This window comes from Saccopteryx bilineata, chromosome X, assembly GCF_036850765.1.
Source record: "Saccopteryx bilineata isolate mSacBil1 chromosome X, mSacBil1_pri_phased_curated, whole genome shotgun sequence".
NCBI classification, from domain to species: Eukaryota; Metazoa; Chordata; class Mammalia; order Chiroptera; family Emballonuridae; genus Saccopteryx; species Saccopteryx bilineata.
This window is the reverse complement of record NC_089502.1, coordinates 29,827,249-29,899,337: the sequence shown is the minus strand read 5'-3', so window position 1 is coordinate 29,899,337 and position 72,089 is coordinate 29,827,249. Positions and strand designations below refer to the sequence as shown.

General features: G+C 43.9%; 1 protein-coding gene across 3 annotated transcripts; it reads left to right on the top strand.

Moving 5' to 3' along the window:
* Positions 1–24,819: 24,819 nt before the first annotated feature.
* On the top strand, positions 24,820–62,705 carry SLC25A43 (solute carrier family 25 member 43). Of its 3 annotated transcripts, XR_010727855.1 has the most exons (6): positions 24,820–25,194; positions 32,437–32,678; positions 36,595–36,767; positions 52,050–52,162; positions 59,429–59,563; positions 61,471–61,605. XR_010727855.1 is itself a non-coding variant. In XM_066249988.1 (5 exons), exons 1-5 carry the CDS (start codon positions 24,926–24,928, stop codon positions 61,669–61,671), a joined length of 1,020 nt encoding a protein of 339 aa, XP_066106085.1. In that variant the 5' UTR covers positions 24,820–24,925; the 3' UTR covers positions 61,672–62,705. The 3 variants fall into 3 exon arrangements, 2 of the variants coding, with proteins under 2 accessions (XP_066106085.1, XP_066106086.1); XM_066249988.1 differs by lacking the exon at positions 52,050–52,162 and having other exon boundaries at positions 61,471–62,705; XM_066249989.1 differs by lacking the exons at positions 52,050–52,162; positions 59,429–59,563 and having other exon boundaries at positions 61,471–62,705.
* Positions 62,706–72,089: the final 9,384 nt, after the last annotated feature.

Below are 72,089 nucleotides of genomic sequence, written 5' to 3'. Positions count from 1 at the left end.
TATGGAAAAGATTTATATAGGCGGATGGGAATCCTCAAACCCCTCAGCGAGATCTTCTGAGCATGGCTTTTAAGATATCTAGAAGCAGAAAAAGCCCAATAGAGATCAAGGGAACTACCAGCTTTTAGGATACACCCTTAAAGGCTCCAACGCCCCAAAGGGGTCTCATAGGATGCCATCTGGGTCCTGCTTCAATAGTGGAAAGGAAGGCCATTGAGCTAAAGCCTGCCAGGCTTACATGCCTCTGCTGTGAGGAAACAGGGACACTGGAAGGTAGGCTTCCCCCTCACTCCTCTAAGGGAAGGTTCAGTCTCTTCCAGCCCTGCTCCAGCCACCTATGACCTAACCTTGCCCAGAAAGCTGGGGTTTGCCACTGAAGGCTGAAGGTGCCCAAGGCCGTCGGCCCCATCTACAACATTGTGGACGAGCCTAGGGTATTTCTTCCAAGAAGCAGGTAAACTGATCTCATTTGTACAAGGGCCACTTAACTATGTTTTGCCTGAATAGTCAGGTTTTTTATTCTTCCCTCAAAGATCTCTGTTGTGGGTGTTGATAGTCCTATTTTCTGCTGCTTTTCTTAATATATAGTGTTTCCTTTATTCCTCCTACCTCAATGTCCCACTCATATTTAAGGCTGGGACCTACTCATAATTTAGAGCTCTCTTTCCCCCTTTTGCCAACTTCTATTATGAATCTACCTTTGCCACCCAGCTTAGTGTATCCCAAGGTTCTATTTACCATGCCACAGTCACAGAGCTCCAGGGAAAAGCAACCTGGTCTCATCTCTCCAGGCAGAGGAGATCAGAAGCTCCATATCCATGCATGCTGCAAATGGCTTTTCCAGTCTACCTGAATCATTACCAGCTAGAAGCAGCGGTCATTGGGACTTGGACGTGAGCTGCAAAGTATAGGATGGTGACAACAATTCCAGTGCCATGCGGACTTTTCCTGGATGTGGACTTTTCCTGGAATCCTGCTCCCTGTGACAGCTTCTAACAGACTGAACTGTGGTTGGGTTGCATTTTTCACGGATTTGGCATGGTAATGGGGCCAACTTGGACTTGGTGAACATGTTAAGGACACTACTCTTTTATGGATTCTTGCTGTATTGGCCAAGAGTTTGCTTAAAGGCTTTTAATCACTGTAAAAAAAAAAAAATAGAAGACTGGATAAAGAAGATGTGGCACATATACACCATGGTATACTATTCAGCTAGAAGAAATGATGACATCGGATCACTTACAGCAGAATGGTGGAATCTTGATAACATTATGCTGAGTGAAATAAGTGAATCAGAAAAAAAAACAAGAACTGCAGGATTCCATACATTGGTGGGACATAAAAATGAGACTAAGAGACATGGACAGGAATGTGGTGGTTATGGGGGGTGGAGGGAGGGAAGGAGGGAGAGGGGGAGGGGGAGGGGTACAAAGAAAACTGGATAGAGGATGATGGAGGACGATCTCTCTTTGGGTGATGGGTATGCAACAGAACTAAATGACAAGATAACCTGGAAATGTTTTCTTTGAATATATGTACCCTGATTTATTGATGTCACCCCATTAAAATAAAATTTTATTTATAAAAAAGAATATGATGACATATTACTTTTTTTTCTGACAGAGGTAGGGAGAGAGAGAAACAGGAATATTGAGCTGCTCCTGTATGTGCCCTGACTGGGGAATGGAACCAACAACTTCCATGCTCCAAGATGATGCTCCAACCAACTGAGCTACCTAGCCAGGACTTTATAAATTCAACAAATTTTTATTGAGTGGTACTAGCTTACTATGTGTCATGACATTGTTCTATGTACCAGAAATATGTAAGTATAAAAAAAATAAAATCCCTGCCCCTGAGCTTATATTCTAGTGGGCTAAAGAGACAGTTTTTCATTTGTTTTAAGGAAAATATACAGGGTAGGGGTTCAGAAGAATCTTCCCAGAATGTGTCATCCTGGCATGCAGACTATTTGAGCTGAAAGTAGTAAAAGGTTAACACACTCAAGAAGAGTTTTTTTTTAACCTTCCCTTTTACCTGCCTAAGGAAATTCAGATAGAAAAACTTGCTAAGGAAGGAAATCTTAGCATATCCACCTTAGCATAATATGAACTAAGTGTGGCAGACACTTAGGATCCAGGCAAGACTGTTTTTTTTTAGACTTCCATCTGTGTCCCATTGTTTTTGGGTGACCAGGCAAGAATTAACTTATCAAATGTTTGCACTTTTTCATCTACCTGTGAATTACCCATTTTCCCTTTGAAGTCCCAGACCTTTACACTTCTCTCTCCTTAGTCCAAAATATACCTCATCTTGTCTCACTGTATTTCTAATTTTCATGTCTTTGTGAATTCCCAGTGTGTAGGTAGAGCACAGAGTGCATTCCTAGCAGCTCTGGCTGATGCAATGCTGTGAGAACACTCCAGCACCTGAAACCCTCCTAGGCACACCCAGGAGGGAGCTCGCCCGCTATAAGGAAGTGACTCAGTGCCAACCAGGCAGCTCCCTAACCTTTTCAGCCATTGGCTTTGAAGGACATGCTGTAACACTCTATAGGCTGAACCTGTGTATATAAGCTAGCTTACTTCCTGAATAAAGCGGATCTGCGTCACTAAACCTGGTCCCCGGAGTCGGGTCTCTGAGTCTCCGTAGTTCTCACCCGTGGTGGGCCCTGTTCACATACTGGCGCCCAAACAGGGACCTAACCGGCATCCAAGGGACGGGTGAGTGACCCTCTGCAATGGGAAACCTTCTCCCCCACTCTTGAGCCCCACAGGCTCTAGCCCTGCACTTCCTATTGCAGAGTAGGCGAGTTAAAGTTTGTGAAAGGGATCTCTGTACTTACTGGGAGATTCTCTCTGGTTTCAATCCCTGGATTGAGGACGTGCCCCTCTGGGACCCAAATACTTGGGCCCAAGCTCTCCGACACATTTGTTCAGCCGAGGTACATGAAGGACAAACCTTCCCTCTCAGCCTCATTCCTGACCTGCTAGCAATACATGCCTGCCTGACTGTTGCTCCTGCTGAGGACCCTCTGTAGGTTCCTAAGGTCCTACAGGCTACTCATCTTTCAGAGGAACCCCTACCTCCTTATTCGCCTCCCCCTGTAGAGGAAGAAAAGGGTTGGGCCACCGAGATTGATGGACTTGCAGCTGAATGTGCAGAAACAAAACTAGTTACATTAGAAACTGCGCCAGCAGCTCCATCACCCGAAGAAGGGGAAGTCGTTACTAACGCATTCCCTGCAGGGGGCTCAATGCCCCACCCCAGCCTCTCAGACGCCATTTTCTACCCCAGTTTAACTCCAACACATGTTCCTGCTGTGGACACATGGGCTAGCCTATACACTCCCATGTGTCTTTTTTCTTTTCCCCCCTTGTTTGTCTGTCTGTCTGTCTTGTCTATTTTTCTGTATCTCTCGCTCTCTCTCTCTCCCCCGCCCCTCCCTCTGAAATGATGCTGGAAGGACACAGCCACGGCAGTGGTGGGGATCACACCCTCTTCTAACACAAGAGAGAGGTTATGCTTGTGTTTTTCAGCCAATTTGGATCCCAGAAACCCTTGAACCTTCTTGACAGGGTTTCTTGGGCACCCACTAAGTGGTTCAGTCTTCAGCTGTCCAAAGCCACAGCTCTAGCCTCCTCCACACCAACTGCGCCTGAGGGGAGGAGGTCCTCAGCACTCCAGAAGAATACCTCGCGGCTGGCGTGCATGCTCCATCACCTGGGGGGATGTAGAGGCTTTGGCGGGACAGGCCCAGAGAATGGCCCTGATGGACCCCCAGGCCCTGGTGCTCTGTTCCTGTTTGTGTGTGCTATAGTGACCACTGACTCCCAGACACAGGCGACCCCCACATCAGGGCAGCTGTTCCCCACCTTGGCATAGTTATGCCTGTTAAAGTTAATAGCCCACAGTTTCCAGCAGTATATTCCAGTAACTGCTCCCTTAGTCTCCCTTGTGACAATAGTGGCCTGGAATCCCAACAGTGGAACGGCACTATATGGGTAACCTCAGTGACCCAATACTACTTAAGTTTACTCTGAATAATAACACCGTCTCCTTGGAGGGGTGGGTCCTCCTTCAAAATCATACTACGGGGACTTTGCTGAAACCCTCCTCCCCCAGCTACCAACAGCTGGGCCCACCCCACTAATCTTGCCTTCCCAGGGTTGCCTCTTTGCCCGTTCCTATATGATGAACATCTAAGAATAATCCCGAGAAAAGGAATTCCCTGGAGAGACTGCCACATTGCCTCTGGCCCAGATGCACAGACCATCAACCTTGGAGTTTGGCATCAGAAGCTGAGAGACGGAATGCAACCATATGCACTATGCAGCAAGCCATCCGTTCCATGTTTGGATGCTGGGACCTTTGTGGGAAGGGGGTGTGCATGGACCTACGTCCATATTTTACAATCAAAATGGAACTGTGTTTAATGGCACCTGGGAGGTCTCTGTAACACAATGGGAGGGAAATGACATCCTGACCCCTAGGAGGAATCCCCTGCTTAAGACCCTCGTTCTATTTCCTAACTAGTCAAACATTACAGAAGCTTTCCTCATTGTTTAATCCAGCTCATCTATTAGCATACAGTATAATAGGTATTATAGTTGTTTTACTTCTACTAGGGTTCTGTTGCATAATGCGTAGCATTTAGAAGCTATAACAACAGCAAGCTGTCATTCATCAAGTCCAATTGGCCCTAATTAAGAGAGAAGGGGGAAATGTAGGTGGAGTGCAGAGCACATTCCTAGCAGCTGTGGCTGATGCAATGCTGTGAGAACACTCTAGCACCTGAAACCCTCCTAGGCATACCCAGGAGGGAGCTCGGCCACTATAAGGAAATGACTCAGCACTAACCAGGCAGCTCCCTGATCTTTTCAGCCATTGGCTTTGAAGAACATGCTGTAACACCCTATAGGCTGAACCTGTGTATATAAGCTAGCTTACTTCCTGAATAAAGCAGATCTGCATCACTGAACCTGGTCCCCAGAGGCGGGTCTCTGCATCTCCCTTGTTCTCACCCCAGGTGGGCCTTGTCCACACCAGAGCACATGTATTAAAACTTTATTTTTCCTCTCAATCTGTTATATGTCATTTGAATTATTTAACCAGCCAGAAGAACTAAGAGGGAAAGGGGAAAGTTTCTCTGTCCCCAGTCAATAGCATGTCAGATACTGAAAAATTCTATAAAGAAAAAGAAAGGGAAAGGACAATGATGGAAGCAGAAAGACCTATTGGGAGGAAATTCCAACAACGTAACTTAGACGTGATAAGTTTTAAAGGAAAAGATGGGTGTCAGGCATGACTACATGATTTTGGCCCAAGTTACCAAAAGAACCAAGTTTCCATTTACTAAGATAGGGAAGACTGGGGGAAGTGCAGATTTTGTGGGAAAGACCAGGGGTTTGGTTTGAGACACATTAGGCTGGAGGTGCCCATTAAATGTCCAAGTGGAGCTATTAAATTCTTTTTTTTAGACTTTATTTATTCATTTTTAGAGATAGAGACAAGGGGGGAGGAGCAGGAAGCATCAACTCCCATATGTGCCTTGACCAGGCAAGCCCAGGGTTTTAAACCCATGACCTCAGTGTTCCAGGTCGACACTTTATCCACTGTATCACCATAGGTCAGACCAAGTGGAGCTATTAAGGAAGAATGTACATATGAACATCTAGAAGTTCAGGACAAATTCCAGGATGGAGATGTATATTTGAAAGTCATCAGGATATAGGTGGTATTTCAGGACATTAGACTAGATGAGACCACCATGGAAATCAGTTTAAATAGAGAAGAGGCTCAAGGACTGAGCATGGTGCACTTCAATATTTACAGGTTGTGGAGATGAGGAAGAGGTAGCAAAAGAGTACACTGATAAAGTTAAATTTCTGGATCCACAAAGCTAAGAAATTGATAGCAGGAACCCCACTGAGGTACTGCTGTCCCATGAAGTCTGGATAAGTAGTCAGTCAATTTTCCTTTTGACATCTTTTAAATGCAACAAACCTCATGTGGATTACATGCCAAATAGCAATGACATGGCCACACTGTGGTAGATATAGCTAGTCTCTGGTTGGGGATGGTAAATACCAGAACTACTCATGCCATACTTGCAGGAGGAGCTCAGCCCTATACTCCCAAACAAGCCCTCAGGCCCAGTCCTGGAGAACACCCACAAGGGACACTTACCTTTCCCAGGGCCAGAATAGCATAGGGCTCCATGACTCATTGCAGCCAGCTGCTGCTACCTTCCCTGCTGCTGCTAACACCAACTGACCTAGAAGTAAAGGATCACTTTACACTGCAATACTTTGGCTTCACCACTAGGTTAGGGTGAAGATAAGTGTTAAGGTTAGGCTTGGGTTAAGGTTAGAACTGCCAGGGAGTTCCAAGATGGCCACAGAGTAGGCGGATGCTCCAACTCCCACTTCCCAGAACCAAGGTGGATTACAACTTAATTCTGAGAACACTCATCGTGAAAAACAAACTTTGGGCTAAACTAAGAGGATTCTACAGCCAAGGACCCACCAAAGAACCCACACTGAGATTGGTAGGAAAGGCAGAGTCGCAGAAAGGGCTGTCCCACTCCTGGGAGCAAGCAGCAGCCAGGAGGGACTCTCGTGACAGGGAAGGTTGTCCAGCGAATTGTGGGTCCTCATCCCCAAAACCAGAATCTCAGCCTAGAGCCCTGGAGCCTGGAAGGGACTTATGGACTATATTTTCTGAGTAAAGAGCCTAGACACTGTTTGAGAGAAGGAGGCAGAACTCTTAGACCCAGGACCCATATTAAAGGAACTGCACAGAAAGCCTTGCTCACAGCCACTTTCCAGAGCTCCAGGAGCAGGGAGCGCTGGGAGGACTGGAGTTGCCAGAGGAGAGAGTGGTCTTGGAGGCACAGGGGGAGACACTTTGATGGATGGACACCCTAACCCCTGGGCTGAGTCACTCCCCAAATCTAAAGTGAACGTTTTTCCTGGGAACAGCATCACCAGCAAAGAGATGTGCCCACCGGAAGCTCACCTGCCCTAGTTAGACCAAGGCGCTTAGAGCCAGACAGCACATAGGGACTCAAATAGGGAGTGCAGAAGTCTAAGCTACACCCTCCACACACACTGCTGAGTGCTCTACAGGGGTGAGTGGGCCAGAGGCAGCAAGGCATGGCTGTGGAAACCAGAGCGGTTCGAGCAAGCACATACAGGCTGGCCTGCAGAAGGGGGAACTGCCGCTGCTGCTGCCACTGCAAATTTCCGGGATCACACACAGTCCTGCTCGCTGAGTAGGCCCACCCGTGGCAGGGACAGAGGCCTGAGCAACAGTTGAGGGGTATGTACGGGTGCAGGTGAGCCCACCAGCGAGGGCGGAAGTTGTACATGGCCCCTGTAGGGGTCCCAGCTGGTACGCAAACCTGCCTGTGGTGTGGGTGCGCCCTCAGTGGCACAAGTCCAGCGACCTTGGGGGTGATTCGAGCAGGTGCCCCCCAGCAGCTACTGAGGTCTGAGACTATGCACAGACCCCCAGTGATGGACCAGCCCTCTGCAGCAGCGGAGGCCGTGAGCAAAAGTGCCCACAGGGCAAGCCAGCCCTCAGCAGGAGCAGAGGCTGGGAGGCCAAATGGGCATGTGCGGGCAAGTGTGAGCCCACCCCGGGGCAGCAGTGGCTGTGGAGGTAGGCTGGCGCCAGCAGCACCTGAACCCAAGTGACCCAGGCAGCAAAAGTGGCAGCATATGGGTGGACAGACCACACAAGGGGAGCACAAGGGCCACACCCACTGGACCCCTGTAACTACACCGTACTGAATGCTATAAAAGAAGAAACAAACAAAACAAAATAAATAAATAAAAAGCTTGACTAGAATGACACCTGAGGCCAAGGACTAGGCCACATCCAATACCATATCTAATCACTGAATTACAGTACTGAGCCCAACAAGTAGCCAGAAATAAGAGGCAACAGAAAGTGGATCTTAGGGGAATTTGAACTTTTAAAGGAACTTCCCCCAGGCCAAGAGTAGATAAAAGCAAGCCTAGGACTGCAGCTGATATTTACAATGGCACCTGGACCCAACAGAGGCAGCCACAAGATTTGGATTGCCTGTAGCTCTCAAAAGGTTGATAACAGCCAGTCATAGGCAGTGACCCCCACTGATCTGCACCAGGCCTCGGCCAGGGAGGTCCAGGACAGGCACATTCAGTGGCCAGATATAGAAAGCACCAGTTCAGGACCTAACAACCTTTATTAGAGTGGAAGCTTAAAGAAGGGCTCCTCACACCTGACCCAGCTAACACATAGAAAACTCCAACACAAACAGCAAAAGTAACAGTGATAGCAGATAAGTAGCCCACAGCAGATTACAAACAGCTGATGCCAACCCAAAAAGACCTAGAAATAACACAACTGAATATTGGAGGCAGACAATACCAACCCTAGACTAGAATTACCTTCACAAACAACACACCCAAATGAGGAGTGTATACACAGACAAAATAGGAAGACAGAGAAGTGAAATCCAAATGAATAAACAAGAGAAACCTCCAGAAAATTAACTGAGTGAGATAAAAATAACAAAACTACCAGATGCAGAGTTTAAAATAATAATTATTAGAATGCTCAAAGATCTTAGAACAATAGGTGGACAAAATGAACACATAAATAAAGAGATAACAAGCATCAAAAAGAACATTGAAATAATAAAGAAAAACCAGTCAAAAATGACAAATACAATATCAGAAATGAAGACTACACTAGAAGCAATTAAAATCAGGCTGAATGAACCAGAGGATCAAATCAGCGATTTAGAAGACAAGATAAATGAAAACATAGAAGCAGAGCAGCAAAAAGAAGAGACTCAAAAAATCTGAAGAAACTCTAAGAGAGCTCTGTGACAACCTAAAGAGAAACAACATCCGCATCATAAAGGTTTCTGAAGAAGAAGAGAAAGAACAATGCATAGAGACCTTGTTCAAAAAAATCATAGCTGAAAACTTCCCTAAATTGATGCAGGAAAAAGTCATACAAATTCAAGAAGCACAGAGAATTCCATTAAAGAGAAACCCAAAGAAATCACCAAGACACATCATAATTAAAATACCAAAGCTAAGAGATAAAGAAAAAATATTAAAAGCTGCAACAGAAAAGCAGTCAATCACCTACAAAGGAGCCCTCATAAGGATGACATCCAACTTCTCAACAGAAACACTTGAGGCCAGAAGGAAATGGCAAGAAATATTCAAAGTAATGCAGAACAAGAGCCTACAACCAACACTTCTTTATCCAGCAAGGCTATCATCTAAAAATGAAGGAGAAATAAAAAGCTTCCCAGATAAAAAGCAACTCAAGGAATTCATTACAACCAAACCAATGCTGCAGGAAATATTAAGGGGCCTGTTGTAAACAGATCAAAGTGGTAAAAGAATATAGCAAAAAAGGAATACAGCTTTAAAGAATAAAATGGCAATAAACAACTACATATCAATAATAACCTTAAATGTAAATGGATTAAAAGATCCAATCAAAAGACATAGGGTAGCTGCGTGGATAAGAAAACAGGACCCGTACATATGCTGTCTACAAGAGACACACTTTAGAACAAAAGATACACATAAATTGAAGGTAAAAGGATGGAAAAAATCATTTCATGCAAATGGAAATGAAAAAAAAGCTGGGGTAGCAATACTTATATCAGACAAATTGGACTTTAAAACAGAGGATATAGTAAAAGATAAAGAAGGTCACTACATAATGATAAAGGGAGTAATCCAACAGGAAGATGTAACTATTATAAATATCTATGCACCTAATATAGGAGCACCTAAATATATAAAGCAGACTTTGATGGATTTAAAGGGCAAGATCAACAACAATACTATAATAGTAGGGGATTTCAATACCCCACTAACATCACTAGATAGATCCTCAAGAAAGAAAATTAACAGGGAAATAGCAGACTTATTGGACACACTAGATCAACTCGATTTAATAGATATCTTCAGAACCTTTCACCCTAAAGTAGCAGAATATACATTCTTTTCAAGCACTCATGGTATATTCTCTAGGATAGACCACATGTTAGGGCACAAAAGTGGTCTCAACAAATTTAAGAAGGTTGAAATCATATCAAGCACTTTCTCTGATCACAACGGCATGAAACTAGAAATGAACCACAACAGAAAAGCTCAAAAATTCTCAAACACATGGAAACTAAATAGTAGGTTGTTAAATAATGAATGGATTAAGAATGAGATCAAAGAAGAAATTTAAAAAAGTTCCTAGAAATGAATGACAATGAGCATACAACAACTCAAAATTTATGGGACACAGCAAAAGCAGTACTGAGTGGGAAGTTCATAGCACTACAAGCACACTTTAATAAGCCAGAAAAAGCTCAAGTAAACAACTTAACCCTGCATCTAAAAGAACTAGAAAAAGAACAGCAAGTAAAGCCCAAATGTAGTAGAAGGAAGGAAATAATAAAGATCAGAGCAGAAATAAATGACATAGAGGCTAAAGAAACAATACAGAGGATCAATGAAACTAGGAGCTGGTTCTTTGAAAAGGTAAACAAGATTGATTAACCTTTAACTAGAATCATCAAGAAAAAGAGAGAGAAGATTCAAATAAATAAAATTAGAAATGAGAGTGGAGAAATAACAACTGACACAACAGAAATACAAAATATTGTAAAAAAAAAATACTATGAAGAACTCTATGCCAAAAAACTAGACAACCTAGATGAAATGGACAAATTCCTTGAAACATACAATCTGCCAAAAATCAATCTGGAAGAATTAGAAAACCTAAACAGACTGATTACACCAAATGAGATAGAAACAGTTATCAAAAAACTCCCAACAAACAAAAGTCCAGGGCCTGATGGCTTCACAACTGAATTCTATCAAATAGTCAAAGAAGAACTAACTCCTATCCTTCTCAGTCCTTTCAAAAAATTCAGGAGGAAGGAATACTTCCAAGCTCCTTTTATAAGGCAAGCATAATTCTGATTCCAAAACCAGGCAAAAACAACACAAAGAAAAAAAATATATAGGTCAATATCCCTGATGAATTTAGATGCTAAAATCATCAACAAAATATTAGCAAACCAGATGCAGCAATACATGAAAAAAAATCATACATCATGATCAAGTGGGATTTATTCTGGGGAGGCAAGAATGGTACAATATTTGCAAATCAATGTGATTCATCATATAAACAAAAGGAAGGAGTAAAACTACATAATAATTTCAATAGTTGCAGAAAAAGCATTTGATAAAATCCAGCACCCATTTATGATCAAAACTCTCAACAAAGTGGGAATACAGGGAACATACATCAACATGATAAAGGCCATCTATGACGAACCTACAGCCAACATCATACTCAAAGGGCAAAAATTAAAAGAAATCCCCTTAAGATCAGGAACAAGGCAGGGGTGCCCCCTTTCACCACTCTTATTCAACATAATTCTTAAAGTCCTAGCCACAGCAATCAGACAAGAAGATGAAATAAAAGGCATCCAAATTGGAAAAGAAGAAGTAAAATTATCATTATTTGCAGATGATATGGTACTGTATATAAAAAACTCTAAGGTCTCAGTCAAAAAACTACTGGAGCTGATAAATGAATTCAGCAAGGTGGCAGGCTAAAAAATCAATACTCAGAAATCAGAGGCATTTTTATACACCAACAATGAAATGTCAGAAAGAAAAATTAAGGAAACAATCCTCTTCACTATTGCAACAAAAATAAATAAATAAAGTATCTAGGAGTAAATTTAACCAAGGAGATTAAAGAGTTGTACTCGGAAAATTTTAAAATATTGATAAAAGAAATCAAGGAAGATACAAACAAGTGGAAGCATATACTGTGTTCATGGATGAGAAGAATAAACATCACTAAAATGTCTATATTACCCAAAGCAATTTATGAATTCAATGCAATACCAATTAAAATACCAATGACATAGTTCAAAGATATAGAACACATACTCCAAAATTATATATGGAACCAAAAAAGAACACGAATAGCCTCAGCAATATTGAAAAGGAAGAATAAAGTGGGAGGTATCATACTTCCTGATATCAAGTTATACTACAAGGCCATTATACTCAAAACAAGTTGGTACTGGCATAAGAACAGACATATAGATCAATGGAACAAAACACAGAACCCAGAAATAAACACACACCTTTATGGACAACTGATATTTGACAAAGGAGGTAAGAGCAGACAATGGAGTAAAGACAGTCTCTTTAACAAATGGTGTTGGGAAAATTGGACAGCTACTTGCAAAAAAAAAAAAAATGAAATTAGACCACCAACTTACACCATTCATAAAAATAAACTCAAAATAGGTAAAAGAGTTAAATGTAAGCCATGAAACCATAAACATCTTAGAAGAAAACATAGACAGTAAGCTCTCCGACATCTCTCTCAGCAAAATATTTACTGATTTATCTCCACGGGCAAGTGAAATAAAAGACAGGATAAACAAATGGGACTATATGAAACTAAAAAGCTTTTGCACAACTAAAGACAACAGGAACAGAATAAAAAGGACAATGTGTTCTCCTATGTGTTCTCCACACAATAGGAGAACACATTTGACAATACGTCTGATAAGGGGTTAATAACCAAAATTTATAAAGAACTTGTAAAACTCAACACCAGGAAGATAAACAATCCAATCAAAAATGGGCGGGAAACCTGAAGATGGCAGCAGAGTAGGCAGATGCACAAATGCCCAGCTCTCGCTACCAAACTGGAATACAAATCAATTTAGGAAAAATCAGTGTGAAAAACCAACTCTGGACTACAAGAACAGCTGCCCAAATCCAAAAGTGGATTACAAATAATAGCTGATACTAACCCAAGAAGACCTAGAAATAACTACAACCAAAAAAAAAAAAAAGTACCTAGGAGTAAACTTAACCAAGGAGACTAAAGATTTGTACTCGGAAAATTACAAAGCATTGATAAAAGAAATCAAGGAAGATACAAACAAGTGGAAGCATATACCATGCTCATGGTTAGGAAGAATAAACATCATTAAAATGTCTATATTTTCCAAAGCAATCTATAAATTCAATGCAATACCAATTAAAATACCAATGACATACTTCAAAGATATAGATCACATATTCCAAAAATTTATATGGAACCAAAAAAGAACACGAATAGTCTCATCAATCTTAAAAAAGAAGAATAAAATGGGAGGTATCACAGTTCCTGATAACAAGTTATACTACAAGGCCATTGTACTCAAAACAGCCTGGTACTGGCATAAGAACAGGCACATAGATCAATGGAACAAAACACAGAACCCAGAAATAAACACACAGCTCTATGGACAACTGATATTTGACAAAGGAGGTAAGAGTAGAGAATGGAGTAAAGACAGCCTCTGTAACAAATGGTGTTGGGAAAATTGGACAGCTACCTGCAAAAAAAATGAAACTAGATCACCAGCTTACACCACTCACAAAAATAAACTCAAAATGGATAAAAGACTTAAATGTAGGCCATGAAACCATAAGCATCTTAGAAGAAAACATAGGCAGTAAGCTCTCTGACATCTCTTGCAGCAATATATTTGCTGATTTATCTCCACAGGGAAGTGAAATGAAAGACAGGATAAACAAATGGGACTATGTCAAACTAAAAAGCTTTTGCACAGCTAAAGACAATAAGAACAGAATAAAAAGACAAACTACACAACGGGAGAACATATTTGACAATATGTCTGATAAGGGGTTAATAACCAAAATTTATAAAGAACTTGTAAATCTCAACACCAGGAAGAAAAACAATCCAATCAAAAATGGGAAAAAGAAATGAATAGACACTTCTCCAAAGAGGACATACAGATGGCCAATAGGCATATGAAAAAATGCTCAACATCACTAATCATTAGAGAAATGCAAATTAAAACCACAATGAGCTATCACCTCACACCAGTCAGAATGGCGCTCATCAACAAAACAACACAGAATAAGTGCTGGCAAGGATGTGGAGAAAAGGGAACCCTCCTGCACTGCTGGTGGGAATGCAGACTGGTGCAGCCACTGTGGAAAACAGTATGGAGATTCCTCAAAAAACTGAAAATTGAACTGCCTTTTGACCCAGCTATCCCACTTTTAAGAATATACCCCAAGAACACCATAGAACGGCTCCAAAAGAAGAAATGTACCCCCATGTTTGTGGAAGCATTGTTCACAATGGTGAAGATCTGGAAACAATCCAAGTGTCCGTCAGAGGACAAGTGAATTAAAAAGCTTTGGTACATATACACTATGGAATACTACTCAGTCATAAGAAATGATGACATTGGATCGTTTACAATAACATGGATGGACCTTGATAACATTATACGGATTGAAATAAGTAAATCAGAAAAAACTAAGAACTATATGAATCCATACATAGATGGGACATAAAAATGAGACTCAGAGACATGAACAAGAATTTGATGGCAACGGGGGTTGGGGCGTGGGGGGAAGGGGGATGGGGCGAGGAAGGAGAGCGGGGGTGGGGGAGGGGAGGGGCACAAAGAAAACCAGATAGAAGGTGACAGAAGACAATTTGACTTTGGGGGAGGGGTATACAGCACAATCAAATGTCAAAATAATCTGGAGATGTTTTCTCTGAACATATGTACCCTGATTTATCAATGTCACTGCATTAAATTTAATAATAATAATAATAATAAATGGGCAAAAGAAATGAATAGACATTTCTCCAAAGAGGACATACATATGTCCAATAGACAGATGAAAAATGTTCAACATCACTAATCATTAGAGAAATGCAAATTAAAACCACAATGAGATACCACCTCACAGCAGTCAGAATGGCGCTCATCAACAAAACAACACATAATAAGTGCTGCTGAGGATGTAGAGAAAAGGGAACCCTCCTGCACTGCTGGTGGGAATGCAGACTGGTGCAGCCACTGTAGAAAACACTATGGAGATTCCCCAAAAAATTAAAAATGGAACTGCCTTTTGACCCAGCCATTCCACTTTTAGGAATATATCCCAAGAACACCATATCACTGATTCAAAAGAAGAAATGCACCCCCATGTTTATGGCAGCATTGTTCACAATAGCCAAGATCTGGAAACAGCCCAAGTGCCTGTCAGTGGACGAGTGAATTAAAAAGCAGTGGTACATATATATACTATGGAATACTATGGGGCCATGAAAAAGAAGGAAATTTTACCTTTTGTGACAACATGGATGGACCTGGAAACTATTATGTTAAGTGAAATAAGCCAGGCAGAAAGAGAAAAATAACATATGACCTCACTCATTTGAGGAATCCAAGGAATAATGAGAACTGAGGAACGGAATTGAGACAGAGGAGAGATCAAAGGGACCAGAGGAAAAGAGGACAGAGGGAAGGAGTATGATAGGTTGGGATAAACCTGAAGGGAAGGGGGGAGGGCACTATGGGGAGGGGGGCAAGGGAGATCTTGAGGGGAATAGGAGGGAGAGGGGGATGCATTCGGGGTGACACTAGAATTTATGTAAACAGAATAAATTATAATAAATTTTAAAAAGAACTCCCGGTTCATCATGGGCTAAGTCCCAGTAATCTCAAACCTCTCCTCAGGATGTTCCCTCCACATCCTGCTGTAACTGACACCTAGGCTGTCTGTGGATCCCACTACATTGCAGGCTGCTTTTTCTCTCACCTCCCTGAAGCTAAATGGCTTAGAGTGCCAAGAGGTGGAGCTGGAATTCTCCGTGCTCCCCAGGGCCAATTTCTGACCTTTAACCCTTTCCACTCTGGAGAAACCTCTGGCTCCTCCTTGGCTCACACCATCACATTATTTCACCCTCTCCCCATCACGGTAGTAGTCCTTTTTCACCCTCCTGGTCACTGTCCTCCTTCATGAAGGCTTTAGTTCTTGTCTCACTGTTTACCCTCTTTACTCAACTTCTCCCATCATTCTCAGTGATTTTAACATTTGCACGACCAACCATTGAGCGCCCTGGCCTCTGTTTCCTCCATCTGTGCATTGCCAATGATCACTGCCATTTTGCAAAGCACTTTATAACACAGAGCACCAGTGTGGGGCCTTGTATCTTGAAGGTCCCTGTACATCAACGCATTTATATAACATTCTTTCTCTCTTTTTTGACAGAGACAGAGAGTGAGTCAGAGAAAGGGACAGATAGGGACAGGAAGGGAGAGAGATGAGAAGCATTAGTTCTTCGTTGCGGCACCTTAGTTGTTCATTGATTGCTTTCTCATATGTGCCTTGACCGTGGGGCTAAGGCAGACCAAGTCTTCCCCTTGCTCGTCCAAGCTGGTGAGCTTTGCTCAAACCAGATGAGCCCACACTCAAGCTGGCAACCTCGGGGTTTCGAACCTGGGTCCTCAGCATCCAAGTCCGATGCTCTATCCACTGCGCCACCACCTGGTCAAGCTATATAACATTCTTGAAAGGCAAAACTATAGGGACACAGAACAGCTCGGCGATTGCCAAAGGCTGGGGGTGTGGAGGGCTTGACTACAAAGGGGCAGCACAGGAGAATTCTGGGGGCTGGTGGAGCAGTTTTCTATCCCAATTGTGGTGGTGATAGTCACACGGATCTAACATTAACTCTCTTAGAAGTACAAATCAAAGATTACCGACTAAGCTATCCGGGCACTCTAAAATCAAAGATTACAAGATCATTTTGCCATACATAAATTGCAAAAAGCATAGAAGTAAAGTGATTAAAATGTGAGGAATTTAGTCCTAGGTCTTCAAATACGTATCATAAATTTATCACTCCATCATCAGAAACACCTTTTATTGTTTTAAGAATATTAATGGCAAAGAAACAAAAAGCATCATGTAACTATGATCAAAAAGCACTGAAATTTGTATTACCATAGCCTGATGATGGGCACAAATTAAATTCTATTGAGTGGTATATGTACCCCAGCATAGTTCCTGATTAGAGTAAGTATTCGATAAATATTTGTGGAATGAACAAAACAGTGAGTGAGTGAGTGAGTGAGTGAGTGAGTGAGTGAATGAGTGAATGAAAAGGCTCACACATTTTGATGGAAAACCTTCCTGCTTCAAACATCATAAAAAATATTTGAAACAGGATAGAAGGACTGCCTAAAGTTAAATACAGTATGGCAAGGATAAAAATGCAAAAGCTGCCTGACCAGGTGGTTGCCCACTGGATAGAGCATTGGCCTGGGACGCAGAAGACCCAAGTTTGAAACCCCGAGGTCACCAGCCTGAGCACAGGCTCACCAGGTTGTGCATGGGGTTGCTGGCTTGAGCCCAATGTCTCTGGCTTGAGTAAGGGGCCACTAGGTCGGCTTGAGCTCCCCCGTCAAGGCACATAGGAGAAGCTATCAATGAACAACTAAAGTGAAGCAACAATGAGTTAATGCTTCTCGCTCTCTCTTCCCCCTCCCTCCCTCTCCCCCCCCCCTTTCTCTCTAATCAATTTTAAAAAGAAAGAAAAATAGCAGATAGGGATAAATGCCATACAGATCATTGAAACGGGGTGATGTGGTAGAATGAATGGAGGCTCTGTAAATTGGGTGGTCAGGCCAGCCCTCTGAGAAATCATTCAAGCCGAGCTCTGCATAACAAAAAAGAACCAGCTCTGCAAACATCTGAGGGGAGTCACTAGAGCAGCGGTTCTCAAAGGAATGGCACTGCCTCTCAGGGGGAATTTTGGGAAAGGAGGGGCTAGAATGATGGGGCACTCTACTGGCATTTAATGGGCCAGGAATGCTGCGCAGCTGCAGTGCTGAAGACTGTCCTTCATCCTTCATGGCTTTCAAAGATCCCTCCAGATATCCATAAGCTGGAAAGGCTGTTATAAATTATCAGTGTTGAGACTTTAACTCTGCTTTTCTCATAAAGACAACACATTTTTGTAGAAACCACAGTTTAGTTGTAGATTTTCAGCCTGGTGTGTATTCTTTTGAAAATTTTCAAAATGTCTCTAGAATATTTTGTTTCCTTCCAGTTTTGTTAATGATATATGGCTCTGTAAATCTATTTTTGCTGTTTAAATAATTTTTATGAAAATTAGAAATGTTTCTTAATTCTAAAATAATTTTTTTTTGCTCAGTGTTTATGCACATGAAATTGTCCAGGAATGCAAGTACCATGTAAATAGAAATCAGATTGTATTTTGTTTCATTCATAACTTCACCAAGAGTTGGTCAACATTTCAAAACTAACACGTGCCCACTGGCAAGGCCTTGTCACAGAAAACACCACACCTAATGGGATTGCTTCAGAGAAAACCGATGATGGAGGAGAGATATCTTTCAGTTAATAAGACATATTAATGTTAAAAAAGGCAAGGGTGGGGGGCAGACAGCACAAAAGGGTACATAGTCAAAGTCAATCTTCCTTTCCTTTCTGTTCCCAAGTCTCCCATTTTCCTTCCTTAGAGATAACCTTAGTATCAGTGTTTTGGATATACCTCAAGAGGGATTATCTCATTTTTGCTTGTTTTTGTTAATTGAATTCATTGGGGTGACACTGGTTAACAAAAGCATACAGGTTTCAAGAGCCCAATTCCACAACACATCATCTGTACACTGCATTGCGTGTTCACCTCCCCAGGTCAGGTGTCCGTTCATCATCATTTATCTCCCCTATCTCCTCTTTCTTCCTCCTCATTCTCCCCACTCCCACCAGCACCACACTGTTACCATGAGTTTTGTTTTTATTTTCTCAGTCTGTCCACCCCCTCACCCAGCACCCCCTCCAATAGCTGTCAGCCTGCTCTCTATAAATCTGTCTCTATTTCACTTGTTAGTTCATTTTGTTCATTAGATTCCACATATGGTCCTGGCCGAATGGCTTGGTCAGTTGGAGTGTAATCCTGAAACACAAAGGTTATGGGTTTGATCCCCAGTCAGGGCATATTCAAGAACAGTTTGGTATTTCTGTCTCCTTCTCCCTCTCCCTTTCCACTTTCTCTAAAATCAATCAATAAATTAAAAAAAAAAAAGATTCCACATATGAATGAAATTATACAGTACATGTTTTTCTCTGACTGGCTTATTTCACTGAGCTTAGTGCTCTCCAGATCCATCCATGCTGCCACAGATAATAAGATTTCCTTCTTTTTATGGTTGAGTAGTATTCCATTGTGTAAACGTACCACAGCTTTTTTATCCACTTGTCCTCTGATGAGCACATAGGCTGCTTCTAAATCTTGGCTATTGTAAATGCTGCAATGAACATAGGGTGCATATCTTCTTTTGAAAGAAAGTCAGGGACAGAGAGAGGGAGGGAGGAAAGGATGGAGGGAGGGAGGGAGAAAAAAGTGTATAAATATTTATTTGAGCATGAAAAAGAATGTAAGAAAGGATGTACACATGAACACCAAGATCTTCATGCAGGTTATCTCAGAGTATGTGGAGGGGGACACCCTCAAGGATTGATTTCTGTTTAAGATTGTGAATATAAAAGGGGTTCTAGGAAAAGTAACCCTACAGAATATGATCATCAGTTCCTAACTGAGCAGGTCATGGTGAGTAGTCACACCCCGGACATATAACTTCAGTAAAAAGCTTATCTTTGCCTTAAAAAAAAAACCCTGTACATTGTTTCTATACATCTATGTTAACACCTCTTTGAAATGCCCCCTTTCAGACCCCTGTAACCACTCTCACTTGACCTGTAGTGGTGCAGTGGAATGCTGTGAGGTCAGCAGTTCAAAACCCTCGGATTGCCTAGTCAAGGCACATACAAGAAATAAATACTATGAGTTGATGCTTCCCACTGCTACCCTCCCAGTCTCTCTCGTTCTTCTCTCTAAAATCAACAAATAGTCTTTTTTTAAAATGTGACCATCTCAAAAAAGCACATAATCTTAACTGTCCTGTAATTTAATCCCTGCTTTGCTTTTTCCCACCTTCATGTAACTTTTCTTTTGTTTCTTTCTTAATCTCAAATGCATAAAACAAAGCAGAAACTGTTATTGGCAGGAGCATTTGAGATCTCACTACCTGGCATAGATCCTCAGTTTGGTTCAAATAAACTCTTATATGCAGGTTTCTCATTTCTTGCATGGACATTTACTTGGCATAGGATGATAGGACTCTGAAGAAGCCCACTCAGGACCAGGACCACCCCTCAGACCCAGAGCAGGTTCGAGGTCCCAGCAGGGGCCCACTGTGCACCACCAGCCCCCCACTCTACCTCAGGTCAACTTGACTGAGTCTTTCCTTGTAATCCTGAACCTAACTGCCTTAGGGAGCATCCTGATCTTGAGTTGTTCTTACGTGGATGTTTTCCATTTCAGCTTTTGAAAAGTTGCTCAAAATTAAAATTAAAATCAAGATGGGGAAATCGTGCCACTGAGGCCAGCAAACCCCACAACACTCAGCCTCTCTTTAGTAGTCCAGAGTTTTATACACAATGCTTACAGAGCCTCAACCTGCCAGTAACTACAGAAATGGGGAAGGTTAACTAAGACTGATATCAACTGACAATGGCTGAAATGGGGCTCTTTCGATTACTCAAAATTACTTTTTGTGTGCTCAACTCGAAAAAGCAGGCTCTAAAATTGAACCGAATAAAAGGGATGCTTAACTTCCCTGTAAAATAGAAGCCTCTAAAAAAAACACAGATAGATATACACCTTCTTCTTTTCAGGAAGTTAATAAGAACATTTTAAAGACTGTCTTTGAAACCTCAAATAAAATCTCTTTATTCAGGACATAATAAGAAACTTTTAGAGACTGTCTCTAAACAACAAAGAAGGCTTCCAAACTGGCTCAGTACGTGCTAACACCCCTCTTCTCCCCTTTCTCCAAACACCCCACTACTTTCCGGAATTTGCTCTCCCTTTCTCCTCCTCCTCTTCTCTCCTCTCCACCACCACCCTCTACTGACTTAGGGGAAACTAAGAATAGAAAGCCAGACCAGAATAGGCCAGAAGAACCAGAAATTCTGGCAGCGGCCTTTTGAGAAAAGCCAGTCATAGGACAAAGGGATTAATGCCTACAGGCAATAATTTACTCTTCTTGAACTAAAGCAGAATTAAGGAGTCTAACTAAAGATTTTCCTGATCCTCTTGAAGACCCTGTTGGGTTGGCAAATGAATTCTATTTAATTTTTAGAATATATAAGCCTGATCAGGCGGTGGTGCAGTGGATAGAGCATCGGACTGGGATGCAGAAGATCCAGGTTCGAGACCCAACGGTCGCCAGCTTGAGCGCGGGCTCATTCGGTTTGAGCAAAGCTCACCAGCTTGGACACAAGGTCGCTGGCTCGAGCAAGGGGTTACTCGGTCTGCTGTAGCCCCCCAGTCAAGGCACATATGAGAAAGCAATCAATGAACAACTAAGGTGTCACAATGAAAAACTGATAATTGATGCTTCTCATCTCTCCGTTCCTGTCTGTCTGTCCCTATCTATCCCTCCCTCTGACTCTCTTTTTCTCTAAAGAAAAAAGAAAGAATATATGATCCTAGCTATTCTGACCTGTTGCAACTAATACAGCTATTGGTTTCTGAGGGCAAAGAGGCAGAATGGCTAGGTAAGATCTGCTGGAAAACTCTTATAGCAGATTTTTTAAAACAAAGAGAAATGGACTGGGAAAATGCAGAGAATTGGCCCACCAGCTTCACCAAGCCATCCCAGATACTTTTCCCTGGAAAATAGAGTAGACAAAAATCTAGCAATGTAGACAAAAACCTGATGAAACCATACTTGCTTTCTTGAATGTTTTGAAAAATCTTTCAAACAATATTCAGGATCATTTCCAGGAAGTTTTAAGAATCATCAAAATGTTCTATTCAACATTTCTGGAAGGATTAGATGTGAAGCTTGTTTGTTTGTTTGTTTTAATGCAGTAAAGATAAAGGATCAATGCCTTCTATCTTTACCTAGCAACCTGAAAAACTCCAGCTCTGGGGACAGCTTACCTTTTTTAAAAAATTAAAAACATGTTTTTAATTTATTGATTGATTTGAGAGAGAGAAAGGGGAACATTGACCTGTTTTTGTACGTGCCCTGACTGGGGATCAAACTCACAACCTTTGTGTATGGAGATAGTGCTCTAATCAACTGAACCATCCAGCCAGGGTAGCTTACTTTTTTCTTATTACTGGTTTTAGAGAGAGGAAGGGAGAGAGAGAGAGAAAGAGAGACATCGATTTGTTTGTTGTTCCCTATTTATGCTTTCATTAGTTGAATCTTGTACGTGCCCTGACTGGGCTTCAAACCCACAACCTTGGCATGTTGGGATGATGTTCTAACCAACAGAGCTATCCAGCCAGGGCTAGGAGCTTGTAATTCTGATTAAATAACAAATCCAACTGGGCAGCCACACATGCTGATAAACTAGCTACTCCGGCTGATCAATTATTTAAATCTATTCAAAAGGAAGAAATGGATAAATCTACTAAAATTATGAATTTACTATTATTCTCTGAGGGATTTATCCCAGTCTGTCGAGAACTTGCTTCCATGTAATGTCATCTGTTTAGCTCACATATACCGTTACAAAAATTCTTCTACATGTTTGGACGTTTCTTCCATCGACACCCCAATCATTGAGAGTAGAGCAAGGCTTTTGTAATTAGAGCAAGTCCTCTCAATCTCAACCCTGTAATGTCTTTTAGAAAAACTCCTTTTATCATGTGTGTCATTAAATGTAGATCATAACCATACAAGCCTAAAAGATATGTGTACCTGGGATGTCTTATACTAGCAGACTGCTGACTGCCCCTTTCTTTTTATTCTTATTATTGTTACCCTTTCTGCTCTCTCTGCCTGGGTTTATACCATAAAAACCACAGTTCAGAGCATCAACCACTACTCCTCACACCTCCATGAATCAATACCACCCCCACCCCATACACCTATATGTGACTTTAAAAAAATTGGCTTTGGATATGTGATATATAAGGAAGACACTGGGCAAGTGACCAATTCTAATTTCTACTTGACCTCACAGTGTTGGTGATGCTAAGTTTACACAAGTGTACCATGCTCTACCAAGCCAACATCATAAGACCCCAATTCACATAAAACACATTTCCAACCCCACTTATTTGCCATATACTCCTATGAAACATGACTGATTTTTTCATTTTTTATTTTGATTTTATTTATTCATTTTTAGAGAGAGAGAGAGAGAGGAGAGGAGAGAGAGAGAAGGGAGAGGAGCTTGAAGCATCAACTCCCACATGTGCCTTGACCAGGCAAGCCAGGGTTTCGAACCAGCAACCTCAGCATTTCCAGGTCGATGCTTTATCCACTGTGCCACCACAGGTCAGGCATGACTGATTTTTTAATTGCTAATAAACACATTTTTAGAAATATATTCATATCCTGTTACCAAATCAACAATGAACCAACATTAAATTTCTGGATTTATTTCTTCTCAAAATAAATAAATACATGAATGAATGAATGAATGAATGAATGAATGAATAAAAAAAGACAGGGAGAAATTTGGAATTTTTAAAATATTTATCAAAATCTTTCTTGAGTTCTCATCAATTCACTCGCAGCTCTTCTTTCCCTTTATTGTCCTCTTAGCTAAGAGAACCATTGACAATGTCCTTACTCGAGTTACACTCTACAGTGAGGCAGGCGTGTAGTGTAGCCGATAGTGGGTGTTGGCACAAAACTGACCTAGATTTGAATCCTGACTGCCTGGTAGTAGCTGTGTGGCCTTGAGCAAGTCCATCTCCCTGTCTTGGTTTCTCTCTCTGTAAAATAATATGTAAACATAGTTAACGCATATAGTGGTTACCTCTCTGTCATCACACATTTAATCCTTATAACACCCCCTAGAGGAAGAAACTATAGATGAAGCAACTGAAGTACAGAGAGGTTGAGTGGCTTCCCCAAAGACACACAGCTGTAAGCTGCAGAGCCAAGATTCTATTGTAGGTTCCAGAGTCCAAGCGCTAACCACCACACATCTACAGCCTCTCCAAATGCGGGCAATAAGTGAGGACACACCTACTAAAGGCGATTATGGGGCTCAAATGAGATAATGTATGTAAAACCCGATATTTGACAAGTGTCTGATAGGTAGCAGCGGTGTTTTACAGGTTTTTCCTTCTGTGCTGAGAAATCTACAAAGTTTTGTCTTGGGGTAGAAAAAAAAAGAGTTTGAAGGAAAAAGAACAGAAGCCAGGGGAGTGAGGTGAAATGTGGAGGAGAGTAGTGGGGTTGTGGGCGAGGAAGGAACTTTCATCTACTTCTCAAGGTTCTTTTGGCTGCTCTAATAATTAAAACGACAAAGACAGATTAACAAGAGAAAATAAGCAAAACTAATTACATAGATATGTATGGGAACCTAACACACGAGAGACCCCACACACAGGAGAGGTTCAGAGACAGAAAAGGAAAATGATGGAATATGGCATTCTGCGCTCCTGATGAGCTGAGCGCCTTGGGGCTCCAGTGGGGCGGGGAGGTCATTCTCCGACAGTAAGGAGAACAGGCCTTCAATTATTAGAAGTTTGCCCTGCCCTACAGATAAGTCAAAAAACTCATTTCTAATGATAACTCTTATAATGGGCAAGGGCCTTAATTTAAATTCTTTAAGGGAGAGGTAAACGTTTCTCAGGTGCCTGCAGCGTCTCTGTTCTTGCCTTTAAACTCAAAGTGATCTGCATCCCACAGAGGCCCGTCAGGATGACTGAACCGTTGCAGGGTAAACCAGAAGAGAGGCAGCCCCGAACACTTAAGAAGCAAGAAGTCTAGGCGGCTGGGCCTGGAGGGAACTTGGCGACTCGTCAACAGAAACTTACGAATTGTAAAGCAGAGGGCAAATCCGGGCGGCCTCCTCCGCCCCACCCAGCCCGAGGCCTCCGGGGCGGGGCCGGCTCGCCCGCCCCTCCGCCGAGAGCCCGGGAGCCCCAGGCCCGACACACGCGGAGTCCCGGTGTCCCCGGGCCCGGGCTCGGCCGGCGAGGCGCCATGGCGACGTGGCGGCGCGACGGCCGGCTCACGGGCAGCCAGCGGCTGCTGTGCGCGGGGCTGGCGGGGACGCTCAGCCTGAGCCTCACCGCGCCGCTGGAGCTCGCCACCGTGCTGGCCCAGGTCGGCGCGGGCCGGGGCCGCGGGCCGTGGGCCGCGGGGCTCGGCGTGTGGCGGGCTGAGGGGCCCCGGGCCCTGTGGAAGGGGAACGCGGTGGCCTGCCTGCGCCTCTTCCCCTCCAGCGCCGTGCAGCTCGCCGCCTACCGCAAGTACGGGCCGCGCGGGGGGCGGGGGCGGGCCGCGGGGCCCAACACTTTCCTGGTCGCGTGGGAGCTTCTGGGGCAATTTGGCCGAAAGGCGACACGTAGGGCCCCGAAGCGCCGTTTCACATTTGTCCCACGCTCTTGGGATTCCTGCCTCGAGAGGTGTGGTCTTGGGGCGGACGGTCCGGCCCAGAGAGGCTCACCGGCTTGGACGGGTGAGGAGGTGGAATGGGGCCAAACGAGATTTGGGGGACGGAGTGAATAGACCTCCAGAGAGATGGGCCTAGCCATTCCTGCCGTGCACCAACTTGGAAACCACCTTGGCTAGCCTCCGAGAGACCCCTTGGAAGGCGCGTGTATGCAGCTGTGGCTGTGGGGCCAAACTTCCAGAAGAAAGTATTTGATAGAGGCAAAGGGCTCAGTTGCCACAAAAAAAGGCCACAGAGTCATAAACACACACACACACACACAATGAAGCTTGCTTTAGGGTCCCACAGAGGTCACAGCTTCCCCACCTGGTGTCTACTGCTCACAGCAGGCTGCTGTTTACTGGCCACATTCATCTGTCAAAGTTATGGCTTACCTCAACAACCGCCTCTTAGAAAAGGATAATGCCAGGTTAGTCTTAAAGCTTCCTCAGAGCTCACAGATATTTGCTTTATTTGTTTATTTATTTTTTATTTTTTTAGTTGATTTGGGAAACAGAGAGGAGAGAGATGAGAAGCATCAACTCATACTTGCTTTACTTCAGATGTTCAATGATTGCTTGTCCTACATGCCTTGATGGGGGGGGGTACCTTCAAGCAGAGCTCAAGCCAGAAACCTCACCCCCCACCCCCACCCACACACTGAAGTTGGTGACCCCAGGTTTCAAACTGGGGACTTTAGCACCCCAGGTTGATGCTCTATCAACTGTGCCACCACCTGCCAGGCAAAGGTATTTGCATTTTAGCTGGAAACAAAGCTTACAATAATGAAATGGTAGTGATGGAATTTCAGAAAATGGAGATGTTTCTGTTTGGAAGGATGGTCCCTGTGTTCTTCATTGGGCAACACAGTGCCAGCTCTGAAGACTGGCCTTGGCTCTGCATTAGACAAACAGCCCACAGTCCTGACCACATTGTTCAGTTTTCCAAGCTAACAATCAAGGAAGTTTGCCTTTGACTCCGGGAGGCCAGAGCTGGAAGGCTCACCTGGCAGATGAGAAGCAAGATGGAATCAACTTTGTCACTGAGTCCTCCAGGCCAGGGCTCGTTGCACCTCCTCCTGGGAGTAGGGTTACCTTATGCGATCAGCAGGTTTTCTGTCAAGGTTCTCTTTCCTCCCAGCACCCCCTTGCCCTCAGCAGCTTCTGGCTTGAAGTCTATAAACAGCTCTCTGAGTTTGAATGACTCAGCTTCTCCCCACTTCACTGTCTCTCTTCTCCACAAAGCCATATGGAAGTCTGCCTTCGGACTGCATAGCTAGGAGAGGAAGGCAGAGAGAACTTCAAGGCTGCTTTCAGTGCTGTAGCTTTTCTGCTAACCATCGAGAGTGTATGTATGGACATTATTAGATTTTTTTGTAAATCTTTTTTAGATTTTATTTATTGATTTTTAGAGAGAGGAGAGAGAGAAAATGGGGGGAGAAGTGGGAAGCATCAACTAGTTGTAGTTGCTTCCTGTATGTGCCTTGACCAGGCAAGCCCACAGTTTCGAGCAGGCAACCTCAGCGTTCCAGGTTGAGGCTTTATCCACTGGGTCACCACAGGCCAGGCCAACATTATTGGGTTTTTAACAGCTTTATTGAGATATTGTTGACATACAGATTATATATATTTAAGGTGTACAACTTGATATTTTGATATACGTTGTGAAATGATTACCTCAATCAGTCTAATTAACCTATCACCTCTATATAGTTATTTCATGTGTATACATGCATGTGTACATCACTGAATTTTTTAAACTCCTGCCTCCTACCCTGTGAGGTGCAAAATATGCTCATTTTACAGATGCAGAATTAGACTCAGACTGGCCATCAATGACAGAGCTGAGTCCCACTGCCTGGCTTTCTGACTTCAAATCTCATACTCTATTACAGGGGTCTGGAACCTATGGATTGCGAGCCAGATGTGGCTCTTTTGATGGCTACATCTGGCTTGCAGACAAATCTTTAATAAAAATAATAATAACCTTAAAAATATAAAACATTCTCATGTATTACAATCCATTCATTTCCTACCGCTCATGTTCATGGTTGCGGGTGGCTGGAGCCAATCACAGCTGTCCTCCGGGACAACACCAAAATTTTATTGGATAATGCGTAACATACACAGGTCGTTGTATGGCTCTCACGGAATTACATTTTAAAATATGTGGTGTTCATGGCTCTCTCAGCCAAAAAGGTTCCTGACCACTACTCTATTACATCATGCTACCTTTCTCTCTGCCTTTATTTGACATTAAGTTAGCAAGTCTCCCTTAAGTACTTCCTATGTTCATGATGCAGGGGACACAGTAAGGATGAAAGGTACTTGGTCCCTGTGCCCCAGAGTTTACAAAGTAATAGAAAACTAAGATTACTGTGTCCACAGTGTGTGATTGCCATGCTTGAAGTGTGTTATAGAAATAAACATTTCTGATGAGGGATGGAGAGGAAGAGATATGAAAACTCCACAGAGGCGAAAATCCATCTGAGTTTGATCTTACGAGAATGAGTAGGAGTTTGCTGGTCAAAGATGCGGGGAAAGATAATGCAGGTATCGTCATGAGCAAACGCACGGGAGTGGGAAGGCCTGCAGCATGACCGGAGCATAAGGTGTGTCTCTGGCAGTAATGGGAAACACAGCCAGAAAAACAGGTTGGGATCAGATGTGGGAGGGCCAGGTGAAGGAGTTTGGACTTTAGTTGGTATGCAAGGGTAGCCATGGGAGATTTTTGAGGAGGAGAGTGTTGTGATTAAAGCAATTCAACAGGAATTAATTGTCACCTAGAGGCAGGGTAAGATGTGACTAGAGAGGAGGAAGACTGGATTGGGGGACAGGACCAATTCAGAACCTATTGCACTCATCCTTGTGACAGCTGAGGGCCCCTGAAATGGACTGGTGACAGTGGGAGTGGAGAAGATTTGATGCATGAGAGAGGAAGAAGAGATAGTTACTTGGGCTAGGTTTGCTAATAATTTTTTCCTGCAAGATTGTTTTCTTCCTGGAAACTAAAAGGAAGCATTTTGGGGAATGGCTAAGCCTAGATAGAAAGCAAAGTGGTTGATTAGTCATGGTGCTATCCTTCCTGCATAAAGATAATACCTCTGGTCCATCATTATACAGGTTCATCTCTACTCCTGACCACGAATTTGTGAAATAGTTAGCTGGAGGGGATGGTACAGCCTATGATCATGGGTTTCAGCAAAGCATAAACATCCCAAATGTTCAGAGAACGGAGTGCTTAAATAACTTGTCCACAAACACAGTTAAGGACAGATCTGGAGCTTGAAACCAGGTCTTCTCGTTCCACAGTCCAGGACTTTGCCCACCACTGTGATGCTGAAATGGCTGCTTATTTGAATTAATGATCAAAATAGTCCACTGAAGAGTCATTAGGAGCTGGGTGCTTGAAATAAATAGATAGAAGATAGATAGATAGATAGATGATAGATAGATAGGTAGGTAGATGGATGATAGATAAATAGATAGATAGATAGAGCCTAACGCAATGGACAACTTTCAAATATACTGCTCACAAAAATTAGGGGACATTTCAAAATTAATATGAAGCAATAAAATATCCCCTGATTTTTGTGAGCATCAAATAGTAGACCTTCACCCAACTTTACACCACAACTGCTTGTCTAACTGTATAAGCATTGGTTTGGGTACCTGCAGCTCTAAAATTGTTCATAATCAACACCAACTCCTTATTGTGTAGCCACTTCATGAGCTTGTGTTTGGTTGCTAACCTTTATTAGGTTGAAGTGTTGACAGTTCTAACTACATATATCCAGGGTGTGTGTTATATTCATGTTACCGAAAAGAAGAGGTTACTGCTGTTCACCAGCCTGTCCAGTCTCATTGGAAAAAACTACTGTGCATGTGTGTGGGAGTAGGGGAGGGGGCAGAAAGGGGAACAGCGGTGCCAATCAGACAAGAGCTTAAGCTGTGAGGACCAGGGTAACATCATCGATGGCCTGTTAGGGCTGCCTGCATTGACTCTGATTCTAAGGGAAAGGATTAGTGGTCATTGTCTCTGTCAGATGATCGGAATCCGAGAAGAAGGGACTTTCTGTGGTTCTTTTTAATTCTGTGTATTTGATAATAAGACCTGACTTTATAAGGCAGTCTGGTATACGATAGGGATCCTCTTCCTAGTTCTTCGGGTCATTCAGACCAAAAGCTTATTTCCTCTCCTGTTGCCCTTATATTTCTTTAGCAGGACTGTTGAACTCTCTTAAAATATATGCTGAGTGCTATCACAGTGTCTGGCACACCATAGATGTTCAGTAAATGAGCAACGAATGAATTAATGCCCTAGAAGTGCCCAAGTGGGACAGGGGATAAGGGTGAGGCAATGAGAACGAATGGTGTTTCTTTGGACATTTTAAAATCCATCTTCTTCAGGTTGGTTCAGCTTACTGCGGACTACTCCTCCAGTCGTTTTCATTTCCTCAATGCCCCCTCCCCCGTCTAAGGTTCCCCTCCAACATGACTGGCCAGAGAAGGGAGGGAAAACAAGGAAGTGTGCAGGCAGTGACACTGAGGCAAATGGCCCTTCGGTGATTGCCAGGCTTAGTTACCTGCACTTTAAAAGGTAGCTGGTTAACTCAGGTGACTGTTTTAGTTGGTGCAACTAAGGTACATTAACAAAACGAAGTCAAGATTTTCCTACAGCTTGAAAGAGATGTTTTTGTTTTTGTATCAAGGAGTGTTCACTTGAGAACAAGGAGCCGTACCCCTTAAGTAACTGCATCTGAATGCCCACTCCTCTTATTGAGGGCCCCGCTTTGCTGCCAGACTGAAGGAGCAGGAGAGGCGCATCTTCCCTGGAGGTTTCAAAGCCAAAGCACTTAGGGATGTTCTGATTTTTTTAAAGAGACAATACTTTTATTTTCGCCTAGCTCTGTTCATTTTCCTTTTATTCAAACCCTTACTATTCCTCTCCGTCTCTCCCTCCCCACTCTCGGGCAGAAAAATTTTTTTTCATGGTTTCCAAGTCCTATTTGATTTCATCTTGATCAGCAAGCTGGGTCAAATTCCTTTGCTTCCTTATCTGGGATCGTGTGTCATGTAAAAGTCCCCTTAGAACAACTTCTGCTGAGGTAGGCTCTCGTGCCTAGGGATGTGCTGCTTCCAGAAAGAGGGCTTGTAACAGAATGGCTTTTGATTTTGCATTTTCCACCCAAGGCCATTTTTTACTACAGAGAAACAAAAAGTAACCTAGCAACCACCTATCATCCAGAGTTGACAGCATGATAGTTGGTATGAAAGGTACTCCGAATATTTATTTTAATACAAGAAATAAAGTAGTATAGCTCAAGCGGCAGTCATCTTCATTCTCCTTCACAGTCCATCCCCTCTCCCACCTTCCCGGAGGTCTACTTTATACTTTTTATATGGATCTATATCTAGTCATGAATAATATATAAGGTACATTTCTGTGGCTGTGTTTCTTAATTTAAATAGATCATTGTCATAGACTGTAAGTCTCTCTGCAAAGTTGCTTTTTCAACTTTATGATTTGCTTATCCTATTATATAGTTCTAAGCTCATTCATTTAAACTATATAGTGTCCATTGTATAGCTATCCTACAATTTATCCATTCCCCTACCAATGGTCATTTAGGTGGTTTGACCTTTTCACACTTACAAACAATGCTGTGTGTGTCTTCATATGTACATGTGCAAGAATTTCTCTACACCTGATGAGGTGGTGGCGCAGCAGATAGAGCCTCCTCCTGGGATGCTGAGGACCCAGGTTCGAAACCCCTAGGTCGTCAGCTTGAGCACAGAGTTGCAGGCTTGAGTTTGGGATCATAGATATGACCCTATGGTCACTGGCTTGAGCCCAAAGGTCTCTGGCTTGAAGCCCAAGGTTGCTGATTCCAAGGTCGCTGGCTTGAGCGAGGGGTTACTCTCTCTGCTGGAACCCCCACCCCCTGTCAAGGCACATATGAGAAAGCAATCAATGAACAACTAAAGTGCTACAACTAAGTTGATGCTTCTCATTGCTCTCCCTTCCTGTCTGTCCATCCCTGTCTGTCTCTCCCTAAAAAAAATTATCTTCAATATGTACCTAGAAATGGAATTGCTAGGGTGAGTAGGCATGGTTTCAATTTTACCAGATACTACAAAGTGTCCATACCAATTTTTACTTCTACAAGCAGTTGGTTAGAGGTCCTGTTTCCACTAATCCTCACCATCACTCGATATTACCAGAGTTTTTTAATCCTTGACATTTTGCTAGGTGAGAAATGGTATCTTGTCATTGTTTTTATTTGTCGTTTTCCTGATAACTAGTGGGGTGGCACATCTTCTCTTATAATTAAGCCAATATATTTTTAAAACTTAATGACTGGGGATGCTCCAAGTCATCATTTCAAGCAATTTAACTTCTTTTAAGTTTCAACAGAAGCAAAGGAGCACATTACAGTTTTGGTATGTACAAAATACTTCGATGACATTACACACTACAGGCAAGCCAGAGTTGCCAGTTATGCAGATAAAAGGAAGAAATGCTCAGGTGAAGTGGGGAGGACTTAGGGTAGCTATAAATAAGAAGATTGGGCATCCCCTACTTCTAGTTAACTAGACTTATATAAATATAGTAGTGTTGACTGTGGTATTCATTAGTATGGTAGTGTTCACTGTAAGGCACTTCCAAATGCTGGAAGATATTGTAAGTAGTATAGAGCAGTGGTCCCCAACCTTTTTTGGGCCACGGACCGGTTTAATATCAGAAAATATTTTCACGGACCAGCCTTTAGGGTGGGACAGATAAATGTATCACGTGACCGAGACAAGCGTCAAGAGTGAGTCTTAGACGATGTAACAGAGGGAATCTGGTCATTTTTTAAAAATAAAACATCGCTCAGACTTAAATATAAATAAAACGGAAATAATGTAAGTTATTTATTCTTTCTCTGAGGACCAGTACCAAATGGCCCACGGACCGGTACCAGTCCGCGGCCCGGGGGTTGAGGACCACTGGTGTAGAGCACTCAAGCACAATCTGTAGCTGATTCCCTTGGGCTTTCCCCCCTGTTTTCTGCCAGGTTTGTCATACTCTTCATGGATGACCTGGGCCGTATTTCCCAGTGGAGTGCCATCATGGCTGGAAGTCTCGCAGGCATGGTTTCCACCATTGTGACATATCCTACGGACCTCATCAAAACGCGCTTGATTGTGCAGAATATGCTGCAACCATCGTATAGAGGAATCTTCCATGCTTTTTCTACCGTTTATCAACAGGAAGGATTCTTGGCCCTTTATCGGGGGGTTTCCCTTACAGTTTTAGGTAAGGCGGAAATTTTCACCTTCTCCAAGGAAAGGCTGAATTAATTCTTAGACATATGCAAATGTATTATATATCTGAGTAACCAGTTAAATCTGTTTCGTTGAGCTCAAGGTCATATGGATTTAGTGCATATAGAGCCACTTAGCTTTATTCTATTCCATAACCATACACCCCAGTCCTGACTTTGGCCTCTCACATCCCAGAGAGGGGTGGAGGTGGCTCTGCACAAACTGACTGGACGACATCCCCCCACACTCCCCATCTGACTGCGGGAGGGAGTCTCGGTGTGCATACATGCACGTGTGAGCACAGCCAGGGTAGCAGTTACAGCTTCTGTGGTCTTTGGAGCCTGTGCCAGGACTATACACATGCAGGTCGCCCGGGACCATCAGTGGCCAGTCCAGTAGACTTTTGCCCTTTATCTGATGTCTGTTACAACACTTGATGAAATTGATCACCCCCTCTTCTAGAAACTTGGCTTCTAGGACCCCACTGTCTCCTGGATGTCTCTCTCACTTGCCTGGCAGCTCTTGTCTGACTCATCTGGAAGACTCACAGCCCCCTACATACTGCTGTTCATCCAGCTCCTTCCTTAATGTACCTTTCACCCTCTGTGGCCTCCCTAGGTGGTGTCATCTAAGCTTGTGGCTCGGACCATCATTCTACTCTAACGGCCCCCAATAGCATCTCTATGTTAACGTGCATTGGTGCTTCCTCTGTGCCAGTGTGCTAAATGCTTTGCATGCAGTTTCTCATTTAAGTCTCATTTTACAGTTGAGGAAATAGATACTTTGAGAAGCTAAGTGACGTGCCCATGGTCACATGGATAGAAAATGGAAGAACCTAGCAATATAACCCCAGAGTCCTCTCTCTTCTGACTGCTACCAATTCCCAGTGGCAGTACTGCTATTAGACACCGTCACCTGATGCTCCCTCGGCACATCCAACTCAAGACTAAACCTGATGTCCCTGTTAGTCTCACACCTGCTCTCTTCCTGTATTCCCTAATGAATGAGATGCCTTTGTTTCTCACAGTGGCCTGAGCCAGAAGAAACCTAGACTCATTTCAACTCTTCCTCTCATTCCACTCTCGCTTTAGTCGCCAAGTGTTGTCATGTTGACCTCTTTGAACTTTCAAGTCTATCCCCCTTCTCCATTCACATCTCCTCTGTCTTAGGTCACATTCTCATTACAGTCTTTCCCACAGACACATAAGAGGCTCCTCCGACCTGCTCGCAGCCTTGGTTCTCTTCCACCCCAGTGTGCCCTATGCACAGCGGCCAGGGGGTGGTGAGCTCTCCAAATGCAAGATGATCCTTTCACCACCCTCACTCCCTTGCCCGCCTCAGAAGCCTTCGCTGCCTCCTGAGCTACAGAGAAAAGCCCCAATCCTTTATAGCCTTCCAGATCCTTCACAACAGCCTTCCTACCTCCTCTCCTGTTACCCCTGTACCTGTACTGATGCTCCAGCCATACAGAAATACTTGTATTTACTGGAAATACTACTTCCTTTGTACATGCTAGTCCCTCTGCCTGGACTGCCTGCCCACTCTATGTCTGATGAACTCCTACTCATTCCTCAGGACCTAGCTGAGGAGTTCTCTCTTCTGTGAAGGCTTTCTGATTCCCCTGGACAAAATTAACCCCTCTGATCTCTGTGTACCTAAAGTACTTTGTATAGCGCCCCCTGCCCTGCCCTCATGGCACCTACAGCTATGTCACCACTAGAGGGTGAGCTTCTCCAGGAGTTAGCCTTCTCTTTGTATTCCTGCCCCTTTGTATTCTATGACCTAGGTCCCAGCACATAGCATACGCTCCACAAGTGTTTTCTGAATGAAAGTAAATGGGAAATCAGTACATTCTTTTTAATGTGTTTGGAATATATTTATAAATATTATTCTAAAGACAAGCAACTCCACTGTGTTATCAGTATATTATTTTTAATGTGTTTGGAATATATTTTTAAATATTATTCTAAAGACAAGCAACTCCACTGTGTTATCAGTACAATATTTTTAATGTGTTTGGAATATATTTATAAATATTATTCTAAAGACAAGCAACTCCACTGTGTTATCAGTACATTATTTTTAATGTGTTTGGAATATATTTATAAATATTATTCTAAAGACAAGCAATTCCACTGTGTTATCCCTTCTTTTTAAATCTCTTTTTTGAGGGAGAAATTTAGTTCCTCAGTAGAATTAAGAGGGTTTCCAAAGTTTCTGGAAGTTTGTGAAAGTGCCACCTACTGTACTCCTCGCTTACCATATTTTCTTTTTCTTTTTCTTTTTCTTTTTTCTCTTCTTTTTTTGGACAGAGACAGGGAGAGAGTCAGAGAGAGGGACAGACAGGAAGGGAGAGAGATAAGAAGCATCGATTCTTCATTGCGGCACTTTAGTTTTTTTTTTTTTTTGTATTTTTCCGAAGCTGGAAACAGGGAGGCAGTCAGACAGACTCCCGCATGCGCCTGACCGGGATCCACCCGGCACGCCCACCAGGGGGCGATGCTCTGCCCATCTTGGGGTGTTGCTCTGCCGCAATCAGAGCCATTCTAGCGCCTGAGGCAGAGGCCACAGAGCCATCCTCAGCGCCCAGGCAAACTTTGCTCCAGTGGAGCCTTGGCTGCGGGAGGGGAAGAGAGAGACAGAGAGGAAGGAGAGGGGATGGGTGGAGAAGCAGATGGGCGCCTCTCCTGTGTGCCCTGGCCGGGAATCGAACCCGGGACTCCTGCATGCCAGGCCGACACTCTACCACTGAGCCAACCGGCCAGGGCCACTTTAGTTATTATTGATTGCTTTCTCATATGTGCCTTGACCAGGGGCTACAGTAGACCAAGTAACTCCTTGCTCGAGCCAGCGACCTTGGATTCAAGCTGGTGAGCTTTGCTCAAGCCAGATAAGCCCATACTCAAGCTGGTGACCTCGGGGTCTCGAACCTGGGTCCTCCGCGTCCCAGTCTGACGTTCTATCCACTGCGCCACCGCCTGGTCAGGCACCATATTTTCCTAGTAAGACGAGGATGCCATACAGAGCAGGGTGCTCACTGAACCCTGATATGGCTACATGATTTCCAAGGGCAAGGTCAAGTAACCTCCCTCACCACTACAGCCTCACAGTTTTCACAGAATGTTTTCTTCTCAGCTAGAGACCAAAAGTTGATTAAGAGCAGCTTACTAACTGTTTTTCATGAGAGTGCTTTTCTTCCAACATCTGATTTCTTACAATTTCAAACACCCATAAAAGTTAAAAAAAGAATTGGAAACACCCATATGCCCACCATCTGGATGTTACAGTTAATGTTTTGCTTTCTCGCATACCTGTCCATCTCTTTTTCCCTCTAGCCATTCATCGGTGCATCTTCTATGTTTTTTGATGATTTCCGTATAAGTTGCAAACATCAATACACTTCACCCCTCAACCCTTCAGCATATATATCATGAACTAGATTAGAGTTCAATATTTGTTTATGATCCTTTTTAAAGAAAAATTTACATGCAGTAAAGTGCGCAAACCTTTCACCAACCATTTAATACATTTTTTCCACGTGATGCATTTTGACAAATAACATGACCACTATCAAAATAGAGCACGTTGTCATCACCCAAGAAAGTCCCTTCCTGCTTCTTCGGTTGGAGTGATTTTAAAAATTTATTGATTGATTTTAGAGAGAGAGGAAGGGAGAGAAAGAGAGAAACATCGATTTGTTCCTGAGTGTGCCCTGATCGGGAATCAAACCTGCAGCCATCGCGTATCAGTACGATGCTCTCACCAGCCGAGCTTTCTGGCTAGGGCAGGTTGGAGTGATTTTAACAGAGAGGTGCTGTTTACTTGTCCTGTATTCCCCACAGGCATTTATGCTCTCACGCCAATGTCTCCCTAGACCTCAGCAGCCTCTTCCTGGCTTTGTTCTGCAGGTGCGTTCCCTTTCTCTGCGGGCTCCCTTCTAGTTTACATGAACCTGGAGAAAATATGGAATGGACCTCGAGATCGCTTCTCTCTCCTCCAGAACTTTGCCAATATCTGCCTGGCAGCTGCAGTGACCCAGACCCTCTCCTTTCCCTTTGACACAGTGAAGAGGAAGATGCAGGTGAGGAGTGAGGTTGGAGGGGACAGTGCCTTGAAGAGTGGATGGGAGGGTAATAACAGCAGAGAACATCGACCCTGAGCCATGCCAGGTTTCCAAGGAGACCGTGACTGCTCACACAAATTCTATGCCAACCCCCACTCCAGGGCATTTCTGCTGCTAATCTCAGGGCTGCTGGCTCCAGCCCAAGCTGCCGGTTCTTTCCCGTACTCCGCTTTTATATGGCTGTTATTACTGCTCCAGATGAAGCCTCCTGTCCGTTCCTCTCTTCCTCTCTGCTGTCCCTGCCTGTGACATCAGTGCAGCCTCCTAGCTCCCTCTCCCCGCCGCCTATGCAGTGAGGACAGGGCACTCCAGCTTTCATGGCCACTCCTTACCTCAGTGAGACCCACTGGGAAGAACCAAACTAAGCCAGAAGCTATTTGATAACCAAGCTCAAGTACTCCCTGACTCCCTTGCTAAGGAAGTAACTTCATTTGAAATGGGTCAGTGTCTTAGTGAGATTGGCCCTGCGTTTTCCTAATTGTTACCAGGGATACTCACATTTTCTCTATGACTACAGAGGTCCAAAGTGAGGACTGTGATTGGCTTAGCCTCGAATCAGCCGATTCTGATTAAAAGGAAATCAATAGACTAAGTAATGTTGGGGGTTACAAGCAGGTCTGCACAGTGAGGGTGGGCTCCGAATCGAAAACTCTGAGGCTTCACATCTGCCTTTAACCCTACTTGCTCTCTGCTGGCCTCCCTAAAACTCCAGTCTACAGGCTTGCCTGCCTCTTCTGGGCAAAGTTTGATTTATGCAATTGTATATACTTCTGAGAGCTGCTTGGATATTCATTTGGGGTCAGTTGAGCCAGTTTTAAATGACCAGTCCCAGCTGAGTTTGTTTTCCCACGTGTGTATAACTCATCCCTCCACAGCCTCTGTGGCCCCGAGCTTCCCTTCTGAGGCTTTATCGGCCGGGCTGGACCCCTTCGACCTTAGCACTAAAAAGTCTGAAGGCATGCATCTCCACCTATAGAGAAAAGCTGCCTTCAGAATAATACACGTCCTAATGACACCAGTGATGTTGCTCCTGTCCGTCAAACCTTTCATTCATCGGGGTTGCGTTCCTTTCCTGTCCTTTGTCGAAACAAGTAATTGTCACATTATCGTAATAGTAATGTAGATGCAAGTTTAGAGCCTGCTCAGTGCAAGCTTATTTGTAAAACTTTATTCTTAATTTTAAAAGGAATGCACATACGCTTAAAAAAGGTTAAAATGGTCAGTTTTATGTTATCTATGTTTTGCACAGATTGTAGAAAAGTATGAAAAAGAAAAAACTAGCCTGACCAGGCGGTGCTTCAGTGGATAGAGCATCGGACTGGGATGAGGAGGACCCAGGTTCAAGACCCCGAGGTCGCCAGCTTGAGTGCAGGCTCATCTGGTTTGAGCAAAGCTCACCAGCTTGGACCCAAGGTCGCTGGCTTGAGCAAGGGGTCACTTGGTCTGCTGAAGGCTCACGGTCAAGGCACATATGAGAAAGCAATCAGTGAGCAACTAAGGTGTCGCAATGAAAAACTGATGATTGATGCTTCTCATCTCTCCCCGTTCCTGTCTGTCTGTCCCTCTCTCTGTCTGTCTGTCCCTGTCACTCACTCACACACACACACACACACACACAGAAAAAACTTAATACTTATAAGCTCAACACCTATGCACTGTAATGAGTAATAATTTCCCTTCTATGTGTATTTGTATGTGTGTGCATGTGTGTGTGTGCATAAGTATATATAATGCATGTATGTGGAAGGGCGTTTACAAAATTGTGTTCCTACTATACAGAAATATTAGCATCCTTTTCCACTTATTATGTAATCGATATTGCCCCAGACTATCAACTATTGTGAACATTCTTTTCAATTATCACATAATATCTGCCTCACAAGGTGGTGGCGCAGTGGGTAGAGCATCAACCTGGGACGCTGGGGACCCAGGTTCAAAACCCTGAGGTCACAGGCTTGAGTGCGGGCTCATCGACTTGAGCATAGGGTCTCCAGCTTCAGGGTAAGACTCCACGGTCTCTGGCTTGAGCCCCTCAGAGCCCCCGCAGTCAAGGCACGTATGAGAGGCAATCAATGAACAACTAAAGTGCCACAACTACAAGTTGATGGTTCTTGTCTCTTCTCCCTTCCTGTCTCTCTCACTAAAAATAAATAAATAAATAAAGTATCACACAATATTCCGCTCTATGGATGTGCCATACTATTTTTAAAACAACAAAGATTTATTCTCAAAGTTCTAGAAGCTGAAAGTTTATTATCCAGGTGTTGGTAGGGTCATGCCCCTTTTGAATGCCCTTTGAAAGGGAGGCTCTTTCCTGTCCCTTCCAGTTTCTGGTAGCCTAACAGCTCCTTCGTTTGTGACAGCCTGACATCAGTCTCTGCCTCCATTATGCATAAGTAACAATTATTTGTTGATTTTGACAAGCAAGCCCAGGGTTTTGAACCGGCAACCTCAACATTTCAGGTTGACATTCACCTACTGCACCACCACAGGCCAGCAACTATTTTTAGGTTTTTGAATATTTAGACTGTTTCTGATTCTTCAGGATGATAACATTGCAGTGAAAACCCTTGTATATTTTTCCATTTGTGATGAAGGTATATTCCTAGAAATAGACTCACAGGTCACAAGTTAAAAATAATTCTAAGGTTCTTAATGAAGTTTGCGCCCTAGAAAGGTGGTAAGTTTACACTTGCACCAGCAGTGAATAAGAATGGTTCATCTCAACTCTCAGCAACAGTCAGTGACGAGTCTGTAGAGGCTATACGGGATAGCTACCTAAGGAGCCCTAAAAAATCTGTGCGTGAGCCCACATCAAACTGCACTGAATAGGTATGAAACTGGGAGGGTTTTCCTTTTATTTGGTGCAGATTTCACATTTCTATCGTCTTTTGTTGCTTTCCTTTGACCAGTCGAAAGTGCACCATGACTTTACGGACACACTGTATATATTTCTTATTTAAATCACAGTATCACAAAGGTTTTTAAAAAATTCAGTGACATTTAAATGTGGGAATGAGGTTTCAGTCTTACCCATAAACTTTTAGCTTTCCTTTCTCTGCCTGAGAGCTAAGAACAAGGACCTCTTCTGGAGGAATCTAGTCACCACTACATTCTACTCTAGAAGATTTATATACATACAACAATATACTATAAAACAGGGTAAGATGTGCTCGAAGTAGGTATTTGGGGGGGGGGGGAAATTATTAATATTCTTCCTTATATAGAAACCTAGATGGTGCCTCCACAGAGCTTCAACAAGAAGCTTCAACATCAATGCAAAGCTGTAATGATTGTTAAAAAATAAAAACCCAAAGAGACAATTGTTCTGTCTTCAAAAACTATGATCAGGCCTGGCCAGATAGCTCCATTGGTTAGATCACCGGCCTGAAGCACAGAGGTGCACGGCACATGCAGGAACAGATCAATGTCTCTCTCTCTCTCTCTCTCTCTCTCTCTCTCTCTCTCTTCCCCCCCTTCCTCTCTGGCTAAAATCAATAAATTTTTTTTTAAAGTATGATCAGCCCTGGCCAGTTGGCTCAGTGGTAGAGCATCGGCCTGGCGTGCAGAAGTCCCAGGTTTGATTCCCGGCCAGGGCACACAAGAGAGGCGCCCATTTGCTTCTCCACCCCTCCCCCTCTCCTTCCTCTCTGTCTCTCTCTTCCCCTCCCACAGCCGAGGCTCCATTGGAGCAAAGATGGCCCGGGCGCTCGCTGGGGATGGCTCCTTGGCCTCTGCCCCAGGCACTGGAGTGGCTCTGGTCGCGACAGAGCGACGCCCCGGAGGGGCAGAGCATCGCCCCCTGGTGGGCAGAGCGTTGCCCCCTGGTGGGCGTGCCGGGTGGATCTCGGTCGGGCACATGCGGGAGTCTGTCTGACTATCTCTCCCCGTTTCCAGCTTCAGAAAAATACAAAAAAAAAAAAAGTATGATCAGCATCCAGTTACGAATAATATCATACATGTCATCCAAAGATATAGGAAATTAATTCTTAGGATTTCAGTCAAAGTTTTATTTAACAGGGGTTAGTAAACATAATAATACCTTGTCCTCTCTACTTTTTTTTTTTGTCCTCTCTACTTTTTAAAAAAGTTAATCCTCAAGACAGAACCAGTCTACTTTTAGATATAAACATGCATTGCTTTCTCTGGCCATTAGATGTCGCTGCAGTAAATGGCCGTATCTGAGCACTATCTAAGGTTATTAAAACCGTGGAGCTAGTGAGCTCTGTCCAGTTAACTACCTCCTAATCCCTGCTCCAAATACATCTTCAGTTTGGAGGATAAACAACAGTCGAACTCTAAATTCTGCTGTAGTTGTTTTTCTTGCAAAGCACACAATCCAAATTCTCCAAGAAGAGAGAGCGTTGATAACAGCCCCCCCCAGCAGGGGAGTAGGCCAAGTTTGCCAGCAGAATTTGTAAGGAGGGAGCTTGAGCTAAGCACACTGACTGATAACCCTTGCATTTCATTGACTTTCCTTGTTGTGCTGCCTGTCAGGAAGCAAATCCGTGTCAGGTGTCTATTAGATAACCTGCTGGACAAAGAATTTTGTCAGCCTCCACACTGACTGGCCACTTTGTTTGAATGTCTCCTTCTCCTAATATGTTTTTATACACACACACCCCCGTGCGCGCGCACACACACGCACATTGCCTGTTTAATGCCGCTTAATGCTACATCAGGTTGGAATTCCCTTGATTAATGACAATAATCAGAAGTCTTGTTTAACCAGCTGAGCCTTTCCTTCATTGTGCTTACATTCATTTTATTCCTCTTTCTTTTTCTTGCCCTGGCTGCTGGCTGGCATGCTCACGAACAGAGAGGTAAATGAACTGTGCATGGCCTGTGCACGTGCATGTTTTGATGGCATGGTTCCTGGTGGGAAGGGGGTGGGCCAGCCCTCTGTACAAATAGAACGTGGCGCCCCCTCCCTGGTGCACTTTCCCGAACCCTAAGAGCACCCTGTCGGAAATCTTCAGAGCTGCACTTCAGTGCATTTTAGTTCAGGCTTTTCCAGGTATGGCCTGACCTTTCCCATCTTCGTATCTCCCATACCCAGTCCAGAGTCGGGGCCTGTCATGGTTGGCAACACTTACTGGATTGAGAAAGTAGAAAGAGTAAAATATTGATGGAGATGAATTTATCTGACTAATCTGTGGGCTCCTAGTAAGAACCTGGAATTCCAGAGCAAATGGTTCCCTGGACAGGCACACGGGAGGGTAGAGAGAGACAGGCTTCCCTGAAGATCTAGGCAGCAGCTAAGAACATGGAACCTCCTGAGGGGATCAGGAGGAGGGCTCCAGGCACAAGCTTGATGCCCAGCTCCGCCTGCCACCCTCCCCTGCTGCCCATATTACGTGTCTCCATTTCATCGAATATAAAACTGAGTGTCAGCCTGTTACTTTACACCCTAGCGGACTTTGACCCCATCAGGCTCACAAGGCAAGCAGATTGAGCCAGGTCAGCATTTGAACTGAAAGCACAGAAGATGAGGGACAAAGGTAGTCTCCGAGTGGCACAGTTGACCGAGCAGAATACACACGGTACCTGTGCGAAGGGAGGCCCTGACCTGTTCAAACAGAGATGCTGAACCTGACCAAGATGTTGAACACCTCAGGCTGCCTTGGGCCAGCTGAACACTGTTGCTTCCCCAGTCGCTCCTGGAGTGCCCCTCCCCCACACATGGTGTCTTCTGCTCAAATCCACATCTTCATCCCTGGTCCCACATTGCTGGCACTACCATTTGTCTATCACCTCTCCTCTCCGCTGAGGCCAGTTAGTTCTTCATTCCCAACCTCCCACACTGGTCTTTCTTTGTCTTTTTTTTTTCCTTCCCTTTCCAAGTGAGAAGAGGGGAAATAGAGAGACAGACTCCCACATGCACCCCCACCGGGACCTACCCGACAACCTGTCTGGGGCTAGGCTCACAACCCAGTTGTTTTTAGTGCCTGAGGCACCTGAGGCTGAGGCTCCACTGAGCCATCCTCAGTGCTGCCAACTGATGCACTTGAACCACTTGAGCCATGACTGCAGAGGGAGAAGAGAGAGAGAAAGAGAGGGGAGGGGGCAGGTTGGAGGGAGAAGCAGATGGTCGCTTCTCCTGTGTGCCCTGACCGGACATCCATACGCCAGGCCGACACTGTACCACTGAGCCAACCGCCCAGGGCCTCGTCTTTTTGTCACTGTCCCTGCCCTAATCTGGGACCTTTACAGCTCATACCTAGGCTATTGCTGTAATCTGCTAATTGGCCTCCAGGATTAATTCTAAAAATGATCCTGGAGTACGAATGTACCAGGCACCGTGCTAAGTGCTTTATGCTTGTTACCTTATTTCATCCTTACAACAGTCCTATAAGGTGGGTACTGTTCCTATCAAGCCCATTTTACAGATGAGAAAACAAAGCACGGAGAGGCTCTGTGGCCTGCCTGAGTTTACATACCCAGAAGCCAAAATTTAAAACCAGATCCTTGTCTCCAGGGGCAACAGTCATTTCAGTCCCTCCGGCTCAGCTCATAGCTTCTTCCTGACTAACTTTAAGATCTGCGTGTGTTTTGTCCTTTTTTGCCCCTGGAGAATGAAGGTTGAGCCCCTTGGCCTGGCATGCTGCCCTTAACAATTTGCCACTCTCGTTGCCCAGCAGTCCTCTATATCAGGAGGTGCAAAATCAAACAATATCAGAAATTTGGAAATAATGTGAAAAAGAGAAAATAGGGAAACACAGATAACAGGAATTTGCCCCGTGAAGAATAAGCTTGCAAATGCCTCTGAGCCATCAAGGCACTTGGCTTTGAAAAGCATTTTGGAGAGCTCACTGCACTGTGTTCACAAAATGTGATTAGCATCTAAAATGTGAATAGCAGGAAAAAAGAAAGGCGGCCAGTGGAGGCTGTTGGCAAGCTCCCCTGCCATTTAGAATTGTGGGCCCAGGTTTGCAAGAGAACCTAAAATCCAGATTTTTATGTAAAATCTCCCCATTTTTCAATGTTGGCAAATAAAATTAGGTAAATACTGCCTGGGCTAAACAAAGCACTCTTTTTTGTAACCTCTCTTCTATTCAAGTCTCCAATTCAATCAAAATTATCTTAGTCCGCCTCCCCCAACCCCCTAAAGAATCAGTGTATAGCCCGGCCTCTGATGGCGCAGTAGGTAAAGCCTCGACCTGCAGTGCCGAGGTCAGCGGTTCAAACCCCTGGGTTTACACAGTCAGGGCACATACGGCAAGCAGTGAACAAGTAAAATGAAGCAACTATGAGTTGATACTTCTCACTCCCCCCTCCTCTCTCTGGAAAATCAATAAATAAAATATTTTTGTAAAAAAAAAAAAAGAATAAGTTTATATTTCACATATCAGGTACCTTTGCCTAGAGCATCTCTCTGCATCTGCTTAAAAGCTCTCCACTGAGGTTTACCTCAGGGTGTCTGTCTCTTCTAACCTAAAATAGCACGTATCTGTTGCTTTGGTTTGACAAATGAATGGCTTTTCCCACCCTCAAAAGAACTACCCTGTCCTGGTGGGTGAGGGCAGGTGTTTCTTTGTAGAGCCACAACGGTGATATTCCAGACCACTGTGGAGAGGACGGTGGGGCAGGAAAAGCCAGTTAACTAACAATGTGCTCTAGCAATAATTGAAGATGCTGTGTTTCCACTGTCAGCGCACTCCACCCCCCAAGGCACTGTTATTTTGTGGGAGTTTTGTGGGTGAATAACCTCTTTTAATGATGCTTTTAGCCTGTGTGTGTCCTCTGACCCAGCCCATTGAACTTTCAAAGCATTTCTTTACATGCCTGCACTGCTCCCATCTCTACAGCATTGTTCTGTCTCTCCACCCCATCAAAGTCTTCTCTCCTCCTCCTGCGCAGGCAGTCTCCTCACAAATGCAGATAGTACACTCTCACTATAGCTCTCATAGGCCCATGCAACATGCTTCCTTGTGTTATTATCTTCTGTGTCTTTATTTCCTCTAGACTACGAGCTCTTTGCTTTGGGGACATAGGTCTTACACTTTGTGTATCCCCATAGCACATAGCCTTCTGTGGCAAGCACTTGATACTTGTTTAAAAATGAATGAGGTTCACAGCCGGCTTATGGAATCTGTGAGTACAGAATCGAACCTTATCTGCTGGTCGTTGAGATCCAAGTCTGTGCGCTTGCCCCGACCCATCCGGGAGGTAAGAACAGCCTGTTCTCAGGAAACCTCTGCTTGTTCCCTGCCTGTAATCCTCGCTGTGATAATGCACTGTCTTCTCTCTCCTGCCTTAGCAGTCAATTCTGTTTATCTCAGGCCAAGTAGCTGGTAACATCTCCGGATAGGCAAATACGCTGCAAGGACGAAGTAAAACAGTCGTGACACCATTTGGATGTATACCCCGTCTTCAATGGAACCTCCCGCCACTTTGCCTAGAAGTGCTTGACAAATCACAGCATTACAGAGTTCAGTAAATGTGACCTGTTAGAAGTGAATGCGTCTAAATCTGTGCTCTCCTTTGCTGGGGTGCTTTTGTAATGGGAAGGATAGAGGCCAAATGTATATGTACCTGTTAGCGTAGGTATCTAGGAGATAATGACAGAGAAGGGAGCTACACTGGCTGGGCCTGGCGGGTCTGAAAGTTACTGCTTGGACACCTCAAGGGAAAGCCACATCCTCCACCAAAAGGGATTTAATCCCAGGACAATCAGGTTTCCAGCTCCCCAGGGGATAAGTGGCCATTAGCCTGGATTACCGAGAGAGGGTTTGGGAAAATTCCTTTGCTAGGCACATGGGCAATAGAAGCAAAGATGGTGCAAAGAGAGGTAAGTGCATGTGCAGTAGAAACAAGATGATGCAGCAAAACTGTGAAACATGCACCATAGGAGCCAAATTAGCTCTGTAAAGGGGAAGAACCTAGCCCGGAAAGCCTGGGGAAAAGACTGGATCAGATGGGGGAGGACCTAGCACAAAGCTTAGGAAGGAAATTGGTTAGTTTGAAAGAAAACTCTGCGCAAGGCCAAGGTAATATAATCAAAGCCTAACAGAGGCCCATTTTGATAGCACGCGTTCATTTGCTCACCCGTCCTTTTGTGCATGTTCTCTCCATCCCAGCCGTTCGGGCCCCAGCTTGAGTGGGCTCCAAGTGTGGGCTTGGCTGCGGCAGCGCAGCGCCGGCCGGACCGCTGTCTGGAACAGAGACTAGGCTAACCCCACGGGGCAGAGACTGAGCTGGACTAAGCTGTGGCACGGACTGACTGAGTAGGGCAGCCTGAGATGCCCTGCCAATGCTGGATGATGGCACATCTCTGGCCCCTGGGCCTTTTGGGCTTGGTGAAGACAGGGCTGGACTGCTTCCACAGTGGGACGGAGCTAACACCTGGTCATGGAGGAGACAACGGTGCTTGGTTTTAACTTCAGTAAAACTTACCAGTCACCTCACCCTCCCATGTGCATGTCCTCAAAATGCTTTTCTTGTGACTCCGTGGAAGAAGCCTATTTCCACTGGTGACAAAAGGAGAGCATTCCCTGGGATTCAAAAATTATAATACTATATCTACCATTTATTGGTCATTTAATATAGACAAGGCAGTTTATTATCCCATTCGAGCGTCTCTACAGACCCTGTCAAACAAGCGCTGTTAGGATTCCTGTTTTCTAGATGAGGTGAAGAGGCATGGACAGGGTAAGCAGCTCGCCCGACAGTCACAGAGCTAGCACGGGGGGCCGAGACTGCATCTGGGGCTCCGTCAGGCCTGTCAAGCCCCAGTACAGGGGCTTGCTCCTAGATCCTTGGTAATCAGTTCATTTGGTGGTGGTTGTTGTGCCCCGGCCTTGGGAGTAGTGGAAGAGGAGAAGAAAACCTAACCTTGAGAATTGGGATCTCGCAGTGTAAGGCACACAAATAAATTTTCTTCTCCCCTTCTAAGTTCTTCTGGCTGGACTAATAACCAAATTCACATGAGAAAGGTTAACAGGAGAAAATAAGCCCATTTGTAATGTATGAACACGTGAGGGCTCATAAGAATATGAGACCTGAGGACACATTGGGCCATTGAGGCTTCTATGCCATTCTGGACTAAAGAGAGGGAGGCAGGGCTCTGGGACTTCAAAGGGAGAGTAGGCAATCAACAGGACAATAAGAACGAACAAACAAGTGGTAAACAAATTCTTGCTTGGCCACCCAGAAACAATAGGACACAGAGGGGAGTCTGAGACACTTTGTTTGCTCACTGTCACATTTCGTTTGCATTTTGACACTAAGGTGGTAGCGCCTTTTCTTTATTTTATTTTATTTAGTTTATATATTGATTATATATTGATTTTAAAGAAAGAGAAAGGAGAGAGAGAAACACTGATTTGTTGTTCCACTTATTTATGCACTCATTGGTTGATTCCCGTTTGTGCCCTGACCAGGGATCAAACCCACAGCCTTGGTGTATCGGGGTGATGCGGTAACCAGCTGAGAACCCAGCCAAGGCAATAGTTTCCTCCCTTTAAGGAGTTTTTCTATCTAAATTTCTTTAGGCAGGTAAGGGGGAAGGTCAGAGGTTCTATCTGAGTCTTTCGTTTCTTAATCACCGGGTTAAAATAATCAACATCCCAAAAAGCATATTTTGGGGTGGCAAACTGCTTCCCCTCACAGTTGCAAGAGCAGCTGAGAAAAGCAAAATAGTGTGCAAGCTCAGAAACAGGCAGGAGCCTGGCTTTGGCTAGGGATTAGTTAACTCAAGTTAGAGGGGGGAGATCTTTGGGAAAACAGGCTGTCGGGGGGGGGGGGGGCTTCCTTTAGTCCCTGGCAGCCTGACAATGGAAAGCGTGAAGCTGGCAGACAGAATGAGGAGCACAGATCATTTAGCAACCATGGACCTTTGAGTGGTCACAAACTATCCACTCTGCTCGCAGCTCGCTCAAAAGGACCGGGAAGAAAGCCCCACGGGCTCTCTGAGCCCCTAGGAAAGCAGGTGCAAAGCCCCAAGAGGGGAAAGGAAGTCATGATCATCACACCTGCTGGAAGGTGCTAACAGGGTTTTCTGCCTGATTCAGCACTCTTGGTTGACATAGCATCTATCCTCAATAGGAACAGAACTCTGTTTTTCCAACAGAGCAAGCTTACCTGTCTTGCAGTACAAACCCTACTGGGCTCTAAGCTGTCAGGGCAGTGGGAGAGGATAGGAATATTACCTCTAGCTTGTTGCATTTTCAGCTCCGTGCTGTCCTCTTACATTTGGACCTGGCTTCTGCCTGCGTCAGTAGCATTGCCTTAGCGGTCTGGCGGGGGAGGGAGGAAGGCCGTTTCCGGTTCTAGGTAGATGTCAGGATATCCCTAAGGAGCGGTGGCTTCATTTGAGCATCATTGGTAAGGGGTAGGGAAAGGAAAACGCTCCCCTTTGTTTTTGTTTTTCAAAAGGTATAGAGTGCTCTAAATACAGAAGGGATGGCAGTTGTTGACCATGGAAACAACACTGTCCCTAGACCAGGGGTCAGGAACCTTTTTGGCTGAGAGAGCCATGAACGCCACATATTTTAAAATGTAATTCCGTGAGAGTCATACAACAACCCATGTACGTTACCCATTATCCAATAAAAATTTGGTGTTGTCCCGGAGGACAGCTGTGATTGGCTCCAGCCACCCGCAACCATGAACAGGAGCGGTAGGAAATGAATGGATTGTAATACATGAGAATGTTTTATATTTTTAATATTATTATTTTTTTTATTAAAGATTTGTCTGCAAGCCAGATGCAGCCATCAAAAGAGCCACATCTGGCTCGCGAGCCATAGGTTCCTGACCCCTGCCCTAGAGGGAGTAGGGAGGAAACTTCTTCATTTCACCCTGTAAAATCACTGTGCACTTTTCTCCTGACCTGAGCTGGATTACTCCTCTTTAAGACTTAATGTCTGGGAATCAAAAATGTTCTAAGCAGGTTTCTTTGAGCTCCAGCTAAACAGTAGTAGCAACTAAGATGGAAGTTTACCCCTGTCTCCACCACCACCCCACCTCCAGAGTGGGGGTGAAGAGAGAAGCAGGAGAAAGGGAAACAGAGGTCCCAGAAAAGGCCTGCTGTCTGCCCAGAAAGCCCCGCAGCTGTGTGCAGGCCTCGGCAGCTGCTGTCAGGAGATGGCTAGAGCTTGCTGACGCCCCCACCCCACCCCCTCCCCACCCCCGCGGCCTCCAGCTACTTTCAGAAATGAGCTGGCAGTTACCTCTAGGCGGGCGGGCATGCAGATGAAGCTGCCTGTACCCGCTTTTGTGGACATCCCTACTGCAGCTTTAGAAAGTAGTTCGCACTTCCTTTTTCCCATGTAGCTTGTGCTTGTTTGTTTTTGATGGCTGTGCTCATCTCAAAGCTTTAATGGGCAGAGTAGCTCCATAGACAGAATGTGGACTTTGGACGCCAGCTCTGCCCCTTACTCCTGCATGAACTTGCGTAAGCCATGCACCCCCTCTGAGCCTCATCTTCCCCACCTGTCAAACCCGGGGGGAAACATAGCATCTCGCTCATAGACAGGAGATTGAATTGGGTTAATGCAGATACAGAGCCAGGAATGTGATAAATACTCAATAAAGCCGAGGTGGTATTTTTATTGCTCTTGAAGCATCTCTTCAGAATCAATGCAAGGCATTGAAAGCCTGAGTAGAACTATAAAAGCTGGTCCAGCCTGACCAGGCAGTGGCACAGTGGATAGAGCGTCGGACTGGGATGCGGAGGACCCAGGTTTGAAACCCCAAGGTCGCCAGCTTGAACACGGGCTCATCTGGTTTGAGCAAAGCTCACCAGCTTGAGCCCAAGCTTGCTGGCTCGAGCAACAGGTCACTCTCTCTGCTGTAGTCCCCCGCTCAAGGCACATATGAGAAAGCAATCAATGAACAACTAAGGAACCGCAACGAAGAATTTATGTTTCTCATCTCTCTCCCTTCCTGTCTGTCTGCCCCTCTCTCTGAGTCTGTCTCTGTCACAAAAAAAAAAAAAAAAAAAAAAAAAAAGCTGGTCCAGTTGTGTTTCTATGGTTCCTATGATTGCTATAAATACACAAATGAATTAGCATCACAAAACCTTAAAAGATCCTCAATCTCTATAGATAATGGTGAGCAGGGATGGTAGAACAGTTAATTATTCATTTGTTGAGTTCCTTTAACAGGCATTTACCTAACGGCTACCATTGCAAGTAATGCATATATCTATATATTCCCTGCCTCCTGGAAACTCATCTTCCATTTCTTTCCTCACCTTTCCTGTCTGATCTCACTCCCAATCAAGGTGCCTCTCACTTAAAAAAAAATGTTTTTTAATTGAAAGGAAGGTACAGAGGTTTCCCATGTAACTCACTGCTTGCACAATGCATCACAAGCATACCCCATCAGAGTGGTTACATGTTACGATTGAGGAGTCTACGTAGACACATCATAATCACCCAGAGTCCATACTTTACCTTAGGGTTCACTCTTAGTGTTGTGTATTCTATGGGTTTGGACAAATGTATAGTTGTGTGTATCCATCATTATTATAGTATCATTCAGAGTCTTTCCACTGCCCGGAATATCCTCTGCTCTGCCTGTTTACCCCTCCCCTCTCTCCCTGACCCTGGCAACAGCTGATCTCTTTACTGTCTCCATGGTTTTCTAGAATGTCATACAGTTGCAATCATACAGTTTGTTCCCTTCTCAAATTGCCCTTTTTCCTTCTTTCTTTTTTTTATTGTTCTTTTTCCTATTGAATTTATTGGGGTGACATGGTTAATAAAATTATATAGGTTTCAGGGGTACAGTTCTATAATATACCATCTGTGTATTGTACTGTGTGTTCACCACCTAAAGTCAGGTCTCCTTCATCACCATTCACCCCCCTTTACCCTCTTCTGTTCCCCCACCCCTTTCCTCTGCTGATCACTGGACTGCTGTCTGTGTCTATGAATTTTGTTTTTGGTATTGTTTTTGTTTTGCTTAATCCCTTCACCTTTTTCACCCAGCCCCCAGCCCCTCAGTCCCCCTTTCTTCTGACAGCTGTATCTATGAGTCTGTTTCTATTTAGTTTGTTAGTTCATTTTGTTCGTTAGATTCCACACATGAGTCTACGGCCATATCACCCTGAACGCGCCCGATCTCATCTGATCTGGGAAGCTAAGCAGGGTCGGGCCTGGTTAGTACTTGGATGGGAGATTCCACACATGAGTGAAATCCCATAGTACTTCTCTTTCTCTCACTGGCTTGTTTCACTTAGCATAATGCTCTCCAGCCCATTTATGCTGTCATAAAAGGTAAATTTTCCTTCGTTTTTATGGCTGATTAGTATTCCACTGTGTAAATGTATCACAGCTTTTTTCTCCACTCTTCTATTCATAGCCACTTGAGCCATTTATATATCTTGACTATTGTAAATATTGCTGCAATAAACATAGGGGTACATATATTCTTTCAAATTAGTATTTTGGGTTTCTTTGTATATATTTCTAGAAGTGGGATAGCTGGGTCAGAAGGCAGTTCCAATTTTTTTTTTTTTTGGTAACTCCACACTGCTTTCCACAGTGGCTGCATTGGATTGGCTTTTTTCACAGTAATATGCATTTAAGTTCTCCCCATGTCTTTTTGTGGCTTGATAGCTCATTTCTTTTTCTTCTCTTTTTTTTTTTGTATTTTTTTTTATTTTTCTGAAGTTGGAAACGGGGAGGCAGTCAGACAGACTCCCACATGCACCCAACCAGGATCCACCTGGCATGCCCACCAGGGGGCGATGCTCTGCCCCTCTGGGGCGTTGCTCTGTTGCGACCAGAGCCACTCTAGCGCCTGAGGCAGAGGCCACAGAGCCATCCTCAGCTCCCGGGCCAACTTTGCTCCAATGGAGCCTTGGCTGCGGGAGGGGAAGAGAGAGACAGAGAGGAAGGAGAGGGGGAGGGGTGGAGAAGCAGATGGGTGCTTCTCCTGTGTGCCCTGGCCAAGAATCGAACCTGGGACTCCTGCACACCAGGCTAATGCTCTACCACTGAGCCAACCGTCATTTCTTTTTCATGCTGAATAATATTCCATTGTCTGTGCATACCACAGTTTATTTATCCTTTCACCTAAGGCCAGCCAAGCACATTTTGGTTGTTTCCAAGCTTTGACTATTATAAATAAATCTGCTGCAAGCATCTGTGTGCAGGTTTTTGTATAGACATAAATTTTCAACTTGTATAGGTAAATAGCAAGATCTAATCTAATCTAATCAGCACAAGTGCTGGGTCATATGTTAAGAGTATGTTTAATTTTATTAGAAACCACCAAACTTTCTTCCAGAGCGGCTGTACCACGCTTACGTTCCCAGCAGCAATGAACGAGAGCTCCTGCTGCTCCATGTCCTCGCCAGTATTTAGTGGCACCAGTGTTCTGGGTATTGGCCATTCTAATAGGTATGTAGTGGTATCTCGTGGTTGTTTTAATTTGCATTTCCCTGACGGCATATGATGTGGAGTATCTATTCATATGCTTATTTGCCATCTGTAGATATTCTTTGATGAGGTAGGTGTCTGTTAAGGTCTTTGGCCTAATTTTTAGTCAGGTCATTTTCTTATTGTTGAGTTTAAAGAGTTCTTTGTATATTTTGGATGATGGTCATTCATTAGATGTGTCTTTTGCAAATATGTTCTCCTAGTCTGTGGCTTGTCTTCTCGTTTTCTTGATTAATGCTTTTTTAAATGATGTACTCTACCCTTTGCATTGCTAACATATGCTATGATACAAAATCCAAAAGGTGCAAGGAGTATACATTGAAAAGTAAGTCTTCCTCAGCCTTTTTCTCTTGGCCTCTAACTTTTCTGCAGATAACACTGTAGTTTCCAGTTTCTCACCTGAATCTTTCCAAAGATGGTTTATGCAAATGCCAGGGTCCAGCCCTGGGGGGAATCCAGGGGTCCCACAGGAAGAGACGGCATCCGCACGAATCGAGTGAGAGAGCCGAATTCTTTTCTTTCTCTTTATTCTCTCGTTAGCATTTACTGCCAGGCATCTCTGCCAAATGCTGGTCTAGCTTTCTTTTTATGCACACACACTAAGTTACAATCACATGGTATTTTGAATACATCATTGTTTTTGTTTCACTATGGTTACATATTTCTAGGTAACAGTTAATTCATATCTATAAGCTACAAATCAGGTGGTAAGTCATTCAAAGTACAGTTATACAATAACTTGAATAGCAATAACAATATTGGTACAAACTTCTAAAAGATTAGTACTAATTAATAACTCTACCTTACTGTTGTTGTGAGTCAGGGGCGCAGAGAGAGAGATTAGCAGGCGAAATCATCAAGGACTAGCAAAGGACCACCGCTTGCTCAGGCAAATGGTCCTGAGTTCATGCAGTGTCCTAATTTTTCTCACAAGACTTCAAAAGGCTTGCTTATTAAGAAAGCCTAACATCAAGAGTAACTTTTGCTTAAAGATATATAGAGTGCACCTGCAAGATAGCTTAGTAGCAACATAATATCAGAAGGCATTAATTGCTATTGCTGCTATGGATCCCACCACATTCCTCTCCTTATTCTTGGAAAATACAAAAATCTCATGAGAATGTTTTACTGAGAAAAGCCCAGCAACTGCCTTCAGTCACAAAACAAGTCTTTTAACAAAACATTCTTTACTTGCCAGCTGCGCTCCCATCCAAGGCCACGCAACGGGCCACTCCACTACACTTTACCTAAGATTCTAATGTCTAGTTAAACTTTATTCATTTACTATATTCACACACTAGTTAAGTTCTAACTTTATTCTTCCTAACATGATTAATAAGAAGAAATTCTCCTACAAACTTAACCCTTTATGAGGAATATCATGGCCAGCCTCTTATGTTTATGAGCCCAGTTCAAGGGGCTTACAGGCTTTTTTGTGGAACTTACACCTTCTGTCTCATTTCCAAAGAAATTACTACAAATCTACAGGGAAAGCACGGTACTATTATCCCTGTGCCATAAATAATAGCACACACCCAGGAAAGGGGGGATATAAGGCCAGATTAATTCAAAAGGTCAAAGGGGGAAGTATTGTTGTGCTTTTCCTCTGTGGTGACTTTGTCAACCCACAGCTATTAGTCTTCACTGCGGTGACTTTATCAACCAGCAGTCATTGGTCTTCTTCTGCTGTGACTTTGTCAACCAGCAGTTTTGGATCTTCTGCTGTGACCTTGTTAGCCAGCATTAGTGGATTGGCTGCCGACATGCAAAGATACACATAAATATGTGCATTTATTTTTTGTTTTTGATAATCAGCATCATGTTACATATACTCTTCTGCACTGTTTCTTTTTTTACTTAAAAGTGTATCTTGGAGATGGTACCAAATCAGTCTAGATAGAGCTGCCATATGGTTATTGTGGTTTTTTTGTTTGTTTTTTTATTTTTTAAGAGAGAGTGAGACAGATAGACAGTAGACAAACACACAGGGACAGACAGGAAGGGAGAGAGAGATGAGAAGAATCAACTCATAGTTGCATCACTTTAGTTGTTCATTGATTTCTTCTCATATGTGCCTTGACCCAGGGGCTCCAGCCAAGCTAGTGACCCCTTGCTCAAGCCAGCAACCATGGGCTCATGTCTATGATCCCATGCTGAAGCCAGCAACCCCGCACTCAAGCCGGCAACCTCAGGGTTTCAAATATGGGTCCTCAGTGTCCCAACCTGATGATCTATTCACTGTGCCACCGCTTGGTCAGGCAAGCTGTCACATATTTTTACTTTCTTTTTTCAGAGACAGAGGGAGAGTCAGAATAGACAGGGACAGACAGATAGGAACGAAGAGATGAGAAGCATCAATCATTAGCTTTTCATTGCGCGTTGCAACACCTTAGTTGTTCATTGATTGCTTTCTCATATGTGCCTTGACTGTGGGCCTTCAGCAGACCTAGTAACCCCTTCCTCAAGCCAGCGACCTTAGGTCCAAGCTGGTGAGCTTTTGCTCAAACCAGATGAGCCCGCACTCAAGCTGGCAACCTTGGGGTCTCAAACCTGGGTCCTTGTCATCCCAATCTGATGCTCTATCCACTGTGCCACCACCTAGTCAGGCTGTCACATATTTTTAAATGGTGACATAGTATTCCATAGTATGATATCCTATTTTTTATTTTCAAAGTAATTTTTTTTTCATTTTTCAAAAATAGTTGACATACAATATTATATAAGTTTTAGATGTACAAGTCTGTGATGAGACATTTATATCACTTATAAAGTGATAACCCCAATGAATCTAGTGCCCATCTGATACCACACATAGTTATTAGAATATTACTGACTACATTCCCTATGCTGTATTACATCCCTGTGACTATTCTGTAACTACCAATGTGCACTTCTTAATCTCTTCACCTTTTTCACCCACACTCCCAACCTGCTTCCCATCTGGTAACCATCAGAATATTCTTTATATCTATGAGTTTGTTTCTGTTTTGTTTGTTCATTTATTTTGTTTTCTAGATTCCACATATCACTGAAGTCATATGGTATTTGTCTTTGACCTATTTCACTTAACATAATAGATATATGAACTATTCTTTAACTAGCCCCCTATTGGTGGACATTTAGATTATTTCCAATTTTCTGCTGTTATTAACAATGCTTTAACAAAAGTTCTTATAAAATATATCATTTCCCACATGGGCAATTATATCTATGGAATAAATTCCTAGAAGTAGGATTGCTTTGGTCAAAGGGTGTGAGTTTTACGTATTTGTAAAATATTGTTTATTTTAGTACTCATAGAAAAATTAACAACCTGAAATGTTGCTTCTGCTGGAAGGCCTCTGTGAAGTTTATCACAGAAACCATCAAGTGTTTGACTTTGAAGTATTTGTCTTTTATTTTGACCTACTGCAGGTTTGTTCCTTCTTTCCCCCAATATGTATTAAGTACATAGTGCATGCCAGGCAGGTTGGTAGGCTTTGGGGACAAGACCGCAAACAAGGCAGACATGGTCACTGCCCTCATGGTATTTACAGCACGGGAGGCTGGAGCTGTGGGGGAGGTAGTACCCATGAAAGAAGTAATTATACACCAAATCACTACAAAGTGTGTCGCATGCCATGAAGGAGAAGCGCAGGGTGACCAAAAGTGTTTACTAGGCTCCTGGCTTTGGGAATCTAAGAAGACTTCCTGGAGGATGTGATATCTATTCTGATCAGTAAGAGAGACTCAGCCAGGCAGAGGAAATGGCAGGTCTGAAGGCTTAGAGTCAGGAAGGAGCATACAGTAGAGCCAGCAACATGGATTATAGAACTAAGAAAAGCCTTCAAGGTCATTTAATTCCAATCTCCTCATTTGACATGTGAACAAACTTATGTCCAAAGAACTAAACAACCTGGTCAGGGTTATATAGATAGTGTCAATGCCAGGACAAGGACCTGGCTCTTCTGATTTTTTCAGATGGTGCTATGCTGCAAAATGCAGCATGCCCAGCCCAGGATCTACAGATCTAAACTAGACATTCATGGGGTAGCTACCTGGGTTCGTGCGAAGGCAGTGCTGGTTCAGGTCCTGTGACTAGCAGCTGGCATGCTGGCTTCTCTTTACTACTAAGACACAGTTTGGGCAAACGGCAGTCTAGCACTCCAGTCTAGTGGGTCGTTTTAGTCTTCAGCATACTTTTCCCCAAGTTTAGATAATAAATAATAATGATATTAATAATAGTGGATACGGCCCTGGCCAGTTAGCTCAGTGGTAAAGCGTCAGCCAGCATGCAGATGTCCCAGGTTCAATTCCCAGTCAAGGCACAAAGGAGAAGTGACCATCTGCTTCTTTACCCCTTTCCCTCTTTCTCTCTCTCTTTGTTTCTCTCCCTCTCTCATCCCCTCCTGCAGCCATGGCTTGATTAGTTCAAGCACATTGGCCCTGGGTGCTGAGGATGGCTCCGTGGAGCCTATACCTCAGGTGCTAAAAATAGCTCGGTTGCAAGCATGGTCCCAGATGGGCAGAGCACCAGCCCTAGACAGGGATTGCCAGGTGGATCCCAGTTGGGGCAAATGTGCAAGTCTGCCTCTCTATCTTCCCTCCTCTCACTTGGAAAGAAAGCAAAAAAAAAAAAAAAAAAAAAAAAAAAAAGAGAGAGAGAGAGAAAAGAGAAAAGAAAAAATAATAAAATAAAAAGTAGTTACTTACATAGTGCTTCCTACTTGTCAAATGCTGTTCTAAGCATTTTATATGTATTTCATTTAGTCTTGACAACAATCCTACAAGGTAGATATTATTATTTCCCCATTTTACAGAAGACAAAATCAAAGCTCAGAAAAGTAAAGACATTTTGCTCAAGGTCACAGAGCCAATGAGTGACAAAGCAGGGACTCAGTCCAAGCAGCCTGGCTTCAGGACCCATGTGATTTTCCCAAACACTGTGTGTCGGCAGCAAGCTGCTAGACCCATGTCTGAGCCCTGAGCAGCCTCGTGTTCTGGAGGGCCTGCACAACGCCGGCTGCACATCAGAACCACTTGGGGAGCTTGCCCAAAGTGCTGACATCCAAGCCCTACCCAACGTCAGTTAAATCATGGTCTCTAGGGATCGATTCCACTCACTGATGGTTTTGAAAAGCTTCCTTGGTTGGTCTAATATGCAGCTAAGGGTTGAGAAGCACTGGTATATAGCCTTACCATTCCTTCTTCCTTTGGGTATGTTTTAGCTCAAGCTGCTATAAATAGATACCATAGACTAAGTGGCTTCAACAACACTTCTCACAGTTCTGGAGGCTGGGAAGTCCAAGATCAAGGTGTCAGTAGATTTGGTGTTTGGCAAGACCCCACTTCCTGGTTTGCAGACAGACATCTTTTTGCTGTGTCCTCACATAGTGAAGTGAGAAAGATCATCTTTCTAAGTCTCTCTATTTTTTTACTCATTTATTGTTTTGAGAGAGAGAGGAAGGGAGGGGGAGAAAGAGAGAAAAAAACATCAATTTATTGTTCCAGTTATTTATGCATTCATTGGTTTATTCTTCTTTGTGTCCTGCCGGAGGACTAAACCACTGAGCTACCAGGACAGAGCTCTAAATCTCTCTTTCTTAGGCACTAATCCTATTCACGAGGGCCCCACCCTCATTACCTAATCACTTGCCCAAACCCCATCTCCACACTGGGGATCAGGGCTTTAACAATGAATTGTGGGGGCACACAAACATTCAGGCCATAGCAGGAGGCAACTAGCAATACATGTTTTCTTTTCTATTCTGAACATCAGTTTAGTATGACAGTTGTAGAAGCATTGATTCACACCACACCATGAGCTCAAGTCTTAGCATAAAAAATTCCCTCCGTGTACAAGCTGTGGCAGCCACATTCACTGTTGATGTGTGGTAACAAGCATGTCAAGGGCTGGGACAGCATTCTCAGTGCTGGACATCAGGAGACAGTGTGCTTAGTGGTGTAGACCTTCATTCTACATCAAACAGACCCAAATTCAAGTAGATGTTTTTCTCTTATGTTCTGTGCTTCTGGAGATTTGTCCTTTGGCCAACTCCATTTTGTTACCTATAAAATTGGGCTAATAAGATAACATTACCTAGCCTGACCAGGCGGTGGCACAGTGGATAGAGCATTAGACTGGGATGCAGAGGACCCAGGTTCAAGACCCCGAGGTCACCAGCTTGAGCGCGGACTCATCTGGTTTGAGCAAAGCTCACCAACTTGGACCCAAGGTCGCTGGCTTGAGCAAGGGGTCACTCGGTCTGCTGTAGCCGCACAGTCAAGGCACATATGAGAAAGCAATCAATGAACAACTAAAGTGCCGCAACAAAAAACTGATGATTGATGCTTCTCATCTCTCTCCGTTCCTGTCTGTCTGTCCCTATCTATCCCTCTCTCTGACTCTCTCTCTCTGTCTCTGTAAAAAAATAAATAAATAACATTACCTAGTTCATTACGTTTTTGTGAAGATTAAATGAGCCAGAGCATGTAGAGGACTCGATGTAATGCCTGACACCTAACACGCAGCAAATATTGGCCATTTAATTTTTTATTTCATGACTATTCATAACTTACTTGAGCCTGGTCACAGTTAAATAGCTGTAACTTGGAAAAGGTACTAGTGGCAATGATATTTGGGGAATTTGGTTTGATAGTTACTGAATACTTGATGTGTGCAATAAAGGATGTTATGCCCTAAAGTGCTAGAACAGTGAGGAAGGCCCAGTACCTGCTCCCCAAAGCTTGCTGGCTGCCAGCCCAGATAGTGTATCCAGGAAGCTCCCACCAGATAGACTGTGCCACAGCAGAGCTCTAAACAAGGGAAGGAATCAGTTAGGCCAAAGAAACAGGGGCCCCTAACGAACTATAGAAATGATCCCTGAAAGTATAGTCTTAAACAGGGGCACTTAAAAAAAGTTAAGAGCATGGGAGTGTGTGTCCATCATATCCAGAGGTAATAGGTTGGGAAGGAAAATTAAGTGTGAAGTTGAATTTGTCCCAAATGGCTGCTTCCTTCCAAGTAAAATAAACCACAAATCTGTGAGCAATGTGTCATGACTTGACTGCATATCAATATTCATTCTAAGCCCACAGAACAAGAAGAACCCTGTGGCAGCCATTTTGCCATCATTGTGGCCAGGAACGCGGCATCCGGAGTCCATATTTGAAACCCTGACTACTTTGACTGGAACTTTCATGTCCTAGTAACGAAATCACCTCATCCCGCCTTCTGTCTCCTACCAGGCTCAGAGCCCCTTCCTTCCCCACTGTGGAGGAGTAGATGTCCATTTCTCTGGAGCCACTGACTGCTTCCGGCAGATAGTGAAGACCCAAGGGGTCCTGGGGCTCTGGAATGGGTTGGCAGCCAACTTACTAAAGGTGAGAAGCGTGGTCAGTCTTCCGGGTTCCCTACGTCTTCCAGCTCTAGCTGTTGCTTTGCCACACTCTCTATCGTTTGCATGGAAATGCCCCCTGTAGCACTGATGGCAGCCCAAGGCCAGAGCACAGCCTGGCCATCAGCCCTGAAGAGAAGATGCTGTGTAGTGCTAGGGCACCTGATTCCCCATCCCAGAGGAGCTAGATGTTCCCACCATGGGGGTTCATGGGCCCCCAAGGGGAACCTAACCCCCGACCCTAAAGTTGTATGCAAAGATGGGGATGTATGTGCACATGTGCCTCTCTCTGGGGAAAGGACCCGTAGCTTTCATCATATTCCCAAAGACTCTGTGAGCAACAGCAAATAAAGCTTAAGAACTCTGGACTAACCTTGCACTAGTGGACAATTCAACTTTTCCAATCAGTGGTGGGGTTCAAATAATTTAACATCCGCTTCTCTGCCCTAATGTTCGTTCTAAGTATAAAAAAATGATATGATATGCCAAAAGGTAGTTTATTATTTCATGCATTTAATACTTAAATAAAACAAGAAAGGAGGTACACAAAACTACATTATAAGAAACTTTTAGCCTGACCAGGTGGTGGTGCAGTGGATAGAGCATTGGACTGGGATGCAGAGGACCCAGGTTCGAGACCCCAAGGTCGCCAGCTTGAGCGCGGGTTCATCTGGTTTGAGCAAAGCTCTCCAACTTGGACCCAAGGTCGCTGGCTCAAGCAAGGGGTCACTCGGTCTGCTGAAGGCCGGCGGTCAAGGCACATATGAGAAAGCAATCAATGAACAACTAAGGTGTTGCAACAAAAAACTGATGATTGATGCTTCTCATCTCTCTCCGTTCCTGTCTGTCTGTCCCTATCTATCCCTCTCTCTGACTTTCTCTCCCTGTAAAAAACAAAAAACAAAAAAGAAACTTTAAAAATATTAATGAAAAAATATTAAATAATACCTGACAAAAAACATTAAAAATATTATTTAAGATATTTCCATATTGCTTCATGATTGGCGTCCTCACTTGCAATTTTTCTCACCTATGGATGGAATGAACATTATTACTACGGGCACTGAGAATACGCTGTTGTGCAGATGAATGTTAAAAAAGAGTCAGGAGCCTGACCAGGCAGTGGCACAGTGGATAGAGCGTCGGACTGGGATGTGGAAGGACCCAGGTTCGAGACCTTGAGGTCCCAGCTTGAGCACATGCTCATCTAGCTTAAGCAAAAAGCTCACCAGCTTGGACCCAAGGTCGCTGGCTTGAGCAAGGGGTTACTCAGTCTCCTGAAGGTCCGTGGTCAAGGCACATATGAGAAAGCAATCAATGAACAACTAAGGTGTTGCCTTGAAAAACTGATGATTGATGCTTCTCATCTCTCTCCGTTCTTGTCTATCCCTCTATTTGACTCTCTCTCTCTCTCTCTCTCTCTCTCTCTCTCTCTCTCTCTCCCTGTAAAAAAAATAAAAAAAGAGTCAGGAAAAAAAAAAGAGTCAGGAATATCAATTTGTGATTTCCACATTAGGCAGCTTCCCAGGCGCCCACCTTAGAACCCTGAGTACAGGTGCCATTTTAAAAACCAGTTCGCCAAACTCAACAAAAAATTAGGTAGGTGCAAACTGGCTGAATCCCACCACTGGTTCCAATCAAGACAGGCATATGTTGACAGGACGTGTCAGACTGTCTCCATGCAGATTGTGCTAGTCCAGGGCTTCCCGGGGCCCTTCAAAGGCTCTGCCCTTCCACTCCCCCTACCCGCCATCTTCCCTGACCCCCAAAAGAATTACCATGTGGTATTATTCACCGCCTTTAACTCAGTTTACCCTGACTCAAGTTGATTGCAGACACATTGACACTTCCTTTTTAAGATATTAACATGATTTTCATTTTCTTTTTAAACAGATAGTTCCATACTTTGGAGTTATGTTTGGTACCTTTGAGTTCTGCAAGAGAATCTGTCTTTACCAAAATGGTTACATTGTGTCTCCTCTGAGCTACAAATTGACCCCAGGGGTGGATCAGAGTTTGAAGCCTCAGGAACTACGGGAATTAAAGAAATTCTTCAAAGCTGGAAAACTAAATTCTAGAAAGCCAGCTCTTTAAAACTGAATGGAACTAGAAGTGCACTGCCTGCAGCCATGTTGCAATCACAGATGCATGTGGCCTCGTCATTGCACAAGTGGGGAGTGATGGGACGGACTCCTGTCTGCTGCTCTGAGAAATGACAAGATTTAGCCATACGCCACCTCTGAGCTCCACACTGATGGCCCTGGGAACACCAGCACCACGGGCAGTTTCCCAATGTGACCATACCCTAAGGGCATTCCACCAGATTTCATAACAAAAGCTCGCAGCAATGATACTCGCCGTTTACACAATAGGGAAGAGAGGGCACTGCCACAACCCCTCAAAGCAACAAGTAGTTGAAGGGCTGAACAGACCACGTGGCGTGCTCAGTCACAGGGTCAAAGCTTGCCCTCACCCGCGTCGGCCTTGTTTTGCTTCGTATAACCTGAGACTTCCTCGTGGAATCATCCTAGAACGCATAATCTTTGCTGACTTGTGAAGTGCACACAGCACCATGTACATTATGCCTTATCAGAAGCTAAATGAAAATGTTTAACATTTAAAAGTTAGGACTGCCAATGTAGAACAATCCTTTATTTAAATTTGAAGCATACCAGGCTTAGAATCTTATGTTTCAGAAAGGCAGGTGTTGTCATGACTGCTTAATTGTGCCCAAAAGACTGCCTTCGATTGAAGTCATTTACAGCTTAAGTGGCCTAAATGTTCTGCCTTTTTAACTTACTTTGCAAGCCTACCCTGAAAATAAATTATTTAGTCAACTTACGTTATTCTCACAAGGAGTCCCAGTTGCCTAGAAAGGATCAAATAGAGCATTTGACACACATACCAAATAAATAAATAAGTAAACAAACAAACACTTTAGGCTAGTCATCTCTACTAGATTTTTAAAAAGTCAAAATTTGGATTGTTCCACCTTGGGGAGTCTGTGTCAAGTTTATATAACTACTTTTGAATAGTCCCTATCTATGCATTAAAATATCTAACATGATATTAATTTATACACACACAAGCGTTCAGTATGTTGAAAGTATTTTTCCCTATTAAATTTATTTTCCAAATAAAAATGGTGTGTTGGACATTTATTACTAATCTGAGTTATAAAACTATGGTTAAATATATACTGGCCGGCCCTGGCCGATTGGCTCAGTGGTACAGCTTTGGCCCAGTGTGTGGATATCCCCGGTTAAGTTTTTTGTCAAGGAACACAGGAGAAGCAACCATCTGCTTCTCCGCCCCCTCCCCTCCCCTTCTCTCTCTCTCTCTCTCTCTTTCTCTCTCTCTCTCTCTCTCTCTCTCTCTCTTTCTTCTCTTCCTGCAGACATGGCTCAATTGATTCCAGCGCCTCGGCCCCAGGTGCCTAGGATGGCTCCATGAAGCCTCTGCCTCAGGCACTAAAAATAGCTCGGTTGTGAGCATGTCCCCAAATGGTCAGAGCATCGACCCCAGATGGGGGTTGCTGGGTGGATCCCACTTGGGGTGCATACAGGAGTTTTTCTCTCTATCTCCCCTCTTCTCAACTTGGAAAAAGAAATATATATACTGGCCAAAATGTTTAAACTCTCAGAACCTTGTCCTATTGAAATATATCAAGATAACTCATTTTTCCAGTTGCCGTGGCAGGCTGTGGTTTATGGAGAACGGCAGTTAATACACACATGAAAATGCCATGTGCAGTCCAATCTGTTCCAGTTTTGAGGGTGGCAAACTCTTTACTCGAAGCAATAGTTCATGTTTGTTCATCTATTCCCCTCGAGGTGAACAACTTTTTGAAATTCTGAAAGCTGCAAAACAAAATATATTTTTTTTTACTAAATCTAAAATCCTAATCTAAGATAATTTATCTTGTATCAGTGTCTTCTGTGCTTCATCCACAGGCACGATGAAATAGACAGTTAAGCTCTAGCTACTGCCAGCCACAGGCATGCCTTCTGAGCTGCTGTTTTGATTTAATAATAATAATGATAATAATAAAGTAAGGAGGGAAAAGCATACCAGCATGTCTCATTTTTCTAATTTCAAAACAACTCTTTACAACTCTAGCGTTGTTCCTGAAATGAACTTCAGACCATTTGCATTTTCTCAGCTCTGAGGGGTGTTCTGCTTGCGGCTGGCAGTGTGCACCGAACTGCACACTGGACGTCAGGAGAATGACATTAAGTGTGATGCAGTATTGACCCAGGAGTAACTTACAGTCTTAAGGAACAAAACTTACCCACATACATGAAATGACTGTGGTTACAAAGCAAATAAAAGCAAAGGCTTGATAATGCAGTAACAGCTATTTACAGGATCGCTAAGGGGTTCAGTGTATATACTTACCGCATGGATGGTTCACAGAATCGTCAGGTGAGAGGGGCCAGTAATGACCAGGGGGCGTTGGGAAGGTAATGAGTCCTGAAGTACAATAAGTTTTGAAGTAAGAGGATAGTAATCGGCCAAGAGTAAGTTGGAGGGTGTCTCAGGTTGAAGGCGGGTCATGTGCGTGTCACAGAGATGGAAGGAAGCGAAAGGGGTTTGCGGTAGACTAAGAAGACTGGCTTCACGCAGCTACTCAGCTGCGGGGCGCTCCCTCGGACACAGTGGTGCACAAGGCAGATAAGGTCTTGTCCTCCTGGAGCTAGCATTCTAGTGAAAGCAGCAGTCAATAAATAAACGAATCAACATGTTAAGTAACTACAGATTGTAATGTTATGATGGAAATAAACAGGACGCAGTATTAGGGAAATATGTGGGAGTGCGGGAAAGCTCCTAACTCAGGGAACCAGGGAAGGCCATGCTGAGATGTGACATTAGAGATGAGACCTGGAGGGTGAGAAGGAGCCGGTCATGCAGAAAACTAGGGAGAAGAACATCCCCAGCTGAGAAAACCCAGGCAGTGCTGCTAGTGGGGAAAGACTCAGCGAACAGAAAAGAGGTGAGTGTAGCCAGGGCGGTGAGTGGAGCAGAGAGTGTATGAGACGAGTTTGGATAGCAAGCCAGATCATATGTGGCCATTTGGGCTATAGTAAGAAGTTAGATTTTACTCTAAGTGCAGTGGGGAGTCATTGAAGGTTTTTACGTAGAGAAGATACAATCTGATTTCTGTGTGGATAATAGCTTGGAAGGAAGCAAGGCTGTGAGTGGGAAGACCAGTTAAGACACTATTACAAAGTTCAAGCAGGACAAGATGGCTTAGAATAGAATGGTAGCAATTTTTTTATATTTTATTTATTCATTTTGAGAGAGAGAGAGAGAAGAGAAAGAGAAAGAGAAAGTGAAAGAGAAAGAGAAAGAGAAAGAGAAAGGGGGGAGCAGGAAGCATCAACTCCCATATGTGCCTTGACCAGGCCACCCGGGGTTTGGATCTGTCAGCCTCAGCGCTCCAGGTCAACACTCCATCCACTGGGCAACCACAGGCCAGGCTGGAATGGTAGCAGTAAAGATGGAGGGGGGTGACTCAGTTCAAGACATATTTTGGAGTTGGACTCAGCAAGATTTGCTGAGCGATTGAATGTAGGGAATAAAAGGAAGGAATCAGAAAGGCACCTAGGTTTTTTGGCTTTTGACTTGACTAACAAAATAGATAATTTGCTAATATGGGGAAGCCTGGTGAAGGCCAGAGTTTTGGTGGGGAAGGAATTAAAACGTCTCTGTTGGACAGGTTAAATTCGAAATGCCCCATGGGACATCCAAGTAGACAGTTGCCCGGAGCACGGACTGTCTGTGTAATTGCCAAACCAGTTGTAGTAGACAGAATGATGGCCTCCCACCAACAGTGTCCACACCCTAATCACAGAAACCTGTGCACATTTACCTTACATGGCAAACAGGACTTTGCAGATGTGATTAAGATTAAGAATACTGAAATGGAGAGATTATCATGACTCATTCAGGTGGGCCCAGTCTAATCACAAGTCCTTAAAACTGGAAGAAGAAGGTAAAAGAGTGGGACAGAGCAAGAGGCAGAAGACATGGGGCATGAGAGAAACTTGACTCACTGTTGCAGACTTTGAAGACAAAAGTGTCTGGAAGTCAAGGAATGGGAGTGACCTCTAGAAGCTGAGAATAACCCCCAGCTGACTGCCAGGAAGGAAATGGGGACTTCAGTCTTACGACCACAAGGAACTGAATTCGGCCAACAACCTGAATGAGCCAGGAATCAGACTTTCCCTGGCAGCCTCCAAAAACAGACACATTCCAGCCAGACAACTTGATTTTATCTCAGGGAGATACATGTCAGATTTCTGATCTCCATAAGTGTAAGATAATGCATTTAGCTTGTTTAAGCCAGTGAGTTTGCAGTTATTTGTTACAGCAGTGATAGAAACTAATATGTCAGAGCACTATTAATAATAATGTCAGGATGCCCTGACGGATAGCTCAGAGCATCATTCTGAAGCTCCGAGGTTGCCGGTTCGATCCCAGGTCAGGGCACATACAGGAACAGATCAATGTTCCTTTCTCTCTCTCTCTTCCTCTCTCACTAAAATCAATTTTAAAAAAAATAACGTCAGGATAATAAGCATAAACCAGCACTGTCCTGGTCAAACAGGGACAAGTCTAGAGTTGAGGGGACAGGGTGACTGGAGACAGACATTGGATGTCATCAGCAGATAGATGGCGTTTAAAGCCATGAGACCACCAAAGGAGTAGATGGGAACAAATTCTTGGGGGAAGGGGAAGCAACAAAAAAATGACACTGAGTGGCCTGACCAGGCTGTGGTGCAGTGGATAGAGCGTCGGACTGGGATGCGCTGGACCCAAGTTCGAGACCCCGAGGTTGCCAGCTTGAGCGTGGGCTCATCTGGTTTGAGCAAAAGCTCACCAGCTTGGACCCAAGGTCACTGGCTTGAGCAAGGGGTCACTCGGTCTGCTGTAGCCCCACGGTCAAGGCACATATGAGAAAGCAATCAATGAACAACTAAGGTGTTGCAATGCGCAATGAAAAACTAATGATTGATGCTTCTCATCTCTCCGTTCCTGTCTGTCTGTCCCTATCTATCCCTCTCTCTGACTCTCTCTCTGTCTCTGTTAAAAAAAAGATGACACTGAGGAGATAGTGGCTAAAGAAAGGCCTCAAGCAAGATGTGTAGGGATTGGAACTCTTCTACCCTGCTGTTGGGGATATAAAATGGTACAATCATTTTACAGTCTGGCAATTCCTCAAGTGGTTCAATGTGGAGCTACCATATAGCACAGCAATTCTACTCCTCGGTGTATACATCAGAGAAATGAAAACACGTGTGCATATAAAAATTTGTACAGGCATTGGCCTGACCTGTGGTGGCGCAGTGGATAAAACATCAACCTGGAATGCTGAGGTGGTGAGTTTGAAACCCTGGGCTTGCCTGGTCAAGGCTCATATGGGAGTTGATGCTTCCTGCTCTTCCTCCCTTCTCTATCTCTTTTTCTCTCCTGTATAAAAATGAATTTAAAAAAAAAATTTGTACAGACATGTTTATAGCAGCATCATTCACAAAAGGCAAAAAGTGGAAACTACCCAAATGTCTATCAAATGATGAATGGAGACACAAAATATGATATATCCATACAATGGAACTGTTAGCAATTGAAAATAAATGACTGTTGATTCACAAAAAGCATGGATGAATCTCAACTTAAATGGAAAGAAGCCAGACCTCCCCACAAAGGATACATACTTTATGATTCCATTTTTATGAAATTCTAGGGAAGACAAACTAATTTCTAGTGACAGAAAGCAGATCAGTGGTTGCTATGGAAAAGGAGGGATTACAAGAGGGCACAAGAAAATTTAGGGTGGTGATGGATACACTCATTATCTTAACTATGATGGTTTCATAGGTGTAAAGATACCTTTAAAAACTTAGCAACTGCACACTTTAAATATGTACAGTTTTATTGTGTGATAATCTCAATAAGACTGTTGCTTTGTGTTTTGTTTTTTATTGTTTTTGGGGGTTTTTTTTGTATTTTTTCCAAAGCTGGAAATGGGGAGAGACAGTCAGACAGACTCCCGCATGCGCCCGACCGGGATCCACCCGGCACGCCCACCAGGGGCCACGCTCTGCCCACCAGGGGGTGATGCTCTGCCCCTCCGGGCGTCGCTCTGCCGAGACCAGAGCCACTCTAGCGCCTGGGGCAGAGGCCAAGGAGCCATCCCCAGCGCCCGGGCCATCTTTGCTCCAAATGGAGCCTTGGCTGCGAGAGGGGAAGAGAGAGACAGAGAGGAAAGAGGGGGAGGGTGGAGAAGCAAATGGGCGCTTCTCCTATGTGCCCTGGCCGGGAGTCGAACCCGGGTCCCCCGCACGCCAGGCCGACGCTCTACCGCTGAGCCAGCCGGCCAGGGCCCTGTTGATTTGTTTTAAGCAGTTACCTAGTGCTGGAACTTCTAAGCCTGCCCAGAGAGGCCAGAGATGAAACCTTTGAGGAGCACAAGACAAAAGGGCTTCAAATGCTAAACTGAAGAGTTTAGGTTTGATCCACTAAGCAATGAAGAGTCACTGGTTTCTTGACCAACATAGGTGATGTGACAAACACTGGATGTGCGCAAGATCATTCCAGAAACTGAAGTGAGAGACTAGAGACAGCAAGACTGGCCTACAAATGATGAGCATTGTTTCCTCCTCAGTAATGACACTGCCAGCATGACTGTGATGTTCCAATCTTCCATACTGGAAATGTAAGCCAGGTCTAAAAACTGAGTGTGCTTGATCTGGGTACTTCTTAGAGATCCAAATCCTGCTTATATGGGCTCCGATATGGTTACCAGCTTATAGGCAGGGCCCTTACGAGGGACAAAGAACTGGTTTACCATGCTTCTTAAGCAGGGGTAGAGTGATTTGGTCATTAAAACTATGGATTCGGTTCAAAACCCTGGGCTTGCCTGGTCAAGGCACATATGGGAGTTGATGCTTCCTGCGACTCCCCCCCACCTTTTCTCTCTCTCTCTCTCTCTCTCTCTCTACTAAATAAATAAAATCTTCAAAAAAAAACTCTACAATCTCAAAAAAACAACAACTATGGACTAAAAAAGAGGAGGAAATTTTTAAATAAATAAAAATAGGGCCACAAACTAAACCGGACAAGCTCAGGTGAGCCTGCACAATGGCCTTGCAAACTCAGAGACCTAACTTAGCCTTTCTAACTAAAAGCAGCTCATGGTGGGTAGTCATGTCCCAGGGAGGTGTTCTCTTTCTAAACAAAGGTCAGTGCTTACTTTACTCAAGCCTGTCTGTTGTCTTTTGCATCTATGACAATGTACCTGATAACATGCCTTTGGAGTGTAAGGGTCATCTTTTTCCATCAGGCCAGGCATCCCTCAGAGCAGGAGCCAACAGGACACCCCTACCCCCTCACTGTTATTGTCATGTGAACCATTAACTGTTAACTGCCTTGCTCTGGCCCATGTAACTATGTAAAAGAAGTTTCAGCAGATACATTTTTACTTTTCCCCCAATCCCAGAGATCCCCCACCCTGCTTTGCTTTCTCCCGCCTCCCTAATCTATCACCAGTCAGCCAGTCAATTTCATGGAACCCCTTTGATTCTGATGTATACAGTAAGTGGTGAAACCGCCATTTTCCTGGGACTTTCTCAATCCGTTGAGATTCTGCTTCCTGGCAATTGTCAAGTTTGGCTCAAATAAAATCATGAGAAATTCTTACAGGTTTGGAAGTTTTTTGTGTTGACAAAACTCAGAGTTGGTCAGTCTGAGTTAGTATTTTTCTTAGTATTAATAAAAACTAACCTGTTATTGAATGCTTACTATGCACCAGACTGTTTTACATACAGTGCCTTATTTAATTGTCCCTACAGTACTTAGAGGTACAAATATTGATCGACTTACGACCTGTGCAACTTACAACCATTTGACTTTACGACCACAATCACTAGCCACTGACTGCTCTGTGTCTGGCAGCCCAAGCGTTGCCCAGCTGGGCATACCACAGGGCAGACCAGCTTCCGGCAGCACTACCATCTCCGCGTGCACCATTTCAACTGTTATCCCAGACTCGGTACAGCAATTTGTGTTTTGTGTCTTGGATATTTTTTATCAAACCCCTCCCAAGATGTCTACCAAGAGGAAACTGTCTTTGCAAATATTAAACCAGTTGTACTGGTAATGCAGTGTTTTACTTAAACCTGATGAATGTAAAAATAAGAAACAAAATGGTGTAGTGATGATACAAATGGCATAAAATGAACAAAGAAAATTATGATATATAACAATAATGAAAGAAAATTATGATAAAATATGACTTAAAGATTTTTATAACATCATTTCACAGTACTGTACATATAGCCTACTCAACTACGACCAAATCGTGTTATGACTGGTCTGTCGGAACCAATCGTGGTCGTAAGTTGAGCACTAGCTGTATAGGTACTATCCTGATTCCCATTTTATACCCCAAGACATTGAAGTTTACAGAGGTTAAGTAACTTACCCAAGGTCTGACAATTGTACACTTTCAATATGTACAGTTTTTTAAAGATTGTTGTTATGTTTTAAGCAGTTACCCCAAGACTGGAATTTCTAAGCCTGCCCAGAGGGGCCAGAGATGAAATCCTGGAGGGGGGGGACAAAAGGGCTTCAAATGCTAAGCAAATAGTGGCAGAGCCAGTGTTTGGACTCAAGGAGTCTGGCAACAGAGCCCACCCTGTTGACCATTGGCCTAAATTACCTCTCTTCTCTTTTTGTCCCCGATTTCCAAACTCAGATGCTCAAATCCAATTCAGTCTTACAAAGTATACAGCCATAGAATCTTAAAATTGGAAGGGTGCAGAACTCTCTCTCCAGCCAACAGCAATCTCCTCTGCAGGGTCCCTAACAAGTGGCCGATTCCGCTCTTAACATTTCCAGCAACAAGGAGTTCCCTACTTCATATAGCAACCCATTCCACCTTTAAGTAGCTGATATTTTACAAAGTTACTTCTTTTCTATTCTTTCTTTTTTTTTTTTTTTGAGAGAGAGAGAGAGAGAGGAAGGGAGAGAGATGAGAAGCATCAATTTGTACTTGCAGCACCTTAGTTGTTCACTGATTGTTTCTCATATGTGCCTTGATTGAAGGGCTCCAGCTGAGCCAGTGACCCCTTGCTCAAGCCAGCGACCTTGAGCTCAATCTAGTGTGACCTTGGGCTTCAAGGCGGTGACCTTGGGCTCAAGTCAGCCACCATGGGATCCTTCAGTGATCCCATGCTCTAAGTCAGCAACCCCACACTCAAGCTGAAGAGCCTGTGCTCAAGCCAGCGACCGTGAGGTTTCCAACCTGGGACCTCAGCATCCCAGTTCGATGTTCTGTCCCCTGTGCCACCACCGGTCAGGCTAAAAAGTTATTTCTTTTTTATTTTATTTTTTTTTAATTTCTTATAGATTTTTTTTAGAGAGAGGAAGGGAGAGAGAAAGAGAAACAGGAACATCAATCTGTTTCTGTGTGTGCCCTGACTGGGGGATCAAACTAGCGACCTCTGTGCTTTGGGATGATGCGCCAACCAGCGGAGTCATGCAGCTAGGGTATCAAAGTTATTTCTTACTGATTAATTCTTTTTAGAGCACTAGAATTAGGAAGGGTGAGAGAGAGAGATTCATTTATTACTCTACTTTGTCATACATTCATTGGTCGCTTCCCTTATCTGCCTTGACTTGGGATTGAACCCACAACTTTGCTGTTTCTGAATGATACTCTAAACAACTGAGTTAATCAACTAGGATCTTACTAAATTATTTCTTGTTTAGCTGAACTCTACCTTCATGAAACTTCTAAAAGCTGGTGTTGATACCATATATAATATCTAATGCTTTTCTATCTGAGAGTCCTGTAATCTTGAAACAAGATGTCCCTCCTTCACCCAAAGCTCCTCCCCAGTTAAAAGTCTCTCGTTTATTCAGCTATGTTTCATGTGATGAGATTTATATGCACTTTCCTTTCTTGACTGCCTTCTTTGAATATTCCAGTTTGTTAATGTTCTCTTAAACAGGGTGTGCTACCTGACCAGGCAGTGGTGCAGTGGATAGAGCATCAGACTGTGATGCAGAGGACCCAGGTTCGAGACCCCAAGGTTGCTGGCTTGACCGTGGGCTCACCAGCTTGAGCATGGGGTTGCTGGCTTGAGCCCAAAGGTTGCTGGCTTGAAGCCCAAGGTCACTGGCTTGAGCAAGGGGTCACTCAGTCTGCTGTAGGCCCCAACCCCGGCCAAGGCACATATGAAAGATCAATCAATGAACAACTAAGGAGCAGCAATGAAGACTTGATGCTTCTCATCTCTCTCCCTTCCTGCCTGCCTGTCCCTATCTGTTCCTCTCTCTGTCTCCGTCACAAAAACAAAACAGAACAAAACAAAACAAAACATGGTGTCCTGAAGTAAGCCTAAATTAGTATGGGCTGACCAGCAGAAGCCCAAGGGGACCAAAAGTCACCATCATCCTTATGGCCCAACTCAATACACATTAGCATATTTTAGGCATTGCTACCT

Excerpts from the sequence above, each read along its gene's own strand:
- SLC25A43 (XM_066249988.1), top strand. The coding sequence starts at position 24,926 with ATGGCGACGTGGCGGCGCGACGGCCGGCTCACGGGCAGCCAGCGGCTG. Across the intron at positions 25,195-32,436 it reads CAGCTCGCCGCCTACCGCAA|GTTTGTCATACTCTTCATGG; the intron begins GTACGGGCCGCG and ends GTTTTCTGCCAG. Across the intron at positions 32,679-36,594 it reads GGTTTCCCTTACAGTTTTAG|GTGCGTTCCCTTTCTCTGCG; the intron begins GTAAGGCGGAAA and ends TTTGTTCTGCAG.